General features: G+C 47.8%; 5 protein-coding genes across 6 annotated transcripts; 3 read left to right on the plus strand and 2 right to left on the minus strand.

Annotated features, from left to right (window-relative positions):
• The first annotated feature begins 26,060 nt into the window (after positions 1–26,060).
• Positions 26,061–27,023, plus strand: LOC142068643 (olfactory receptor 52K1-like). Its single transcript, XM_075118314.1, has one exon. It carries the CDS (start codon positions 26,061–26,063, stop codon positions 27,021–27,023), a length of 963 nt encoding a protein of 320 aa, XP_074974415.1.
• An 8,995-nt stretch (positions 27,024–36,018) lies between these two features.
• Positions 36,019–36,981, plus strand: LOC142068646 (olfactory receptor 52K1-like). The gene has a single exon (XM_075118341.1). It carries the CDS (start codon positions 36,019–36,021, stop codon positions 36,979–36,981), a length of 963 nt encoding a protein of 320 aa, XP_074974442.1.
• Positions 36,982–40,888: 3,907 nt separating this feature from the next.
• Positions 40,889–41,851, minus strand: LOC125631311 (olfactory receptor 52K1-like). Its single transcript, XM_048837793.2, has one exon. The coding sequence runs from the start codon at positions 41,849–41,851 to the stop codon at positions 40,889–40,891; it is 963 nt and encodes a 320-aa protein (XP_048693750.2).
• Positions 41,852–46,973: 5,122 nt separating this feature from the next.
• Positions 46,974–54,996, plus strand: LOC125633477 (olfactory receptor 52K1-like). 2 transcript variants are annotated; one of them, XM_075118403.1, is made up of 2 exons: positions 46,974–47,001; positions 53,751–54,996. In XM_075118403.1, the coding sequence occupies exons 1-2, from the start codon at positions 46,974–46,976 to the stop codon at positions 54,695–54,697; spliced, it is 975 nt and encodes a 324-aa protein (XP_074974504.1). In that variant the 3' UTR covers positions 54,698–54,996. The 2 variants fall into 2 exon arrangements, with proteins under 2 accessions (XP_074974504.1, XP_048698762.2); XM_048842805.2 differs by lacking the exon at positions 46,974–47,001 and having other exon boundaries at positions 53,704–54,996.
• A 6,746-nt stretch (positions 54,997–61,742) lies between these two features.
• Positions 61,743–65,741, minus strand: LOC125631331 (olfactory receptor 51E2-like). The gene is made up of 2 exons (XM_048837830.2): positions 65,542–65,741; positions 61,743–63,231 (listed from the first exon to the last, which is right to left on the minus strand). The coding sequence occupies exon 2, from the start codon at positions 63,180–63,182 to the stop codon at positions 62,244–62,246; it is 939 nt and encodes a 312-aa protein (XP_048693787.2). The 5' UTR covers positions 63,183–63,231; positions 65,542–65,741; the 3' UTR covers positions 61,743–62,243.
• Between the last annotated feature and the right edge of the window lie 4,909 nt (positions 65,742–70,650).

Genomic DNA, 70,650 nt, shown 5'->3' on the forward strand with positions numbered 1-70,650 from the left:
TGTTAGTCTGTATTCGCAAAAAGAAAAGGAGTACTTGTGGCACCTTAGAGACTAACCAATTTATTTGAGCATGAGCTTTCGTGATGCATCCGATGAAGTGAGCTGTAGCTCACGAAAGCTCATGCTCAAATAAATTGGTTAGTCTCTAAGGTGCCACAAGTACTCCTTTTCTTTCTGTCCTTAGTCTTCATCTTGCTTCTAATGTATTTGTAGAATGTTTTCTTGTTACCCTTTATGAATCTAGCTAGTTTGATCTGATTTTGTGCCTTGTCCTTTCTAATTTTGTCCCTACCTACTTGTGTTATTTGTTTATATTCATCCTTTGTAATTTGACCAAGTTTCCACTTTTTGTAGGACTCCTTTTTGATTTCTAGATCATTGAAGATCTCCTGGTTAAGCCAGGGTGGTCTCTTACCATACTTCCTATCTTTCCTACACAGTGGCTTAGTTTGCTCTTGTTCCCTTAATAATGTCTCTTTGAAAAACTGCCAAATGTCTTCAGTTGTTTTTCCCCTTAGACTTGCTTCCCATGGGATCTGTCAAGGTTCCTCCCCCACTCTGAACTCTAGGGTACAGATGTGGGGACCTGCATGAAAAAACCCCCTAAGCTTATCTTTACCAGCTTAGGTCAAAACTTCCCCAAGGTACAAAATATTACACCCGTTATCCTTGGAATGGCCGCTACCACCACCAAACTAATACTGGTTACTGGGGAAGAGCTGTTTGGACGCGTCTTTCCCCCCAAAATACTTCCCCAAAACCTTGCACCCCACTTCCTGGACAAGGTTTGGTAAAAAGCCTCACCAATTTGCCTAGGTGACTACAGACCCAGACCCTTGGATCTTAAGAACAATGAACAATCCTCCCAACACTTGCACCCCCCCCTCTCCTGGGAAATGTTGGATAAAAAGCCTCACCAATTTGCATAGGTGACCACAGACCCAAACCCTTGGATCTGAGAACAATGAAAAAGCATTCAGTTTTTTAAAAGAAGACTTTTAATAAAAAATAGCAGTAAATAGAAATAAAGAAATCCCCCCTGTAAAATCAGGATGGTAGATATCTTACAGGGTAATTAGATTCAAAACATAGAGAACCCCTCTAGGCAAAACCTTAAGTTACAAAAAAAAGTACACAGACAGAAATAGTTATTCTATTCAGCACAATTCTTTTCTCAGCCATTTAAAGAAATCATAATCTAACACATACCTAGCTAGATTACTTACTAAAAGTTCTAAGACTCCATTCCTGTTCTGTCCCTGGCAAGAGCAGCACACAGACAGACACAGACCCTTTGTCCCTCTCCCTCCTCCCAGCTTTTGAAAGTATCTTGTCTCCTCATTGGTCATTTTGGTCAGGTGCCAGCGAGGTTACCTTTAGCTTCTTAACCCTTTACAGGTGAGAGGAGCTTTCCCCTGGCCAGGAGGGATTTCAAAGGGGTTTACCCTTCCCTTTATATTTATGACACGCCCCCCAAATCTCAGCTAGGGTGAAACACTGGCTGGGATTTCTTCCTGGAGCTCTAGGAAAACAGAGTTAATAAGACATATGCATCTCTAAATATACTACCAAGTACATAAAGACTAACAATATTTTCCACATCTCAAGGACGATTTTAACCAGTTGATTCTGGGAAACTTTCACGGGAGAGTGCATCAGCCACTTTGTTAGAAGCTCCTGAGATGTGTTGGACGTCGAAATCAAAATCTTGGAGAGCTAAACTCCACCGAAGAAGTTTTTTGTTAGTTTCCTTGACGGTGTGAAGCCACTTCAGTGCAACATGGTCGGTTTGCAGGTGGAAACGCCGTCCCCAAACATATGGGCGTAGCTTTTCCAGAGCGTAGCCAATGGCGTAACATTCTTTTTCAGTGACTGACCAGTTGCTTTCCCTCTCAGACAGTTTTTTGCTGAGAAACACTGTGTCAATGGAGTGGTATGCCCGTTCAGTCAGTCCTGGGGTGGCTGAGAACGTTGGCGCGTAGCTAGTGCACAGCTCTTGGATCTGCTGTCGCTGCATACGCCCAAGGGTCATGGAGAGGTTCACCTCTTCCACACCACCAGCACATTTCCCTTCGTAGTAAACACCTTCAGGCCACTCAGCGTCGTCTCCTCCCTGGGCTGTAAACTGACAAACCTTTAATTCTCTGGAATAAAAGGGCTTTAGAGAATTAATATGGTACACCTTAGGCTTCCGGTTGGAGGTGGGGAATGCTATGAGATAATTAACAGCTCCCAGGCGCTCCTGGACCGTGAATGGCCCTTCCCACCATGCTTCCATTTTATGGGCCTGGAGCGCCCTTAAGACCATGACCTGGTCTCCTACTTTGAAGGAACGCTCTCTGGCATGTTTATCATACCAGGCTTTTTGCTCTTTTTGAGCATCCTGTAAGTTTTCTCTAGCAAGGGCTAAAGAGGTTCGGAGGCTGTTTTGTAGGTTGGTTACAAAGTCCAGAATGTTAGTTCCTGGAGAAGGTGTAAATCCCTCCCATTGCTGCTTCACCAACTGCAATGGCCCCTTAACCTCACGGCCATATACAAGTTCAAATGGGGAAAACCCTAAACTGGGATGTGGTACAGCTCTGTAGGCAAAGAGCAACTGCTGCAATACTAGGTCCCAATCATTGGAGTGCTCATTTACGAATTTACGTATCATGGCCCCCAAAGTTCCATTAAACTTCTCCACCATGCCATTTGTTTGATGGTGGTAAGGAGTGGCAACCAAGTGATTTACCCCATGAGCTTCCCAAAGGTTTTTCATAGTTCCTGCCAGGAAATTAGTCCCTGCATCTGTGAGGATGTCGGAGGGCCAACCTACCCTGGCAAAAATGTCTGCTAGTGCCTGGCACACACTTTTAGCCCTGGTGTTGCTTAGAGCCACTGCTTCCGGCCATCGGGTGGCAAAATCCATGAAAGTCAGTATGTACTGCTTTCCTCTGGGTGTCTTTTTCGGAAAAGGACCCAGAATATCCACAGCTACTCGCTGAAATGGAACTTCAATGATGGGGAGTGGCTGGAGAGGGGCTTTGACCTGGTCTTGGGGTTTTCCCACTCTTTGGCACACCTCACAAGACTGGACATAGGCAGAAACATCCTTGCCCGTTCCCTCCCAGTGGAATGACCCCCCCAAACGGTCTTTGGTCCTGTTCACCCCAGCATGGCCACTAGGGTGGTCATGGGCTAAGCTCAAGAGCTTGGCCCGGTATTTAGTTGGAACTACCAACTGTCTCTGAGGATGCCAGTCTTCCTGGTGTCCACCAGAAAGAGTTTCCTTGTATAAAAGTCCTCTTTCTACAACAAACCTGGATCGATTAGAAGAGCTGAGAGGCGGTGGGTTGCTCCGTGCCGCCGTCCAAGCTCTCTGGAGGCTTTCATCTGCTTCCTGTTCGGTCTGGAACTGTTCCCTTGATGCTGGAGACATCAGTTCCTCATGGGATTGTGGACCTAGGCTTGGTCCCTCTGGAAGCGATATAGGGGATGGAGCTGTTTCTGTTGACTGTGAACCGCTCTCCGCTGGTGCACTATGTTGGGATTCAGGCTCCGGCTGAGCCTCTTGGGTCGGGTTATCGGCTGCTGCCAGTTCAGGTTCGGTGGGGCCCTCTGTTGTTGAGGTTGCAAGTACTGGATTCAGTGCTGACACGGGGTCTGGTGTTGGTTGTTCGGCTGGTTCCGGTTCTGGGACTGGTTCCGTCTGGGTCTCTGGGACTGGATCCACTACTGCTGTTGCAGACATTGGCCTGGGGTCCAGGTCCATCACCTCTGACTGGGTCCTGATAGAAGTTTCCGGAACAGAGCTAGGCCTCACGGCTTGTTTAGCCTGGCTGCGGGTGACCATTCCCACCCTCTTGGCCTGCTTCACATGATTGGCCAAGTCTTCCCCCAACAGCATGGGGATGGGATAATCATCATAGACTGCAAAAGTCCACATTCCTGACCAGCCCTTGTACTGGACAGGCAACTTGGCTGTAGGCAAATTGAAAGAGTTGGACTTGAAGGGTTGAATCATCACTTGGATCTCTGGGTTGATTAAATTGGGGTCCACTAAGGAAGCATGGATAGCTGACACTTGTGCTCCGGTGTCCCTCCACGCGGTGACCTTCTTCCCGCCCACACTCACAGTTTCCCTCCGCTCCAAGGGTATCTGGGAGGTATCTGGGCCTGTGGACCTCTGGTGTGATTCCGGTGCAATGAACTGTAATCTGTTGGGGTTCTTGGGGCAGTTGGCCTTTACATGCCCCAGCTCGTTACATTTAAAACATCGTCCAGCTGACGGGTCACTGGGGCGAGGAGGGCTGCTGGAGAACGGGGTGGTGGGACGATAAGGGGTCTGGAGGGCTCTTTGGGAGGTAGGTGGGGCTTTGGGCGGCCCCCGGTAATAGGGTGTGGTCTGGGGTGGTCCCTTCTGGTCTCCGCTCCAACTGCGACCAGTTTTCTTCTTCTCTGCCACCTCCACCCATCTGGCTCCAATCTCTCCTGCCTCAATTACAGTTTTGGGTTTCCCATCTAGGATGTATCTTTCTATTTCCTCAGGAACACCCTCTAAGAATTGTTCCATTTGCATTAGGAAGGGCAAATTTACTGGAGATTCAACACTTGCTCCTGATATCCAGGCATCCCAATGTTTCACAATGTGGTAGGCATGTCGGTAAATGACACGTCTGGTTTCCACCTTAGGGCTCTGAACCTCCGACGAGACTGCTCGGGTGTTATCCCCATTCTGACTCTCGCCTTGGATTTAAACAGTTCATACTTGTTCATGTGTTCTTTAGGCATTTCAGCTGCCACCTCAGCTAAGGGTCCACTGAGCTGCGGCCTCAGCTCTACCATGTATTGGTCAGTAGAGATGCTGTACCCAAGGCAGGCCCTTTCGAAGTTTTCTAAGAAGGCCTCAGTATCATCACCTGCCTTGTAGGTGGGGAACTTTCTGGGATGGGAAGTGGTACCTGGAGAAGGATTGCTAGGGTTTGTTGGTATATTCTGCTGGGCCTTTATCCTCTCCACCTCCTCCACATGCTTCCTCTCTTTTTCCTTCTCCTCCTCCACATGCTTCCTCTCTTTTTCCTTCTCCTCCTCCACATGCTTCCTTGCCTCCATTTCCCTCTTGTGGGCAGCCTCCTGTACCTCCTTCTCCAGCCGCATGAGTTCTATCTGTCTTTCATGTTCCCTTTGTCTTTCCTCAGCCTGAAATTTGGCTAATTCCAGCTGTAGTTGAGCTGAGGATTTGGTCATTCTAACCTCTCTGTTTTTAACTAACTTTACACCTGAGGTTTAGAAATAAACAAACAAAACTTGGCTGTAAAATTTTGCTGTGCTGCAATAGAATACCTATTCTCTGATAGTGATTGTCAGCCTACAGAAAAAGACAATTCCCTTGTCTCTGCTCTGGGCCCAAATTAAAGCAAAAAACCTCCAACTGCTTGGAAACCTGCTTACCCAGCCCAAAGAAAAAGCAAATGGGTAGAACACACACCCCCTATTTACTTTTAGGAAGAAAAGAAAAAAAAACCTCTGGATTGGAAGATTTCCCTGCAGGAGTTAAGTACCCTGCCTCCAGGCAAAAAAAAAACCTGCAATTCACAAGATAATCCCCTTTTGTCTCTGCTTGGCCACAAAGCAGAGAGAAACCAAGCTGCTTTCAGTTTCAAAGCTGCTTTCTGGACTTTCTTTCCAAAGAAAAAAAAATTTTCCTTTTTAAAATCTGTATTTCTAGTTCAAAAAATCTCAACTGGATCTCAAATGATTTCAGGTTAATCCCACCACTGTGCCACCATGTCAAGGTTCCTCCCCCACTCTGAACTCTAGGGTACAGATGTGGGGACCTGCATGAAAAAACCCCCTAAGCTTATCTTTACCAGCTTAGGTCAAAACTTCCCCAAGGTACAAAATATTACACCCGTTATCCTTGGAATGGCCGCTACCACCACCAAACTAATACTGGTTACTGGGGAAGAGCTGTTTGGACGCGTCTTTCCCCCCAAAATACTTCCCCAAAACCTTGCACCCCACTTCCTGGACAAGGTTTGGTAAAAAGCCTCACCAATTTGCCTAGGTGACTACAGACCCAGACCCTTGGATCTTAAGAACAATGAACAATCCTCCCAACACTTGCACCCCCCCCTCTCCTGGGAAATGTTGGATAAAAAGCCTCACCAATTTGCATAGGTGACCACAGACCCAAACCCTTGGATCTGAGAACAATGAAAAAGCATTCAGTTTTTTAAAAGAAGACTTTTAATAAAAAATAGCAGTAAATAGAAATAAAGAAATCCCCCCTGTAAAATCAGGATGGTAGATATCTTACAGGGTAATTAGATTCAAAACATAGAGAACCCCTCTAGGCAAAACCTTAAGTTACAAAAAAAAGTACACAGACAGAAATAGTTATTCTATTCAGCACAATTCTTTTCTCAGCCATTTAAAGAAATCATAATCTAACACATACCTAGCTAGATTACTTACTAAAAGTTCTAAGACTCCATTCCTGTTCTGTCCCTGGCAAGAAGCAGCACACAGACAGACACAGACCCTTTGTCCCTCTCCCTCCTCCCAGCTTTTGAAAGTATCTTGTCTCCTCATTGGTCATTTTGGTCAGGTGCCAGCGAGGTTACCTTTAGCTTCTTAACCCTTTACAGGTGAGAGGAGCTTTCCCCTGGCCAGGAGGGATTTCAAAGGGGTTTACCCTTCCCTTTATATTTATGACAGGATCTTACCTACCAACTCACCGAGTTTGCTAAAGTCTGCCTTCTTGAAATCCATTGTCTTTACTGTGCTGTTCTCCCTCCTACCATTCCTTAGGATCATGAACTCTACCATTTCATGATCACTTTCATCCAATTTACCTTCCACTTTCAAATTCTCAACCAGTTCTTACCTAATTGTCATATCTAGAACAGTCTTCCCCCTAGTAGCTTTCGTCACCTTCTGAAATAAAAGATGGTCTCCAATACATTCCAAGCACTTGTTGGATAATCTGTGCCCTGCTGTGTTATTTTCCCAATAGAGGTCTGGGGAGTTGAAGTCTACCGTCACCACCAAGCCCTGTGATTTGAATGATTTTGTTAGTTGTTTGAAAAAAGCCTCACCCACCTCTTCTTCCTGGTTTGGTGGTCTGCAGTAGACCCCTACCATCACATCACCTTTGTTTTTTACCCCTTTTATCTTTACCCAGAGACTTTCAACCAGTCTGTCTCCTATTTCCATCTCAACCTCAGTCCAAGTGTGTACATTTTTAATATATAAGGGAACACCTCCTCCCTTTTCTGCCTTCCTGTCCTTCCTGAGCAAGCTGTACCCTTCTATAACAATATTCCAGTCATGCGCATTATCCCATCAGGTCTCTGTGATGCCAACGATGTTATAGCTGTGTTTATTTACTAGCATTTCGAGTTCTTCCTGCTTATTCCCCATACTTCTCGCATTAGTATTCAGACATCTAAGATACTAATTTGATTTCCCCCGTGCGCCCCTCCCATTCTGTCTTGTCTCTCCTTTTCCCCTGCTATAACAGCCTATGCTCTGCCAAATTTCAAACCTTCTTCCACGTCTCCATGTTCTTGACTTACCTGTGGGCTTTGGTCACCTGCCCCCTTCGAACCTAGTTTAAAGCCCTCGTCACTAGGTTAGCCATCATCAAGTGATCCATACCCTGTTGCCCATTCCCAGCTTCTGACAGACAGAGGCTAGGGATACCATCCCAGCCCATCCTGGCTAATAGCTACTGATGGACCTGTCTTCCACCAATTTATCTAGTTCTTTTTTTAGCTTATCTAGTTATTTTGTTACGATATTTGTGGTTAATGTTATTGGTACTTAATGCATGCTACTCGTATATACATAGTGCAGATAATACATATTATGAATGTGATGTATATCTATATGCTATCCAGCATATATTAGTCAACAGGAACAAGGGTGATAGCAAAGCAGAGCAAGACTTTTTCACGAGTATTTTATACACACACACACACGGAGACAATACTCTGTTTCATTTATTTATTGTCAGTATCAGAGAGTGCACTTTAAATACTTTGTGCCTGAGATCACTCTGGTAACGATTTGGGGAGTTTCAAAGTGCTCTTTGAGGCAGATCCACCCTTCCTCGTCCCCCCTCTCTTGACCTGGTGCATTGTGCTGCTGTGCGGTCGGGTTAAACCACTGGGAACAGACTCTCAAATGTTCAGACACCACAGCTAAGGCCAGATTTCAAAAAAAAAAAAAAAAAGGTTGGCACCCAGCAGCATCCCTGGTGGCACGTTTGGGACAGAAGAGCCCAGCACTCAGCACTTCTTCTGGGGCCTAAATGGCCCCTGGTGTCTTGCTACATTTCAGAGGTGACGGAACATCAGGGGCAGATACAGCATTTATTTCTGCAGCGTGCACATCCGTGGCTGTGGCTGGGTGTGTCAGTAATAAAGGCCAGATGTTCCACCAAAGCAAGAGAAGGTGCAAGGTGCCTTCACACTCCTCTTCACACTCCTTCGCACTCCACACATGGGGCTGAATGAGGAGAAGGCCATGGCCAAGCAGCACTAAGCTTGTGTAGGGGATGGTGTACGGCTTCCTGTGAATCGGAGGTGGAGTTCCCATCCCAGCGTACACAAAGCCCCCACAACCATGCTGTCTAAGTTACTCAGAAATCCTCTCCTTCATCCTTTGCTTCCTGATCGCTTAGCAGCCCCCCCCCCAACCCCCCCGGTCAGCCTAGAAGCTTTTCCCTTGGGACAGGAGAAGCACCCAGTCACAAATCTCTTTGGTTTTCACACCGTACATGATGGGGTTCATCATGGGAGGAAAGAGGAGGTAGAAATTGTCCATCAGGATGTGTATGTGCTGGGCGACATGCGCACAAACCTGTGAATTATTGAGGAGAGAAGCACAGGGGCGTAGACCACTAAGATGGCACAAAGGTGGGAAACACAGGTGCCGAAAGTCTTGAAATAAACACATAAACTGAATACATATGGAGACTGTAGGGCAGAGTCAGGGGATATCATGGGAAGGCTGCAGTGAGCACACTGTGGGTAGGTGGCCTTGAGGAAAAAGAGGCCATTTCTGCAGGGGATCACCCAGGTCGGCGCTGACCTTTTTGTTTCAAGTGATTTGCTCTGCCAGACAGTAAAAATCAGAACAACAGTGGAACCAGGAAACCCAGACCTCACTGAATTGGCAGTCACATATGAATTCCCAGACATATTCGGAGACACAGGATTTTTGCCTGGACGTGGTGAAATACAGAGCTCAGGTTACATGCGTTGACTGAGGCCTGGTGATTGAAGTACGTGCTTCAGAATTCAGAAATCCAGAGAAGAGGGGATGTGGGAAATGCACTAAATTAGCCGGGAGCCTCTCAGAAGCGTGTCTCCAATCCACTTGCCGGGCCCTCAGAACAATTCGGAGCAGCGATTTGTTGTTCTGACATTACCAAGTTCCATAAAAAACCCTCATTGAGTCTGAAATCCCTTCTTTTGTTTTCAAAAGAGAAGACGCCATCTTGTACGTAATTCAACCTTGTACCACCAGACACTGGCCTCTAGAGTTAAGCTGGTGTCAGTGTTTAGTGGGCACAAGCCGGTGTATTTAAGCTGTAGAGTTGCAAGTGATTTTATCCCAGTTTAGAGAAGCAAAGCCTGGGAGGGTAACTCGTCTTAAATGTTTTGGTACCAATTCTAGGAGGTGACTCCCCCACTATTTTAAAAAAAAAAAAAGGAGTACTTGTGGCACCTTAGAGACTAACCAATTTATTTGAGCATGAGCTTTCGTGAGCTACAGCTCACTTCATCTGTAGCTCACGAAAGCTCATGCTCAAATAAATTGGTTAGTCTCTAAGGTGCCACAAGTACTCCTTTTCTTTTTGCGAATACAGACTAACACGGCTGTTACTCTGAAACCCACTATTTTTAGTCACACGTGGTTCTTCTTGTACAAATACTTTTATCATATTTGCCTTCTGATCAACTGGTTTGTACATTTATAACTTACAGTTTCTAATAACGACATTTACAATTCGAGCAGAGATCCCCAAACTGTGGGGTGCACTCCCCTAGGGTGGCATGGAGGGACGTCCTGGGGGGGCATTGCAGGGCCTTTGTGTGGACCAACATGGGGGGGGCGCAACCCTCAAAATTTGGGGGAACGCTGAATTAGAGACTTCTTTCAAATGCTCTATGGAAGGCAGAAATCACCTGAATTCACATTTATAGCTGTCTTTCAAACATAATATAAAGAAAACTAGTCTACGTGTTTAGAAGCAAAGTAGAAGCGGTAAAACTACATTCCGGGATCTGTGTAAGGAGACAGGGAGATCATAGACGTTTTATAGTGAGAGAGGTGTCATCTTAGCCACATGGGTTGGATGGGCATTCAGTCGCTGCTTAAAGTCAGAGATTTCCTAAAGAGTTTATTTAACTAGCATAAATCTTCATTTCATAAAGCAAACAAGCAAAAGTGCTCACGTGTGGTAAAACCCTGGAGAGGAAAGACAATAGCATTTATATGAATCCTAGGCAGAGAGCCTGGAAGCAATCGTACTTAGATTTCAAATATTCTGATGCACAGAGTTACAAGAAGGGTTCAATTAGGTGGCTTGTTTAAATATTTTATGAGTCTTCTCTCTCCCACCTCCTCTGGAAGACTTTTCATTTGATTTTTTCTTTTTGGTTTTTCCCTCTAATAAAAAATACAAATGATTTGACAAGACCGCATTTTACTCTTTATTTCTGGAAATGAACACAGCTCAGAGCTCATATTCTTTTAGCCCTATACACCAGGCCCCCCTGAAAAGCTCGAGTCACAGCCCACACCAAACGTAACTCTATAGTGACCCAAGTCTCTCAACTCCCACCTGGGGAGTAAAGTCACCAGGATGTCTGTCATTAGGAGGTATAAATACTCTCACCCAGTTGATCTCGGCTGAGTGGAGAGTCCTGAAGTTTGTGTGTGACTTCAGCATGTGCTGAGAGGGAAGAAGACACAGCCAGGGTTCAGGTGAGCTGGGCAGTTTATATTAAAGCTAATCAAGGATCTTTCTAAATAGGAGATTTTTAAAGGAAATGGAAAGCTTTGGGCCAAATCTGCTGTAAGTCACACTGCTGTAATACTGGAATAATTCTGGATTTACACCTGTATAAGTGAGAGCAGAGTGAGGTTGGTCATTTAGAAGAGAACTATTTAATTCCATCAAAAAACAAAAAACTATGTGAAGAAACCACTGAGTATTCAAAAAATCAGGGATGTTAGAGTTACCCTCTTAGAATGTATAAGCAACTGAATATCGAGCGGAAATAGAGAGATGTACGGTTTGGAGAGACCATTATTGGCCACTGTTTCTAGGTCCAGTGTCAACACTTCAAAAAAGTTGTGGACAGATTGAAAAGGGTTCAGAAAAGAGCTACAAGAAAGATTTCAGATCTGGAAAACATGGCTTGTAGCCAGAGACTAAAGAAGCTCAATCTATTTAGTTTATCCGAGAGAAGGTTAAGAGGTGACTTGATCACAGTCTTTAAGTCTATAGATGGGAAGAGATTTCTGAATGTAGAAGGTTCTCTAATCTAGTAGACAAAGGCAGAATGAGAGCCAATGTCTGGGAACTGAGACTAGACAAATTTAGGCTAGAAACAAGGTGCACATTCACAGAGCAAGGTGAACTAATATTTGGAATAACTTAGCTAGGAATGTGGTTGGATCGCCATTACTTGAAGTCTTTAAAGCAAGACTTGATGCTTTCTCAGCAATACGCTCCAGCTCCAAGAATCATTATGGGCTAGATGCAGAACTCACCTGGTGAAATTTTGTGCCCTGTGTTAGTCAGGAGGTCAGAGCAGGTGATCAGAATAGTCCCTTCTTGCCTTAAAATCTATGACTCCATAATTATTTGATCACAATTTTTCTCAGTTAATGGCCTTCAATAAATACAGCCTGTAACAGCTTGCAATATTTTTTCCCTTTGTGAAAATAGTCTCTGCATCTCTGTTGATTTGGACTATTTATACCATAAAATTTCTTCTCTCCAAAGTCTGTTTTGAATACATGTGACTTTTTTAAGAACCTAAGGTGAGGGAACTTGTCAAAGGCTTTCTGAAAGTCCAAATACACTATAGCCACCCTTGTCCATATGTTTGTTGACCTCCTCAAAGAATTCTACTAGACTGGTGGGGGATGATTTCCCTTTACAAAAGCCAGGTTGATTCTTCCCCAACAAATCTTGTTAATCTATATGTCTGGTAATTCTGTTCTTTACAAACATTTTAACCTATTCATCTGGTTCTGAAGTTAGGCTCACTGGGCTGTAATTGCCAGGATCACCTCTGGAACCTCAGCATCGTTCTAGCAAGCTGCCAGTCATCTGTTACAGAGGCTCATTTAAGTGGTAGCCTAGACTCTAAGAATTTAGGAGTATACTTATCATTTGGCCAATTAGAGGTATAAAAGAAAGAATCAAAATCACTGTCTGCTGGTGTAAGATCCTTCTCTTACTGTGACAGTCTGAGGCCCTGTTCTTAGGCTAAGGACTTTGGCTAAGCAACAGAGGCAGCCATAAGCTGGGAAGCGACAGGTCACATCCTCACATTCCAACCTAGTCACATTGAAATAAGGTGCTACTGGGCTGCTAGGAACACAATCCTGTCCTGATAATGCCTGTCACCTCCAGAGAAAGGGAAGTGCCTAGAAGATGTAAAAGGAAACTTAGTTTGATAGCATCCTGTCTGGTAAGATATCAAGGTTCCTTCCCCACTCTGAACTCTAGGGTACAGATGTGGGGACCTGTATGAAAACCTCCTAAGCTTACTTTTACCAGCTTCGGTTAAAACGTCCCCAAAGTACAAACTATTTTACCCTTTGCCCTTGGACTTCCACTGCCACCACCAAACTTTATCTGGGTTCCTGAGAAAACGTAGTTTGGAAATGTCTTTCCCCCCAAAATCCTCCCAACCCTTGCACCCCACTTCCTGGGGAAGTTTGGTAAAAACCCTCACCAATTTGCATAGGAGACCACAGACCCAAACCCTTCGATCTTAGAACAATGAAAAAGCATTCAATTTCCTTACAAAAAGACTTTTAATAGAAGTAAAAAGGAATCACCTCTGTAAAATCAGGATGGTAGATACCTTACAGGGTAATTAGATTCAAAACATAGAGAATCTCTCTAGGCAAAACCTTAAGTTACAAAAAAGACACACAGAAAGGAATAGTCATTCTATTCAGCACAGCTATTTTCTCAGCCATTTAAAGAAATCATAATCTAACACATACCTAGATAGATTACTTACTAAATTCTAAGACTCCATTACTGTTCTGTCCCCAGCAAAAGCAACACACAGACAGACACAGCCCCTTTGTTTTTCTCCCTCCTCCCAGCTTTTGAAAGTATCTTGTCTCCTCATTGGTCATTTTGGTCAGGTGCCAGCGGGGTTACCTTTAGCTTCTTAACCCTTTACAGGTGAGAGGATTTTTTCCTCTGGCCAGGAGGGATTTTAAAGGGGTTTACCCTTCCCTTTATATTTATGACATGCCCCACAAATCTCAGCTAGGGTGAAACGCTGGCTGGGATTTCTTCCTGGAACTCTAGGAAAAAACAGAGTTAATAAGACACATGCACCTCTAAATATACTATCAAGTATATGAAGACTAACAATATTTTCCACATCTCAAGGACGATTTTAACCAGTTGATTCTGGGAAACTTTCATGGGAGAGTGCATCAGCCACTTTGTTAGAAGTTCCTGAGATGTGTTGGATGTCAAAATCAAAATCTTGGAAAGCTAAACTCCACCGAAAAAGCTTTTTGTTATATCCCATGGCGGTATGAAGCTACTGTAGCGCAGCATGGTCGGTTTGCAGGTGGAAACACCGTCCCCAAACATAGGGGCGTAGCTTTTCCAGAGCGTAGACAATGGCATAACATTCTTTTTCACTGACAGACCAGTTGCTTTCCCTCTCAGACAGCTTCTTGCTGAGAAACACTACAGGGTGGAATTCTTGATCTGGTCCTTCCTGCTTTAAAACTGCTCCCACACCACGCTCGGACGCATCTGTGGTTACTGGAACGGTTTGTCAAAGTCTGGGGCCCTTAGTACAGGGTCAGACATGAGTGTCGCTTTAAGCTGGCTAAAGGCCTTCTGACACTCTTCGGTCCACTGAATGGCATTTGGCTGTTTCTTTTTGGTTAGGTCTGTCAGTGGGGCAATGATTTGGCTGTAGTGCGGTATAAATCGTCTGTAATAACTGGCCAAGCCTAAGAAGGATTGAACCTGTTTCTTTGACTTTGGGACAGACCACTTTTGGATAGCATCCACTTTGGCCTATAGGGGGCTTATAGTTCCTTGACCCACCTGGTGTCCAAGGTAAGTCACTCTGTTTAGGCCTATTTGACACTTCTTAGCCTTAACAGTTAGTCCTGCCTCCCTTATGCGCTCAAGGACCTTTTGTAGATGTTCCAGGTGTTCTGCCCAGGAATCCGAAAATATGGCCACATCATCAAGGTAGGCGACTGCATATTCTCTTAACCCCGCTATGAAACCATCGACAAGTCTTTGGAAGGTGGCGGGTGCATTCCGCAGCCCGAAAGGGAGTACATTAAATTCATACAGCCCAACATGTGTGGTGAAGGCTGACCTTTCCTTGGCGGATTCATCTAGCGGTAGCTGCCAGTACCCCTTGGTTAAGTCCAAGGTAGAGATGAACTGGGCCCGTCCCAGTTTCTCTAATAGTTCATCTGTGCGTGGCATTGGATAGTTGTCTGGGCGAGTTACAGCATTTAGCTTACGGTAGTCCACGCAAAAACGTATTTCCCCATCTGGTTTGGGAACTAGAACCACTGGAGATGCCCATGCACTGCCAGAGGGGCAGATTACACCCATCTGTAACATATCCTGGATCTCCCGTTCTAGAGCAGTTTTAGCTTGAGGAGACACCCGGTAAGGTTGGGCTCTAATTGGGTGAGCATTACCTGTGTCAATGGAGTGGTATGCCCGTTCAGTCAGTCCTGGGGTGGCTGAGAACGTTGGCGCGTAGCTAGTGCACAGCTCCTGGATCTGCTGTCGCTGCATACGCCCAAGGGTCATGGAGAGGTTCACCTCTTCCACGTCACCCGCACTTTTCCCTTCATAGTAGACACCTTCAGGCCACTCAGCGTCGTCTCCTCCCTGGGCTGTAAACTGACAAACCTTTAATTCTCTGGAATAAAAGGACTTTAAAGAATTAATATGGTACACCTTATGCTTTCGGTTGGAGGTGGGGAATGCTATGAGATAATTTAGCTTCTTAACCCTTTATAGGTGAGAGGATTTTTTCCTCTGGCCAGGAGGGATTTTAAAGGGGTTTACCCTTCCCTTTATATTTATGACACAAGAACTCACTTATCAATAGCTGGGAAGTGAAATCCTCACTTCTGTTTTCTTTTGTCATTATAGTTCCCACTTTGCCATTGTTTGTCTGCATAATCTCTGTCTGGTTCTGTGATTGTTTCTGTCTGCTGTATAATTAATTTTGCTGGGTGTAAACTAATTAAGGTGGTGGGATATAATTGGTTAAATAATCATGTTACAATATGTTAGGATTGGTTAGTTAAATTTCAGGAAACTGATTGGTTAAGGTATAGCTAAGCAGAACTCAAGTTTTATTATATAGCCTGCAGTCAATCAGGAAGTGTGTGTGTGTGTGTGTGTGGGAAATGGGAACAGGGAATGGGGGTGGGGAAATAGGAATCATGTTTTGCTAAAGGGGGAAATGGGAACAGGGACACAGTTACGCCTCTGTGGTGTCAGAGCTGGGAAGGGGGACACTAAGGAAAGAAACTGGAATCATGTTTGCTGGAAGTTCACCCCAATAAACATTGAATTGTTTGCACCTTTGGACTTTGAGTATTGTTGCTCTCTATTCATGCGAGAAAGACCAGGGAAGTGGGTGAAGGAATAAGCCCCCTAACAAATCCCATCTGGTCCTGGTGACTTATTACTGTTTATCGGTTTCCTCCAAAACCTCTTCAACTACCCACACATCTGTCAGGGAAATTACACAGCACAGCACAGATTATCCAACAAGTTCTTGGAATGTATTGGAGACCATCTTTTATTTCAGAAGGTGAAGAAAGCTACTAGGGGGAAGGCTGTTCTAGATTTGATTTTGACAATTAGGGAAGAACTGGTTGAGAATTTGAAAGTGGAAGGCAATTTGGGTGAAAGTGATCATGAAATGGTAGAGTTCATGATTCTAAGGAATTGTCATAAATATAAAGGGAAGGGTAAACCCCTTTGAAATCCCTCCTGGCCAGGGGAAAGCTCCTCTCACCTGTAAAGGGTTAAGAAGCTAAAGGTAACCTCGCTGGCACCTGACCAAAATGACCAATGAGGAGACAAGATACTTTCAAAAGCTGAGAGGAGGGAGAGAAACAAAGGGTCTGTGTCTGTCTGTATGCTGGGTCTTTGCCGGGGATAGACCAGGAATGGAATCTTAGAACTTTTAGTAAGTAATCTAGCTAGGTATGTGTTAGATTATGATTTCTTTAAATGGCTGAGAAAAGAATTGTGCTGAATAGAATAACTATTTCTGTCTGTGTATCTTTTTTGTAACTTAAGGTTTTGCCTAGAGGGGTTCTCTATGTTTTTGAATCTAATTACCCTGTAAGATATCTACCATCCTGATTTTACAGGGGGGATTTCTTTATTTCTATTTACTTCTATTTTTTATTAAAAGTCTTCTTGTAAAAAACTGAATGCTTTTTCATTGTTCTCAGATCCAAGGGTTCGGGTCTGTGGTCACCTATGCAAATTGGTGAGGCTTTTTATCCAACATTTCCCAGGAAAGGGGGGGGTGCAAGTGTTGGGAGGATTGTTCATTGTTCTTAAGATCCAAGGGTCTGGGTCTGTAGTCACCTAGGCAAATTGGTGAGGCTTTTTACCAAACCTTGTCCAGGAAGTGGGGTGCAAGGGTTTGGGAAGTATTTTGGGGGGAAGGACGCGTCCAAACAGCTCTTCCCCAGTAACCAGTATTAGTTTGGTGGTGGTAGCGGCCAGTCCAAGGACAACGGGTGGAATATTTTGTACCTTGGGGAAGTTTTGACCTAAGCTGGTAAAGATAAGCTTAGGAGGTTTTTCATGCAGGTCCCCACATCTGTACCCTAGAGTTCAGAGTGGGGGAGGAACCTTGACATGGTGGCATAGTGGTGGGATTAACCTGAAATCATTTTGAGATCCAGTTGAGATTTTTTGAACTAGAAATACAGATTTTAAAAATGAAATTTTTTTTTTCCTTTGGAAAGGAAGTCCAGAAAGCAGCTGAAACTGAAAGCAGCTTGGTTTTTCTCTGCTTTGTGGCCAAGCAGAGACAAAAGGGAATTATCTTTGTGAATTGCAGGTTTTCTTTGCCTGGAGGCAGGGTACTTAACTCCTGCAGGGAAATTCACAGTCTTCCAACCCAGAGTTTTTTTTTTTCTTTTCTTCCTAAAAGTAAATAGGGGGTGTGTGTTCTACCCATTTGCCTGGAGACAAAAGTGGCAGGGGTTTTTTTTAGGATTTTGATTTTTTTGTTTTACAAGGAGCACAGGTTTGAAAAGGAATTTTTTTTTCCTTTGGGTGCTGGTAATCAGGTTTCCAAGTAGTTGGAGGTTTTTTGCTTTGATTTGGGCCCAGAGCAGAGACAAGGGAATTGTCTTTTTCTGTAGGCTGACAATCACTATCAGAGAATAGGTATTCTATTCCAGCACAGCAAAATTTTACAGCCAAGTTTTGTTTGTTTATTTCTAAACCTTGGGTGTAAAGTTAGTTAAAAACAGAGAGGTTAGAATGACAAAATCCATGGCTCGACAAAAGCTGGAACTAGCCAGATTTCAGGCTGCGGAAAAACAAAGGGAACATGAAAGACAGATAGAACTCATGCGGCTGAAAATGGAAGCAAGGGACAAAGAAATGGAAGCAAGGGCCAAAGAACTGGAGGAGAAGGAAAAAGAGAGGAAGCATGTGGAGGAGGTGGAGAAGATAAAGGCTCAGCGGAATATCCCAACAAACCCTAGCAATCCTTCTCCAAGTACCACTTCCCATCCCAGAAAGTTCCCCACCTACAAGGCAGGTGATGATACTGAGGCCTTCTTAGAAAACTTCGAAAGGGCCTGCCTTGGGTACAGCATCTCTACTGACCAATACATGGTAGAGCTGAGGCCGCAGCTCAGTGGACCCTTAGCTGAGGTGGCAACTGAAATGCCTAAAGAACACATGAACAAGTATGAACTGTTTAAATCCAAGGCGAGAGTCAGAATGGGGATAACACCCGAGCAGTCTCGTCGGAGGTTCAGAGCCCTAAGGTGGAAACCAGACATGTCATTTACCCGACATGCCTACCACATTGTGAAACATTGGGATGCCTGGATATCAGGAGCAAGTGTTGACTCTCCAGTAAATTTGCCCTTCCTAATGCAAATGGAACAATTCTTAGAGGGTGTTCCTGAGGAAATAGAAAGATACATCCCAGATGGGAAGCCCAAAACTGTAATCGAGGCAGGAGAGATTGGAGCCAGATGGGTGGAGGTGGCAGAGAAGAAGAAAACTGGTCGCAGTTGGAGCGGAGACCAGAAGAGACCACCCCAGACCACACCCTATTACCGGGGGCCACCCAAAGCCCCACCTACCTCCCAAAGAACCCTCCAGGCCCCTTATCGTCCCACCACCCCGTTCTCCAGCAACCCTCCTCGCCCCAGTGACCCGTCAGCTGGACGATGTTTTAAATGTAACGAGCTGGGGCATGTAAAGGCCAACTGCCCCAAGAACCCCAACAGATTACAGTTCATTGCACCGGAATCACACCAGAGGTCCACAGGCCCAGATACCTCCCAGATACCCTTGGAGCGGAGGGAAACTGTGAGTGTGGGCGGGAAGAAGGTCACCGCGTGGAGGGACACCGGAGCACAAGTGTCAGCTATCCATGCTTCCTTAGTGGACCCCAATTTAATCAATCCAGAGATCCAAGTGACGATTCAACCCTTCAAGTCCAACTCTTTTCAATTTGCCTACAGCCAAGTTGCCTGTCCAGTACAAGGGCTGGTCAGGAATGTGGACTTTTGCAGTCTATGATGATTATCCCATCCCCATGCTGTTGGGGGAAGACTTGGCCAAGCATGTGAAGCAGGCCAAGAGGGTGGGAACGGTCACCCGCAGCCAGGCTAAACAAGCCGTGAGGCCTAGCTCTGTTCCGGAAACTTCTATCAGGACCCGGTCAGAGGTGATGGACCTGGACCCCAGGCCAATGTCTGCAACAGCAGTAGTGGATCCAGTCCCAGAGACCCAGATGGAACCAGTCCCAGAACCGGAACCAGCCGAACAACCAACACCAGACCCCGTGTCAGCACTGAATCCAGTACTTGCAACCTCAACACCAGAGGGCCCCACTGAACCTGAACTGGCAGCAGCCGATAACCCTACACAAGAGGCTCAGCCGGAGCCTGAATCCCAACATAGTGCAACAGCGGAGAGTGGTTCACAGTCAACAGAAACAGCTCCATCCCCTATATCGCTTCCAGAGGGACCAAGCCTAGGGCCACAATCCCATGAGGAACTGATGTCTCCAGCATCAAGGGAACAGTTCCAGACCGAACAGGAAGTAGATGAAAGCCTCCAGAGAGCTTGGACGGCGGCACGGAGCAACCCACCGCCTCTCAGCTCTTCTAATCGATCCAGGTTTGTTATAGAAAGAGGACTTTTATACAAGGAAACTCTTTCTGGTGGACACCAGGAAGACTGGCATCCTCAGAGACAGTTGGTAGTTCCAACTCAATATCGGACCAAGCTCTTGAGCTTAGCCCACGATCACCCTAGTGGCCATGCTGGGGTGAACAGGACCAAAGACCGTTTGGGGGGGTCATTCCACTGGGAGGGAATGGGCAAGGATGTTTCTACCTATGTCCAGTCTTGTGAGGTGTGCCAAAGAGTGGGAAAACCCCAAGACCAGGTCAAAGCCCCTCTACAACCACTCCCCATCATTGAAGTTCCATTTCAGCGAGTAGCTGTGGATATTCTGGGTCCTTTTCCAAAAAAGACACCCAGAGGAAAGCAGTACATACTGACTTTCATGGATTTTGCCACCCGATGGCCGGAAGCAGTAGCTCTAAGCAACACCAGGGCTAAAAGTGTGTGCCAGGCACTAGCAGACATTTTTGCCAGGGTAGGGTGGCCCTCCGACATCCTCACAGATGCAGGGACTAATTTCCTGGCAGGAACTATGAAAAACCTTTGGGAAGCTCATGGGGTAAATCACTTGGTTGCCACTCCTTACCATCATCAAACAAATGGCATGGTGGAGAAGTTTAATGGAACTTTGGGGGCCATGATACGTAAATTCGTAAATGAGCACTCCAATGATTGGGACCTAGTATTGCAGCAGTTGCTCTTTGCCTACAGAGCTGTACCACATCCCAGTTTAGGGTTTTCACCATTTGAACTTGTATATGGCCGTGAGGTTAAGGGGCCATTGCAGTTGGTGAAGCAGCAATGGGAGGGATTTACACCTTCTCCAGGAACTAACATTCTGGACTTTGTAACCAACCTACAAAACACCCTCCGAACCTCTTTAGCCCTTGCTAGAGAAAACTTACAGGATGCTCAAAAAGAGCAAAAAGCCTGGTATGATAAACATGCCAGAGAGCGTTCCTTCAAAGTAGGAGACCAGGTCATGGTCTTAAAGGCGCTCCAGGCCCATAAAATGGAAGCATCGTGGGAAGGGCCATTCATGGTCCAGGAGCGCCTGGGAGCTGTTAATTATCTCATAGCATTCCCCACCTCCAACCGAAAGCCTAAGGTGTACCATATTAATTCTCTAAAGCCCTTTTATTCCAGAGAATTAAAGGTTTGTCAGTTTACAGCCCAGGGAGGAGACGACGCTGAGTGGCCTGAAGGTGTCTACTATGAAGGGAAATGTGCTGGTGGTGTGGAAGAGGTGAACCTCTCCATGACCCTTGGGCGTATGCAGCGACAGCAGATCCAGGAGCTGTGCACTAGCTACGCGCCAACATTCTCAGCCACCCCAGGACTGACTGAACGGGCATACCACTCCATTGACACAGGTAATGCTCACCCAATTAGGGTCCAACCTTACCGGGTGTCTCCTCAAGCTAAAACTGCTATAGAACGGGAGATCCAGGATATGTTACAGATGGGTGTAATCCGCCCCTCTGAAAGTGCATGGGCATCTCCAGTGGTTCTAGTTCCCAAACCAGATGGGGAAATACGTTTTTGCGTGGACTACCGTAAGCTAAATGCTGTAACTCGCCCAGACAACTATCCAATGCCACACACAGATGAACTATTAGAGAAACTGGGACGGGCCCAGTTCATCTCTACCTTGGACTTAACCAAGGGGTACTGGCAGGTACCGCTAGATGAATCTGCCAAGGAAAGGTCAGCCTTCATCACACATCTCGGGCTGTATGAATTTAATGTACTCCCTTTCGGGCTGCGAAATGCACCCGCCACTTTCCAAAGACTTGTAGATGGTCTCCTAGCGGGATTAGGAGAATATGCAGTCGCCTACCTTGACGACGTGGCCATATTTTCGGATTCCTGGGCAGACCACCTGGAACATCTACAAAAAGTCCTTGAGCGCATAAGGGAGGCAGGACTAACTGTTAAGGCTAAGAAGTGTCAAATAGGCCTAAACAGAGTGACTTACCTTGGACACCAGGTGGGTCAAGGAACTATCAGCCCCCTACAGGCCAAAGTGGATGCTATCCAAAAGTGGCCTGTCCCAAAGTCAAAGAAACAGGTTCAATCCTTCTTAGGCTTGGCCGGTTATTACAGACGATTTGTACCGCACTACAGCCAAATCACTGCCCCACGGACAGACCTAACCAAAAAGAAACAGCCAAATGCTGTTCAGTGGACCGAAAAGTGTCAGAAGGCCTTTAACAAGCTTAAAGCGACACTCATGTCTGACCCTGTACTAAGGGCCCCAGACTTTGACAAACCGTTCCTAGTAACCACAGATGCGTCCGAGCGTGGTGTGGGAGCAGTTTTAATGCAGAAAGGACCTGATCAAGAATTCCACCCTGTAGTGTTTCTCAGCAAAAAACTGTCTGAGAGGGAAAGCAACTGGTCAGTCACTGAAAAAGAATGTTACGCCATTGTCTATGCTCTGGAAAAGCTACGCCCCTATGTTTGGGGACGGCGTTTCCACCTGCAAACCGACCATGCTGCACTGAAGTGGCTTCACACCGTCAAGGAAACTAACAAAAAACTTCCTCGGTGGAGTTTAGCTCTCCAAGATTTTGATTTCGACATCCAACACATCTCAGGAGCTTCTAACAAAGTGGCTGATGCACTCTCCCGTGAAAGTTTCCCAGAATCAACTGGTTAAAATCGTCCTTGAGATGTGGAAAATATTGTTAGTCTTTATGTACTTGGTAGTATATTTAGAGATGCATGTGTCTTATTAACTCTGTTTTCCTAGCGCTCCAGGAAGAAATCCCAGCCAGTGTTTCACCCTAGCTGAGATTTGGGGGGCGTGTCATAAATATAAAGGGAAGGGTAAACCCCTTTGAAATCCCTCCTGGCCAGGGGAAAGCTCCTCTCACCTGTAAAGGGTTAAGAAGCTAAAGGTAACCTCGCTGGCACCTGACCAAAATGACCAATGAGGAGACAAGATACTTTCAAAAGCTGAGAGGAGGGAGAGAAACAAAGGGTCTGTGTCTGTCTGTATGCTGGGTCTTTGCCGGGGATAGACCAGGAATGGAATCTTAGAACTTTTAGTAAGTAATCTAGCTAGGTATGTGTTAGATTATGATTTCTTTAAATGGCTGAGAAAAGAATTGTGCTGAATAGAATAACTATTTCTGTCTGTGTATCTTTTTTGTAACTTAAGGTTTTGCCTAGAGGGGTTCTCTATGTTTTTGAATCTAATTACCCTGTAAGATATCTACCATCCTGATTTTACAGGGGGGATTTCTTTATTTCTATTTACTTCTATTTTTTATTAAAAGTCTTCTTGTAAAAAACTGAATGCTTTTTCATTGTTCTCAGATCCAAGGGTCTGGGTCTGTAGTCACCTAGGCAAATTGGTGAGGCTTTTTACCAAACCTTGTCCAGGAAGTGGGGTGCAAGGTTTTGGGAAGTATTTTGGGGGGAAGGACGCGTCCAAACAGCTCTTCCCCAGTAACCAGTATTAGTTTGGTGGTGGTAGCGGCCAGTCCAAGGACAACGGGTGGAATATTTTGTACCTTGGGGAAGTTTTGACCTAAGCTGGTAAAGATAAGCTTAGGAGGTTTTTCATGCAGGTCCCCACATCTGTACCCTAGAGTTCAGAGTGGGGGAGGAACCTTGACAGGAATGGTAGGAGGGAGAACAGCACAGTAAAGACAATGGATTTCAAGAAGGCAGACTTTAGCAAACTCGGTGAGTTGGTAGGTAAGATCCCATGGGAAGCAAGTCTGAGGGGAAAAACAACTGAAGACATTTGGCAGTTTTTCAAAGAGACATTATTAAGGGAACAAGAGCAAACTATCCCACTGCATAGGAAAGATAGAAAGTATGGCAAGAGACCACCCTAGCTTAACCAGGAGATCTTCAATGATCTAAAACTCAAAAAAGAGTCCTACAAAAAGTGGAAACTTGGTCAAATTACAAAGGATGAATATAAACAAATAACACGAGTATGTAGGGACAAAATTAGAAAAGCCAAGGCACAAAACGAGATCAAACTAGCTAGGGATATAAAAGGAAATAAGAAAATATTCTACAAATACCTTAGAAGCAAGAGGAAGACCAAGGACAGAGTAGGCCCGTTACTCAATGAGTTGGGAAAGAAACTCATTGAGTAATGTGACAGAAAACATGGAAATGGCAGAGATGCTTAATGACTTCTTTGTTTCTGTTTTTATCAAGAAAGTTGGTGGCAATTGGATGTCTAACATAGTGAATGCCAGTGAAAATGAGATAGGATCTGAGTCTAAAATAGGGAAAGAACAAGTCAAAAATTACTAAGACAAGTTAGATGTCTTCAAATCACCAGGGCCTGGTGAAATGCATCCTAGAATACTCAAGGAGCTGACTGAGGAGATATCTGAGCCATTAGCAATTATCTTTGAAAAGTTATGGAAGATGGGAGACAGTCCAGAAGACTGGAAAAGGGCAAATATAGTGCCCATCTATAAAAAGGGAAATAATTTCTGTTCCTGGAAAGCTAATGGAGCAAATAATTAATCAATCAATTTGCAAACACCTAAAAGATAATAAGGTGATAAATAATAGTCAGCATGTATTTGTCAAGAACAAATTGTGTCAAACCTTTGAGAGAGTAACAAGTCTTGTGGATGGGGGGAAGTGGTAGATGTGGTATATCTTTACTTTAGTAAGGCTTTTGATACTGTCTCACATGACCTTCTCAAAAACAAACTAGGGAAATACAAACTAGAAGGAGCTATTATAAGGTGTGTGGATAACTGGTTGGAAAATTATTCCCATAGAGTAGTTATCAGTGGTTCACAGTTATGCTGGAAGGGCATAATGAGTGGGGTCCCGCAGGGATCGGTTCTGGGTCTGGTTCTGTTCAATATCTTCATCAATGATTTAGATAATGGTACAGAAAGTACACTTTAAAAGTTTGTGGATGACACCAAGCTGGGAGGGGTTGCAAATGCTTTGGAAGATAGGATTAAAATTCAAAATGATCTGGACAAACTGGAGAAATGGTCTGAAGTAAATAGGATGACATTCAATAAGAACAAATGCAAAGTACTCCCTTTAGGAAGGAACAATCAGTTGCACACATACAAAATGGGAAATGACTACCTAGGAAGGAATACTGCAGAAAGAGATCTGGGAGTCACAGTGGACCACAAGCTAAATATGAGTCAACAGTGTAATGTTGTTGCAAAAAAATCAAACGTCTTTCTGGGATGCATTAGCAGGAGTATTGTAAGCAAGACACGAGAAGTAATTCTTCCACTCTACTCTGCTCTGACTAGGCCTCAGCTTGAGTATTGTGTCCAGTTCTGGGTGCCACATTTCAGGAAGGATGTGGACAGATTGGAGAGAGTCCAGAGAAGATCATCAAAAATTATTAAAGGTCTAGAAAACGTGACCTATGAGGGAAGATTGAAAAAATTGGGTTTGTTTAGTCTGGAGAAGAGAAGACTGAGAAGGGACAAGATAACAGTTTTCAAGTACATAAAAGGTTGTTACAAGGTGGAAGGAGAAATTTATTCTTCTTAACATCTGAGGATAGGACAAGAAGCAATGGAGCTTCCAGCCCCGGGATGCCCAGTTCAGTTATCCCGGAACTCGGTGGGGAGTTCTCCCCCTGACTTCAATGGAAATGGGATCAGACTCATAGGCTCTTTGGATTTGTCTATGCAGCGAGTGGCAGTTAGATTCACAGCTTGGGTAGACAGATGCAGGCTTGTGCTTCTCGGGGTACCGTGCTAAGAATAGTTGTGTAGATGTTGAGACTCGGGCTCTGAAGCTGGTGGGCTGGAGCCCCAACTTCTGCTCCAGCATCTACACAGCTTGTTTTAGCGAGGTACCCCGAGTCTGTCGATCTGAGCTCTGAGATTTGTTGCCGTGGGCTGACACTTGTTGTGTAGATGTACCCTTGGTCATCGCTGAGATCAAAATAGCACTAGTCATGCATGTTCTGCAATGAATTACGTACATGCAGGTTGAATACCCATAGTGTGCTGCTGAAGGTAACAGGTACATCTTGTTACATGAAGCTTAATATGCCAGGTATTTCTAGGCTGAAAGCATGTGCCGTGTGGCCAGATACATTAGGTACTTCAAGGCAGAATGCACACTGAACAATGCGCATCTCCTAGCAGCAAGGTACACTAGATAGGATACTTGTAACCAAGTGGGGTTCATTAGTCATGACCTGTAATGACATTCTAAGAACGTTAAATGATTTTCCACAGTAGAATATAAGGGTTTGTATGATTAGTGTTATAGCAACATGACAGATGAACTCAATGAAAAGTCAGTCCACATCTTCCAGAGCTGAGACTGGCCCCTAGTATGTATTTAATTTACAGGGTCTGTTCATTCCATGTGTTATGTTTTATTGAAAGGAAATTCATTGATGTGAGACTGGCAAATGATGCCACAAGAAGATAATCTGTCAGGTTCCAATGGTACAGGCTCTGATCCATCAGTGTTCTTCCTGATGGGTATCCCGGGGCTGGAAGCTCTGCACCCCTGGATCTCCATCCCCTTCTGCTCAATGTTCACCGTGGCACTTCTAGGAAACTGCACCCTCTTGTATGCTATCAAGACAGAGCCCTCCCTCCATCAGCCCATGTTCTATTTCCTCGCCATGCTGGCCATCATCGACCTGGGTTTATCCACAACCACCGTGCCGAAAATACTGAGCATCTTCTGGTTTAATTCCAGGGAGATCAGCTTTAATGCCTGCCTGGTACAGATGTTTTTCATTCACTCATTCTCCATCATGGAGTCTGCTGTACTGCTGGCCATGGCCTTCGACAGGTACGTGGCCATCTGCAACCCCCTGAGATATGCCACCATCCTGACCAATTCAGTGATAGCAAAGATCGGGCTGGCAGCTTTGGCCCGGGCTGTTCTGCTAGTGGTCCCCCTCCCCTTCATCCTCAGGAGGTTGCCCTACTGCGGGTCCCACGTCATCTCTCATTGCTACTGCGAGCACATGGCCGTGGTGAAGCTGGCCTGTGCCAACACCAGGGTCAATAATGTCTATGGGATCATGGTAGTTCTCTTCATTGCGGGGCTGGATCTGATGTTCATCTCCCTATCGTATGTCAACATCCTAAGGGCTGTCTTAAGCGTGGCATCCAAGAAAGAGCAGCTCAAGGCTTTCGGCACCTGTGGCTCCCACCTTTGCGCCATCTTAGTATTCTACAGCCCTGTGGTCCTCTCCTCAACAATACACAGGTTCGGGCGCCATGTCGCCCCACACGTACACATCCTGCTGGCCAATTTCTACCTCCTCTTTCCTCCCATGATGAACCCCATCGTGTACGGTGTGAAAACCAAACAGATTCGTGACCGGGTGCTTCTCCTGTTCCAAGGGAAAAGCTTCTAGGCTGAGCAGGAGGGGGCTGCTGAGCAATCAGAAAGCAGAGGATGCAGGAGAGGTTTTCTGAGTAACTTAGACAGCATGGTTGTGGGGGTTTTATGTATGCTGGGATGGGAACTTCACCTCCGACTCCTAGGGAGCCGTACACTGTCCCCTACACAAGCTTAGCGCTGCTGGCCGGAAGGTGATCTTGGCCTTGACCTTGTCCTCACTCAGCCCCGTTTGTGGAGTGTGAAGGAGTGTGAAGAGGAGTGTGGAGGAGTGTGAGGGCTCCTTGCACCTTCTCTTGCTTTGCTGGAATCTGGCCTTTATTACTGACACACCCAGCCACAGCCACGGACGTCCATGCTGCAGGAACAAATGCTGTATCTGCCACTGAAGTTCAGTCAGCTCTGAGATGGAGCAACACACCCGGGACCATTTAGGCCCCAGAAGAAATGCTGACTGCTGGGCTCTTCTGTCCCAAACGTGCCACCAGGGACGCTGCTGGGTGCCAACCTTTTTTTTTTTTTTTTTTTTTTGGAAATCTGGCCTTAGTTGTGGTGTCTGAACATTTGAGAGTCTGTCCCCAGTGGTTTAACCCGACCACACAGCAGCACAATGCACCAGGTCGAGAGAGGGGGGACGAGGAAGGGTGGATCTGCCTCAAAGTGTACTTCGAACCTCCCCAAATCCTAACCAGAGCGATCTCAGGCACAAAGTATTTGAAGTTCACTTTCTGATACTGACAATAAATCAATGAAACACAGCATTGTCTCCATGTGCGTGCGTGTGTGTGTGTATAAAATACTCATGAAAAAGTCTTGCTCTTCTTTGCTATCGCCCTTGTTCCTGTTGACTAATATATGTTGGATAGCATATAGATATACATCACGTTCATAATATGTATTATCTGCACCATGTATATACGAGTAGCATGCATTAACTACCAATAACATTAAGCACAAATATTGTAACAAAAGAACTAGATAAGTTAAAAAAAGAACTAGATAAGTTCATGGAGGATAGGTCCATCAGTGGCTATTAGCCAGGATGGGCAGGGATGTTGTCCCTAGCCTCTGTTTGCCAGAAGCTCAGATTGGGTGACAGGGGATGGATCACTTGATGATTCCCTGTTCTGTTCATTCCCTCTGGGGCACCTGGCACTGGCCACTGTCGGAAGACAGGATACTGGGCTAGATGGACCTTTGGTCTGACCCACTATGGCCATTCTTATGGTCTTAACAGTGATATAGCTGAAACTGGCCTGTACCATGATCCTTTTCATTCACTTAGTATCCCGTAATACCTTGCATTTTCTTAACTAAGCATTTGTCACAAGTAGGTAGGAGACTTGTAAACATGTTGTCACTTGTAAAATCACATAAATAATAGCAGCCGAAATTTGTACCTGGTGGAGGGCACCATCAGTATAAGGTGAATGCGGTGTCGCTGAACGGGACAGCTCTTTGGAGACTGGTATCGTATCAAACCTTGTTCCTGGGCCATATTAATCAACCTCCCTGACATTGGGCTCTTGAGTATATTTCCTAACAAAATAATGAACCAAAGTGTGGTCAAATGATACAATTTATCGAGAAATCCAGATCGTTGGAATAACCACCCATAGATATCGCTGCAGAGATCCTATGGCCCATTTTCCCTGGAAAACCACTGACATCGCCCCGCCATAGCTCCCCACCCCCACCCATAGTGCCAGGGGGGCATGGGCGGAGTTTGGAGGATTATGGGGACAGCCCCCCAAACTGCGTACGTTGCTGGGGGGCATAATTTAAAGGTTCAGCCGCCCCCTCGGAACAGCTCGAGTCACAGCCCCCAAGCTGGGCAGGCCCCCTCCCAGCTGCAAGGCACCCGGCACCACCATGTACAACTGGGAAGTGGACAGTGATGAGGAGTCCTGTGCCAGGAGCTGGCCCCAGCCCCCATGCTGGTGGGGTGGTGTCCGGTGATGGCCCCCACCCAGGTCTGGAGGAGCCCAGCATCTCCGGCAGGTGGCAGAGGGCAAAGCGGAGCTGCCGGGGGTGGGCTCGGAGAAGGGGCCGGCCCCGAGAAGAGGTGGTTCCCAGGTGAGTGGAGGATTCATGGCTATTCCTGCTGCGAGCCACACCCCATGATCCATGGCTGTTGGGCCCGCTGGAGTATCAGCCCTGCTGCCCCCCAGGGACCGGGGCTGGGCTGTGTCACTCTGCTTCCACCCGGACACCTGTCTGACCCCCACATGGCTGTGCCTCGATTTCCCCCCCGCTGTGCCCTGATTCCCCGCCACCCACGCTGTGCCCCGATTTCCCTCCCCTGCTGTCCCCCGAATTCCCCACTGCCTGCTCTGCTCCTATTCCCCCCCGCCCACTGTGCGCCAATTTCCACATACCCCAACCCCAACCCCCGCCCCAGGGACTGATCTCCCCCCCGCGCCCTGATTTCCCACCGCAGCCCCTGGCTCTGGGGACTGACCCCTGACATGTCCCGCTGTGCCGCAATTGGGCAGGGTCAGCGACAACTCCTCCCAGCCCGGCTCTGCAGGTGGCAGGTGAGTCCTAGGGGATGGGGACTGAGATGGGGGTGGGAATGCAGTGCGAGCGACAGGGGGGGGGAAGACAAGTAGGGCAGGGGGTGGGGCCTCGGAGTAAGAGGCGTGGTAGGGGGAGGGGCCCCAGTGAAGAGGTGGGGCGGGGGCGGGGCCTCAGGGGAAGGGGCGGGACAGGGAGTTTGGATTTCAGGGGTTAGAAAGTTGCCAACCCCAGGCGATGGGCTCCAGGCGCACAGTGGGCTGCTGAGGGGCAGGGTGTTGGCGGGGACCGGCTGTGGGACCTGCCTGGTCCCGTTGCCCCCTCGCTGGCCCCGGTCCCCGCTGAGGCGAGGGGCCACGCACGCCCTGCCGTGCCCCTCCCCTGAGGGACGCGAGGCGGCCTGGGGAGGCCAGGCTGCGGGCTCAGCCCCTGGCCTGATTTCCCATTCGATCCGTCTGAGGGGACGACGGCTTGCCGGCCTGGTGGGCGAGGCGGGAGGGGGCACTATCAATCTGCACCCACTGAAAGTGGGGGGCACAATGTAAAGGTTCGGCCACCCACCAAACAAGCCGAGTCACGCCCTCCTCTCCCCCCACCCCATGCAGGTCCCTCGCCCTGCCGCACCCAGCTGGTACTCCTGGCTCTCCCCACGGGGTGCAGCTTCCAGTTCCCCTGGCCTCCAGGCTCACTTGACGGGCTCAGCTCTGGCCAGCTACCGCACAGAGTGGGGGCCCGGCGGTACCATGTGACCGAGCACGGGGCTGGTTCTGAGTCAGCAAGAAACCCACACGCAGGAGTGGGGCAGCCCTGACCCCACCCCCAGCTCATGGAGGCTGGGTGGTTTCCAGCCGTGGCTTCCAAGCCCCCCCCCGACTGTGTACACCTGGCATTAGTCACCATGTGGCCATGGTTAAATCCCCTCCCCCTCCCCACGGGTCCCTATGGAAGACCTGAAGAAACACCAGGGCAAGTGCCCAGCCCCCACAGGCCAGCAGTGACCCCACAGCGGGCCCAGCACTGCAAACCTGGGGTAGGCGTGGAATTTCTCCCCCAAGCGTGGCCCTGCTTTTTCTGGCTGGAGCTGCCCCCCAAATATTGAAGTCAAACTATGCCTATACAGGGGGGCCCTTCTTCCTACCCAAAGAGGAAGTGGTAGCAGCTGCGCTTTTGTAGTGTTGCTGCTTATGTTCCACCCCAGAGCTGGCTGCATGTCTGCAATGCGTGAGTGGGTCTCTGTAGAATGAGGTTTGGGGGATTCTACTGGATAAAAGAGGCCATGTACACGTAAGATGTCATTACCCATCTCTTTCCCAAACCAGTGTTCAGCTGTCTTCATAGTCAACTCCAAGCAGAGCCCTAACACGCAGGGTGAAGTCCTGCACACTGTGTGTGCACTTTTCCACCTGCCCAATTTAGGTATGTAAATCCCTGGTACACACGTCAGTTGTGGGGATTTGCACACTATTTTGTGGACACGTGCAATATGGACGACACGTGCATGCACTCTGCTGAGGGTTTGGCCCACACTTTTTCACGTAGATGTCGATATGAACACCAGCCCAGCAGGAGAGACCTGGGTTAATCTACATTCACCATTTGCTGTGACCCTCTAGGCCCCAAAGCAAATGTGCCGCGATAATGACCCAAGTCTCTCAACTGCCACCGAGTAAAGTCACCAGGGTGTGTGTCATTAGGAGGTATAAATACTCTCACCCAGTTGATCTCAGCTGAGTGCAGAGTCCTGCAGTTTGTGTGTGACTTCAGCATGTGCTGAGAGGGAAGAAGACGCAGCCAGGGTTCAGGTGAGCTGGGGCAGTTTATATTAAAGCTAATCAAGGAACTTTCTAAATAGGAGATTTTTAAAAGAAATGGAAAGCTTTGGGCCAAATCTGCTGTCAGTCAAACTGGTGTAAAACTGGAATGATTCTGGATTTAGGCCCGTATAAGTGAGAGTAGAGTGAGGTTGGTCATTTAGAAGGGAACTATTTAATGCCATCAAAAAAACAAACAACCAAAAAAAGTACAGGAAGAAACAAGTGAGTATTCCAAAATATCAGGGATGTTCAGGTTACACACAGAGCCATAGTTCTCTCCCCTGGTACAATTGCACTGTGAGAGACTCTTTATTGGGAGATTTCAGACTGGGGGACATATGTTTTGGCAGAGAGACAAGTAATGATTAGGACAGGGCAGTCCCCTAAAACGATCTCAGTCACTTGCTAAACTGGGCTCACTTGAACAACGTGCAGATTACATTACAATGTGCATTACAACTAAATGTGAGGTTCTACATCGAGGAACCAAGACCACAGATCACACTTACAGGATGGGGGAGTTTTGTTTTAGAAAGCACTGACTCAAAAAAGAACTCGGAGTCATGATGTGTAACCAGCTGTACATGAGGTCCCAGTGCAATGTGATGATGGAGAGAACAAATTCCCTCCTTGAAGGCATAAGCAGGGGAATATGGAGCAGAAATAAAGAGGTGTGCGGCTTGAAGAGACCATCACTGGACCCTCTTTCTAGGTCCGGTGCCCACACTTGAAAAAGGTTGTGGACAGATTGAAAAGGGTTCAGAAAAGAGCTATAAGAATGATTTCAGATCTGGAGAACGTGGCTTAACTGCCAGAGACAGAACAAGCTCAATCTATTCAGTTTATCTGAGAGAAGGTTAAGAGGTGACTTGATCACAGTCTTTAAGTCCATAGATGGGAAGAGCTTTCTGACTGTAGAAGGTTCTTTAATCTAGCAGACAAAGGCAGAATGAGATCCAATGCCTGGGAGCTGAGACTAGACAAACTGAGACGAGAAACGGTCTAGCTCCAAGGGACATTATGGGTTTGAGGCAGAACTCACGTGGTGAAATTCTGTGGCCTGTGTTATTCAGGAGGCCAGAGCAGGTGATCAGAATGGTCCCTTCTTGCCTTAAAACCTATGACTCCATAATAATTTGATCAGAATTTATTCTCAGTTAATGAAATAAGTAATATTTTTTCTACAACCTTAGATAAATATGGGCTGTAGCAGCTTGTAATATTTTTTCCCTTTGTGAAAACAGTCTCTGCATCTCTGTTCATTTGGATTTTTATAGCATAAGATTTCTTCTCTCCAAAGTCGGTTTCGAATACGTGTGTGCCGCAGCTATGCACCACACTACAACCCCCCTGCTGCAATATAAATAGGCCTAAAGGGATTCATCTGAGTCCCTTTGCTTCTGGAACCGACGGCCTGTCCACATTCACGGCAGCATGTGGAGAGCCGACGCTGCGTGCCCGGCTAGCATGGGGGTAAAGAGCCGTGTCGATGGAGAGTCACTGCTTAGGCACGTAGAGAACATGTCTGGCAGAACTCTAAGCTCTCCACCCTGCACAGTTCTCCACACACCCAAGCCGTGCTCCCATACCCACCCCTGAGTGTCCCGCTGCCTCCCTGCTGCCGGAGCCTCTCCCCATTGCAGTGAAAGGCTCCAGGAGTGGGGAAAGGCTCTGGCAGTGAGGAGCCTTTCCCTGCTGCCTGCCCATTGCCAGAGCCCTTCCCTGCCATGTGTAGCTACACACCTGCTTGTCAATGGGGTGTGTAGCTACACATACCTCACATGCCGAGGGCAGACAAAGCTTCAGGAAGACATTACGTAAGTCATATTTTCTTGGTGTGCCATTTCTAGTTTTCCCCAAACCAGAAACAGCATAAGCGCAGCCTCACAGTCCTGCAGTATGTCAGTGGAGGGCGGGGGGTGTTTCATAGGCCTGGAAATAGGGAGTTTTCGCTGTAAAACTGACCAGTTGTGAAGCCTCTGACAAGTATCATACAACATAAGAATGGTCATACTGGGTGAGACAAATGCTCCAACTAGCCCAGTATCCTGTCTTCCAACAGTGGCTAGTACCAGATGCTTCAGAGGCAATGAACAGAACAGGACGATTATTGTCCCAGTCCCAGGTTCTGGCAATTAGAGACTTAAGACACCCAGATCATCAAGTTGCATCCCTGACCATCTGGACTGATAGCCATTGATGGACCAATCCTCCAGGAACTTATCTAATTCTTTTTTTAACCCAATTAGACATTTGGCCTTCGCAGCATCCCCTGGCAACAAGTTCCCCAGGCTGACTGTGTGTTGTGTGAAGAAATTCTTCCTCCTGTTTGTTTTAAACCTGCTGCCTATTAATTTAATTCGGTGACCCCTGCTTCTTTTATTATGGGAAGGAGTAAATAACACTTCCCTGCTCGCTTTCTCCACACCAGTCATTATTTTATAGATCTCTATCATATACCCCTTAGTCATCTTTTCCCTTCTCTTTGTCTTTTCCAATTCTAATATATCTTTTTTGAGATGTGGTGACCTAAACTGCACGTAGTATTCAAGATGTGGCATACCATGGATTTATACAGTGGCATTAGGATATTTTCTGTTTTATTATCTATCACTTTCCTAATGATTCCCTGGTTTCAGTGTAGCAGCCATGTTAGTCTGTATTCGCAAAAAGAAAAGGAGTACTTATGGCACCTTAGAGACTAGCAAATTTATTTGAGCATAAGCTTTTGTGAGCTACAGCTTCCGATGAAGTGAGCTGTAGCTCACGAAAGCTTATGCTCAAATAAATTGTTTGTCTCTAAGGTGCCACAAGTCCTCCTTTTCTTTCTAATGATTCCCAACATTCTGTTCGCTTTTTTGACTGCCGCTGCACATGGAGTGGATGTTTTCAGAGAACTATCCACAATGACGCCAAGATCTCTTTCTTGAGTGGTAACAGTTAATTTAGACCCCATCATTTTATATGTATAGTTGGGATGATGTTTTCCAATGTGCATTACTTTCCATTTATCAACACTGAATTTCATCTGCTGTTTTGTTGCCCAGTCACCCAGTTTTGTGAGCTCCCTTTGTAACTCTTCACAGTCTTCTTTGGATTTACCTGTCTTGAGTAATTTTGTATAAAATCTGCAAATGTCACTACCTCACTGTTTACCCCTTTTTCCAGATCATTTATGGCTATGTTGAATAGCACTGGTCCCATTACAGACCCCTGGGGGACTTTGCTATTTACCTCTCTTCAGTCTGAAAACTGACCATTTATTCCTACCTTTTGTTTCCTGTCTTTTAACCAGCTACTGACCCACGAGAGAACCTTCCATCTTATGCCTTGACAACTCACTTTGCTTAAGAGCCTTTAGGGAGGAAACTTGTCAAAAGCTTTATGAAAGTCCAAGTACACTATAGCCACTGGATCACCCTTGTCCACACGTTTGTTGACCTCCTCAAAGAATTCTATTAGATTGGTGAGGGATGATTTCCCTTTACAAAAGCCAGGCTGGCTCTTCCCCAACAAATCTTGTTCATCTATGTGTCCGGTAATTCTGTTCTTTACTATGATTTTAACCAATTCGCCTGGTTCTGAAGTTAGGCTCACTGGGCTGTAATTACAAGGATTGCCTCTGGAACCTTCTTTAAAAATTGGCATCACATTAGCTATCCTCTAGTCATCTGGTACAGAGGCTGATAGGTCACTTACCACAGTTAGTAGTTCTGCAATTTGATATTTGAGTTCCTTCAGAACTCTTCGGTGAATCCCATCTGGTCCTGGTGACTTATTACTGTTTAATTTATCAGTTTGTTCCAAAACCTCCTCTACTGACACCTGGGACAGTTCCTCAGATTTGTCACCTAAGAAGAACGGCTCAGTTATCGCAGAAGTTGGTGGGGAGTTCTTCCCCTGATTTCAATGGGAGTGGGATCAGACTCATAGGCTCTTTGGGTTTGTCTATGCAGTGAGCGGCAGTTAGCCTCACAGCTGGTGTCAACAGATGCAGGCTCGTGCTTCTCGGGGCACCGCGCTAAGAATAGCTGTGTAGATGTTGAGACTCGGGCTCTGAAGCTGGTGGGGTGGAGCCCGAACACGAGCTACAGCATCTACACAGATTGTTTTAGCGAGGTACCCCGAGCCTGTCGATCTGAGCTCTGAGACTTGCTGCCGCGGGCTGACACTTGCTGTAGATGTACCCTTGGTCATCAATGAGATCAAAATAGCACTGCTCATGCATGTTCCGCAATGAACTACATACATCCAGGCTGAATACCCAGAGTGTGCTGCTGAAGGTACCAGGTACATCTTGTTACATGAAGCTGAACATGCCAGGTATTTCTGAGAGAGTGTGCCGTGCAGCCAGATATACTAGGTACTTCACGGCAGAATGCACACTAAACAATGCGCATCTCCTAGCAGCAAGGTACACCAGGTAGGATACTTGTAATCAAGTGGGGTTCATTAGTCATTACTTGTAATGACATTCTAAAAACTCTAAATGATTTTGCACAGAAAAATATCAGGGTTTGTATGATTAGTGTTGTTGCAACATGACTGATGAACTCAACAAATGTCAGTCCACTTCCTCCAGAACTGAGACTGACCCCTAGTATGTATTTAATTTACAGGGTCTGTTCATTCCATGTGTTATGTTTTATTGAAAGGAAAGACATGTGAGACTTGCAAATGATGCCACAACAAGACAACCCGTCAGGTTCCAACGGCACAGGCTCTGATCCATCAGTGTTCTTCCTGACGGGCATCCCGGGGCTGGAAGCTCTGCACCTCTGGATCTCCATCCCCTTCTCCTCAGTGTTCACCATGATCCTTCTAGGAAACTGCACCCTCTTGTATGTTATCAAGACAGAGCCCTCCTTACACAAGCCCATGTTCTATTTCCTCACCATGCTGACCGTCATCAACCTGGTTTTATCTACAACCACCGTGCCAAAAATACTGAGCATCTTCTGGTTTAATTCCAGGGAGATCAGCTTTAATGCCTGCCTGGTGCAGATGTTTTTCATTCACTCAATGTCCATGATGGAGTCTGCTCTGCTACTGGCCATGGCCTTCGACAGGTACGTGGCCATCTGCAACCCCTTGAGATATGCCACCATCCTGACCAATTCAATGATAGCGAAGATCGGGTTGGCGGCTTTGGCCCGGGCTGTTCTGTTCATGGTCCCTCTGCCCTTCCTCGTCAGGAGGCTGCCATTCTGCCAGTCCCATGTCATCTCCCATTGCTGCTGCGATCACATGGCTGTGGCAAAGCTGGCTTGTGCCAGCACTATGATCAATAACATCTATGGGATCATCGTAGCTCTCTTCATTGTGGGGCTGGATCTGCTGTTCATCGTCCTGTCATACATCAAGATCCTAAGGACTGTCTTAAGCCTGGCATCCAAGGAAGAGCAGCTCAAGGCTTTCGGCACCTGTGTTTCCCACCTTTGCGCCATCTTAGTGGTCTATGTACCAGGGGTTCTCTCTTCAGTAACTCACAGGTTCAGCCACCAAATCGCCCCGTACGTACATGTCCTGATGGGCACTTTCTATCTCCTCTTTCCTCCCATGATGAACCCCATCGTGTACGGTGTGAAAACCAAACAGATTCGTGACCGGGTGCTTCTCCTGTTCCGAAGGAAAAGCTTCTAGCCTGCACCTTGTGTGGAGTCTAGTGCTGGGAAACGCATCAGCAAGTGCCCCGCCCCCCTAATGCACAGGGATCATTAGTGCTGATGTATCTTTCTGCAGCATCTTGCATCTTGAACAATTTTAAAGCTCTTCACAAACCATGGCGTGAAAGGTCTGTACATGCTGGTGTGGGAACGATGTCACCTTTGCATGGGGTGCAGCATATAGTCCCCGTGCTCTGCCTGAGGTGGTCACCCTAGAAGTTACACTTGGCTGTGCTCCTGCCTCATTTGTCCATCACTAGCAAGAGGGCCAGGCCTGCTCACTCCTTGCCTGTAGGGAGGTTAAGTGTCTTACCTAACCTCACCCAGCAGCCCAATGACCCAACTAGGACATGATCCTAGGTTTCTGGTATCCCAGTGCAGTGCTCTATCCACTAAGCTCTGCTGTCTCCACGACAATGATATTTTTTCAATTTTAATAAGCTGATTTCCTGGCTTGTAATGCGTGTGACATGGGGTTTCTCTCATAGCCAGTTCCCTACCCTATTATCTTTCAATCTAACTGAGAAGTCTTGAACTTCAATACAGTTCAGCACCTGAGTTTTGGCTGAAATAAGGCCCAGCCCAATTCTTATGAAATCAGTGACCTGAAGAAGAACTCTTCAAACACAGCTCAGATCTCATATTACTTTGGCCCCTGTACACCCAGCTTTCTCATCCAGGGGTGGCCAACCTGCACCTGAGAAGGAGCCAGAATTGACCAGCGCCCATTGCCAAAGAGCCACAGTAACACGTCAGCAGCCCCCCGTCAGCTCCCCCACCTGCCTGCCAGCAGCCCTGCTGATCAGCACCGCCCCCTCCTTCCCCAGCCTCCTGCAGCGTGCAGGAGACTCTAGGGGGCAGGGGGCGGAGCGAGGGCACGGCAGGCTCAGGGGAGGGGGCGGGAAGGGGTGGAGTGGGGGCAGGGCCTGTGGCAGAGCCTGGGGGTGAGCAGTGAGTGCCCCCCAGCACACTGGAAAGTTGGCACCTGTAGCTCCAGCCCCAGAGTCGGTGCCCGGACAAGGAGCCGCATATTAACCTCTGAAGAGCCGCATGGGGCTCCGGAGCCACAGGTTGGCCACCCCTGCTCTAACCTCTGAGAACCGAATGTCTCTGCCCTACCCCTTCCCCCGAGGCCACCCCCACCTGTATCTCCCCCACTCCCGTCGCTCACTCCCCATCCCCCATGACTCACCTGCCACCTGCAGAGCCGGGCTGGGAGTGTCTGACACGGAGTCTACCTGCCTGTCCAATCAGAGTGCTGGGTGGGAAATCGGGGCACAGCAGGGGGGACCAGACAGGTTCAAGCCCCAGCCCCGGCCAGCGCCGGTACCTGCTTTGGTCCGGGAGCAGCCTGGTCGCTCCCGGCTCCAGCCGCGGCTGCTGCTCTTCCCGCCCACTGGTGGCGGAGGCGGGTTACTGCAGCGGTGTTGTCCGGACGCTGACAGTTTCCCTTTCCGACTGGACATTCCGGTCAAAAACCGGAAACCTGGCAACAGCCCTGTCACCACCTGGCAGCCCTGCCGCAGACACCCCCCAGTAACCGGGTGCACCCCACAGTCACCCCCTGCCCGAGAATCAAGGAAAGGACACAGGGGCCACCAGTGCTGGGCAGAGGGACTGGGCCCAGCTGTTACCTATGTTGGTCCAGATCATGGCATTGTCCAGGTGGAAGCAGAGTGACACAGTCCAGCCCCGGTACCTGGGGGGCAGCAGGGCTGTTACTCCAGGGGGCCCACCAGCCATGGATCATAGGGTGTGGCTCGCAGCAGGAACAGCCATGAATCCTCCACTCACCTGGGAACCACCTCCTCTTGGGTCCGGCCCCTTCTCCTCGCCCACCCCCGGCAGCTCCGCTTTGCCCTCTGCCACCCACCAGAGACGCTGGGCTCCTTCGGACCTGGGTGGGGGCCATCGCCAGACACCACCCCACCAGCATGGGGCTGGGGCCGGCGCCTGGCACAGGACTCCTCATCGCTGTCCACTTCCCAGTTGTACATGGCAGTGCTGGGTGCCTTGCAACTGGGAGGGGCCTGCCCAGCTTGCGGGCTGTGACTCGAGCTGTTTGTGGGGGGGTGGCTAAACCTTTAAATTGTTCCCCCCATTAGTAGCCTATGCAGTTTGGGCGCCAGCACCCCCCATATTCCTTGAAACTCGACCCATGCCCCCCTGGCGCTGTGGGGAAAGGGCCTCAGGCAGGGGTGAGGAGCCACGGCGGAGCTATTTCATGGAGGCTGAGGGACCATTTCTCTTTATCCTACCCCAGAGACTGCCATTTTCCAGGGAAAATGGGCCACAGGATCTCTGCAGTGATGTCTATGGGAGGTTATTCAAACTATCTGGAATTGTTGATAAATTGTATTGTTTGACCACGCTTTGATTCATTATTTTCTTATGAAATATACTCAAGATCCCAAATAACCAGTGTCAGTCAGGTTTATTAATATGGAGCAGGAAAAAGATTTGATATGATACCAGTCTCCAAAGAGCCGTCCAGTATGCTCCCCCCAGGTACAAATTTCAGCTGCTATTATTTATATCATTTTACAAGTTACACATGTTGACAAGTTTCCTATCTGCTTGTGCCAATGCTTAGTTAAGTAAATGCAAGGTATTTGGGGATACTAAGGATAAGTGAATGAACAGGATCATGGTATAGGCTGTTTCAGCAATATCACTGTTAAGACCATAAGAACGGCCATAGTGGGTCAGACCAAAGGTCCATCTAGCCCAGTGTCCTGTCTGCCGACAGTGGCCAAAGCCAGGTGCCTCAGAGGGAATGAACAGAACAGGGAATCATCAAGTGATTGCCGCCCATTCCCAGCTTCTGGCAAACAGATGCTAGGGACACCATCCTTGCCCATCCTGGCTAATAGCCACTGATGGACCTGTCCTCTATGAACTTATCTAGTTCTTTTTTGAACTTATCTAGTTCTTTTGTTACAATATTTGCGGTTAATGTTACTGGTAGTTAATGCATGCTACTCGTATATACATGGTGCAGATAATACATATTATGAACGTGATGTATATCTATATGCTATCCAGCATATATTAGTCAACAGGAACAAGGGCCATAAAATATAGCAAGACTTTTTCATGAGTATTTTATACACACACACACACATCCACACACACACACAGAGACAATATTCTGTTTCATTTATTTATTATCAGTATCAGAAAGTGAACTTTAAATATTTTGTGCCTGAGATCGCTCTGGTTAGGATTTGGGGAGGTTCGAAGTGCACTTTGAGGCAGATCCACCCTTCCTCGTCCCCCCTTTCTCATCCTGGTGCATTGTGCTGCGGTGCGGTCGGGTTAAACCACTGGGGAAAGAGTATCAAATGTTCAGGCACCACAACTAAGGCCAGATTTCCAACCAAAAAAAAAAAAGGTTGGCACCCAGCAGCATCCCTGGTGGCATGTTTGGGACAGAAGAGCCCAGCAGTCAGCACTTCTTCTGGGGCCCAAATGGCCCCAGATGTGTTTCTCCATCTCAGAGCTGACTGAACTTCAGCGGCAGATACAGCATTTGTTCCTGCAGCATGGACGTCCTTGGCCGTGGCTGGGTGTGTCACTAATAAAGGCCAGATTCCAGCAAAGCAAGAGAAGGTGCAAGGAGCCTTCACACTCCTCTTCACACTCCACAAACGGGGCCGAGTGAGGACAAGGTGAAGGCCAAGATCACCTTCCGGCCAGCAGCACTAAGCTCGTGTAGGGGACAGTGTATGGCTCCCTAGGAGTCAGAGGTGGAGTTCCCATCCCAGCGTCCCATACACAGAGCCCCCACAACCATGCTGTCTAAGTTACTCAGAAAACCTCTTCTGCATCCTCTGCTTCCTGATTGCTCAGCACCCCTCCCCCTCCCCCCCTCCCCGCTCAGCCTAGAAGCTTTTCCCTCGGAGCAGGAGAAGCACCCGGTCACGAATCTGTTTGGTTTTCACACCGTACACGATGGGGTTCATCATGGGAGGAAAGAGGAGGTAGAAATTAGCCAGCAGGATGTGTACGTGTGGGGCGAAATGGCGCCTGAACCTGTGTATTGTTGAGGAGAGGACCACAGGGATGTAGAATACTAAGATGGCGCAAAGGTGGGAGCCACAGGTGCCGAAAGCCTTGAGCTGCTCTTCCTTGGATGCCAGGCTTAAGACAGCCCTTAGGATGTTGACATACGATAGGGAGATGAACAACAGATCCAGCCCCACAATAAAGAGAACTACCATGATCCCATAGACATTATTGACCCTGGTGTCGGCACAGGCCAGCTTCACCATGGCCATGTGCTCACAGTAGCAATGAGAGATGACGTGGGACCCGCAGTAGGGCAGCCTCCTGACGAGGAAGGGGAGGGGGACCACTAGCAGAACAGCCCGGGCCAAAGCTGCCAGCCCGATCTTTGCTATCACTGAATTGGTCAGGATGGTGGCATACCTCAGGGGGTTGCAGATGGCCACGTACCTGTCGAAGGCCATGGCCAGCAGCAGAGTAGACTCCAGGGTGGAGAACGAGTGAAGGAAAAACATCTGCACCAGGGAGGCGTTAAAGCTGATCTCCCTGGAATTAAACCAGAAGATGCTCAGTATTTTCGGCACGGTGGTTGTGGATAAACCCAGGTCGATGATGGCCAGCATGGCGAGGAAATAGAACATGGGCTGATGGAGGGAGGGCTCTGTCTTGATAACATACAAGAGAGTGAAGTTTCCTAGAAGGGCCACGGTGAACATTGAGCAGAAGGGGATGGAGATCCAGGGGTGCAGGGCTTCCAGCCCTGGGATGCCCGTCAGGAAGAACACTGATGGATCAGAGCCTGTGCCGTTAGGAGCTGACAGGTTGCCCTGCAGGACCATCCTCTGTAAGTTTCACAACAACGTCTGTCCTGTCAATAAAACATAAGAGATGGGATGAACAGATACTGTACACGTATGAGATGCCACACTCCACTCTGGCTCACGGGGTGCAACTCCTTTGGGAATGGATGACAAGGTCTGGAGCTGATAGAAACATGGCTTGGGTGGTAAATATCGAGGAGCTCAGATTAACGAAAGCCTGGATCCAGGGGTGTAAGGACAAAGTGATAAGATATCAGCTACTGCAGGGCTCTTGAACCTGGCAGGCAAAGGCAAAACAAGTGCTAGTGGCTGGAAGTTGAAGCCTTCAGAGTGCAAACTGTGAATAAGATGCAACTGTGCTACTGGAACTAAGATGGAATTAACCAGTTCAAGAGAACCGTCACAGGCTTAGTAACTTCCCCGGGGCTCAGGGTCTTTCAATTGAGATTGGATGTTCTCAGAGAGATGTACTAGCTTCACCACAAGTTACTGGGCTGCATGCAGGAATCATCGGGTGGATTCTTTGGCCTGTGACATGCAGGAGGTCAGGCTTGATGGCCATAGTGGACCCTTCTTGCCTTAGAAATCTGCCACTCTATTATGTCAGCATCCACTTCTGTCACATCTGGAGTTGGCGCTACACATCAGATCTGTGACACCAACCCTTTTCTTCAGAAGACTTTCCAGTTTTCCCTGCATGCCTTTGCATTACCTTTTCTGCTATCATGGGCATTTCTTTCAGGGCCATCACCATGGTACCTGAGCACCTGGGGAAGACACAGTGAACTTGGTACTCCATTTACATCTGCAGCTTTCACATTTCAAATTATTTATTTTGCTATTTTGGGAGCATTAGGCACTTGTGCAAGATCAACCCAGATTAGCCCCAACCCACAAAACGTATCAAGCAAATCAGCCGAAACCAGATAGTCTAGAAATTAGCAAAACCCTTCCCTCCCTCAGACAGCGACCCACCCCATGACTCCTACACTTGCCAGGTGAGAAGTTGGGACAGTAGATATGGGCTTTGCAGCATGGTTAGGGTCTCTCTGACAAAGGTTGAGTAGGGACTGAATTCCAGGGGAAGCACCCTGACCCCAGCCCTCTGTCTCTTACGCTGGGGAGTAGGCGGGGGAAGGGGAAAATTCATTGCCTTCGTTCCCAAGCCCTCTCCTCTCCCCAGCTCTATCAGCTGACAACACCTCCAGCCTCGCACTCACTCAGGGCTACAACCTGGCAGACGTCTTTGACCCTCCAACCTGCGTGTGCAGGGCCTATCCAAGTCCTCTCACCTCACGCTCCATCATGTTCCTAAGAGCCAACCCTTCTATCTATACAACAGAAATTCTCCTCCATCTCCAACCCCGGGTCATATCCAGCCTTGCTTCTGGCAACTTCCTCCACTCTGGTCCACATGCCCCTTCTCGCACACCCAAAGCACGAAATCCCTCCACAGGCTCCTTGTTCTCATCCTCGGGGCCCTTCACAGCTCCATCTCCTTACTAATTCACTCAGTTCCCTTCTCGTGTTGTCCCCTCTCCCCTCCACTCTTTCCAGGGACAGACTGCACACCTGTCTGCTTCTCCCACGCTGCCTCCAGGTATAGAACAGCCTCCCTGAACTGGACTGGTCTGCATTCCTGCTTCACTCCCATCCTCAGGACCAATCGGCCAAGGAACAAGGGATCATCAACTAGAGCTGATGTGCATGTATTTAACATCACAGATGCATATAATGGTAGGAAAAAATCATCCATATTTTGGTTTGTATTCCTTTGTCTCCCCCTCCGTATGTTACAGAGGGCTTAATGTTGATAAAGAAAAGTCTCTGTGTGCACGCATGCATGTCTGAGTGTGTGTGTGTGTGTACAGCGCCTTGCACATTCTGAGTGATATCGGAAGGTCAATAATTCTCAATATTTAGAGAATGTACAAAATCACCCCAAACTTCCCAATCATTTGGTGGTGGAATTTTAACACATGGCTCCTGGCTCCATCCCGTCATTAGCTTGTAGGCCTTTTCACCTTTGTTTGCACCCACCATGATCTGCCAGCAGGAATGTGGGCATGGAGGCCTTTACACACCTGATTTGTGGGGGCAGTTATTTCCAGGTGCAAACTGTGCCTTGAGAAAGGAAGGCCAGGTTTCTTCAAAAAAGCAAACCTCAAATGTAATCCTCATAGTCTCTTGCACATAAACTGCACTCCATAACCCCTTTCAGAATCCAGGCACCTTAAAAGAAAGGAACTAAGACCAACGCTGAAGTCAAGACAGGTAATCTGCTTGTGAAATGTCTAAAGAGCCACTCAGCACCACATTATCAATCTTGGGTGTTGAAAGTATTTGCCTTCATCCACGCTTGGGCACCTAGCTTGATTTTTAGGAGGTGCTGAACACCCATCAGCTCCCATTGAAAACCAGATCACTCATTGAGGGGAAAACCAGGTAAGTCATTAAGGTGAAAACCCAGATCATTCATTCTAAATATAGACTATAGATGCAATAGGCACCCAAGCTGGATCAGGTCGGGCACAATACCAATGGACTGATGAAATAGGAAATTAAAATATACAGCAGCAGAATTTGGATCAGGTTTTGAACTTGCCCAGAATGTGGGTGTGTTTGGATCTGAGGTTCTGCTTCAGACCCATCCATGGCTACAGAACAGTCCAATTCCTTTGCCCTCACAAATTGGATTCTGTGGGCAAACTCACCAGAATCCTGCAGCGCTCCCCTCCTTTCCCAGGGCGTCAGTCTCCCTCACGGGCTGTGTGAGGTCTACATGCTCACCCGCAGCTGCCTGCCTTTGGTGGATTTATAGCCAGGGTGAGAGAACTCATCTCCTCCCCGCAGGGGGGTCTCGCAGTTCAGCTGGGAATCTCTGCTTCCACTTTGTCCTCCCCACCCATCTCTGGCAGACAGAGTTCACTCTTTCTTTTCAGACTTGGGAGAATAGAAACTGTTCCTGCGTCGTGGGTATGAGAGAGAGAAAAGTCATTTTCGGTCCCTCCTAGACCAAAATCCCTCAGCCATTGCAGAACTGATCACTACAGCAGATTCCCCAGTGTTCTGCCCAGTCTCGTTTTAAATAACCCAAGCAATGAACCCTCCACTACTTCCCTTAGGAGGCTTTATCCACCCTGGCAAGACCATTAGTGCCCGGAGTACCTCCTCTGGCTACACAAGAGGGTCACCCTGGCCAGACAAGTCAGCTTCCGCTCCTTTCTGGCTGAATATTTCACAGTCCCCGGTCACTACGAATACAAGCTAGCTACTGAACGCCACTCACAGGGAGAGGCCTCAGGAGTTTGAAAAGGCAATACAGCCTCATACATATTTACTCCACAGCCGGCCTCCTTATGTTTTTATGTTTAGTTTGCATTGGGATAGTGCTCAGAGGCCTCAGCCTGGAAACCGAATCCCATTGTGCCAGGTGCTGTACACATGGGTAAGGAAAAGGTGCCCGATAGAGTTTCCAATCTGTGTCGGTGTTACAGTTCCCGGGAGCGGTGAACTTCCCGAGTAGAAGAAATCTCACCTCATTTCAGCCCCACACGCCCCTGAGGCATTCAGTGACCCTGTGAACAATGCAGACCAATGGGGAGACATTTGGTGCAACGAGTGGATCCTCTTGACTATAAATAAGTCTACACTGAAAACAAACGAAAACATGGCAGCGTCTCAGAACCCAGGTCAATTGAGTCCGGCTCGCGGGCTTCGAGGCCGCAGCACTCAGAAGAGCAGTGAAGATGTTCCCGCTCAGACTGAAGTCCAGGCTCTGGGCCTTCCCCCTTCACCAGCTTTCAGAGCCCCGGTTCCAGCCCGATCAGAAATGGCTACACTGCTATCTTTAGCCCTGTACCGTGAGCCCAGGTATGTTCCCCCAGACTCTGAGACTTGCTCCCCGGGGGAGGGGGGTGTGCGGTGTAGACGTACCCTGAGAAGAGGCACTTTCATGGCTGTGCTGGCACTTTCTGACTGCATCCACCTGCCAATCTGGCCAGGCAGCCATTCTTCTGAGATTTCAGCTCTTCTGCTTCCATTTCTAGCTGGACCCCAGAAGGGATGAGGTGCAGTGAAAAGAAAACGTAATTCAGTGGGGTGGAGTTCCCTCGGCTTTTCCAAACCTTCTAAAAGACTTGGTTGATTTTAAACTTGGGACCAAGATTTGGGGGATTTCTTATCCCTAGTGGAAATTCCAGTAGACTCCATGGGAATCCTTGAACTGGTCTTTCCCTCCTCTCTGTGGATGTCTTCTGGTCTGTGTCGATTTTTACTGGTCTCTCTTGGTTTCCACCAGAGGATCTATAGCTGAAGGATCCAGTAGATCTCTTACAAATCTTAGTCTGCCACTTACAACCAGGTGAAAATTTGCAACAGGAATTTCCACTAGAGATTCCGGCACTCCTGGACTGGGTATATGTCGCCAGCACTGAAATACAGCCACATATCGGTTTGACTGTGACAGTCATTGGGCACCAGCTACTCATCACACCTGGTTAGCACAGAAAGTGTAGGAGATTGTCACCTCCACTACCACATCCCCTACCAGGGGAAATTGAGGCTGCTGGAATGCAACAATCCAAGTTGGAATTCACTGAAGGTACCAGGCTTCTCCCAGCCCCAGTCTTGCCGAACGTGAGCTGTTCTAGATACTGCACAGCTGATGCTCCCAAAACTCGTTGGGTATGATAACAGAGTAGGGCAAGGCTATTCTTCTCATTTTACAGCTTGGGAACGGAAAGACCGAGAGACTTGCCCAAGGTTACCTGTGTCCTAGTCAAGAATAGAACGCAGGCCTCCGAAATTACTGCCCTAACCACTGGGTCGTTCTCTCTCTTCTGCTACTGTGCTTCTCCTCATCTGGGAATGTCACCAAGGTGCCAGCCGAGATAGCGGGGTCTGTGTTCCAAAGCGTAGAGTAAAAGGTGGATAATTCAACCCTAGAACTCTACCTTGCATCCACCATCCACCATTCCACAGAGGGGACAGCAATGGAGTTGCAGAATTGTCTGCTTTTCCCTGGTCTAGAGGTGGGCCCGACTAGAAATGCCCTTTTCCTGCTGCTAGAACATAGTGGTTTACATGCCTTGCCAGGCAGGAACCTAGAAATCCCCAGACCAGATCCATCTAGTCCAGTATGTTGCCCTCATCACTGGCCAGTACCCGATGCCGTAGAGGAAGGTTCATGATACTTTGCAGAGGACAGTTTTCGAATGACTTGCCCACAGGTCTTTCCTTCTCCCCCGCAGTTAGTGGCAGACATGCAAGAACCCAACAGAAGTTCCCATGGCTCTTCGTTTTTCTGTAGGACTTGTGAGGCCTTTGTGTCCTGCTTGCTGGGGCAGCCTCACAGCCAGATGGAAAGGACAGTGCTTCACAGCACGCAGGTCCCTTCCCTGTTCCTGCATGACACTTCATCTGAATATCTGACCCACGTTTGATTCCTAATATGGAAAGGACCCAACAGCTGCAGCCAAACCACCTCTGTCCAGGATCTCCTCATATTGCACAGAACAAGAAGTTCTGAGCTTTTGGGAACCTGTCTCTTAATGGATCTCCTGATCTGGGGCACCGGGGGGGAGGGGGAGCGTTTTATCCATCCACCCTAATTCTGCCCCCATGTTGCCCTGGATTGGATGGATGTAGTAGCTCTAGATGTTGATCAAGCTAATTGCAAGCATATTGTGTGCATTCAGCCGCCATGAATTAATGAAATAGAACACCACATCGTTAAGGTTTAATTTGAACAATCAGGGCTTCTGGAGGCAAGGTCAAAACTAGCTGCAGACTTGCAGTTTCTGCTAATGAGAATGGGAGGAGGGGCGAAAAGCGTCAACAAATTGAGACGGAAAGAAAATAAGTGGATAGAGACCATGAGTTTGCACACCTTTGATACAAAAGCTTATTCTGACTAAGATTGTTAGGAATGTTTGTTGATAAGCAGTTGATTGAAGTGAGGAGAGGTGATGACCCACCCCCTATGAGTTGTGTGTTTTGTAAAAGTTAGTTAAAAAAGACTAGATAATAGTGTGTACTTTGGAGCAGTTCTCGGAAGCTATCCTGAGAGATTTTTTCTTGACACTACCATGCTCCCTGGTGGGGAAGCAACCGGCCATCGCTGGTCTACTGTCAACTACTCGATGCCATCTCGAATTCTAGGTAATGATATGGGATATTCTAACCCTATTGCTAGTGTCTGTGTGAGCTTTAATAAATTGTAGTTTTAAATAAAAGCACGCTTACTTGTATCAATCTTTCATCCGCCAGAAGCGCTGTGTTCCCACTGATTTATTCCTGACACTGCCTGGAGTGAAGCAGTGAAGTTACCACTGCTTTGGGTTCTGAAAACCCTGGGTAACACTCTCTTAACCAAAAAGGGTACTGATTACATCATATTCATTGTTCGAGGGCTTATTCCTTCACCCTCTCACTTCCCTGGTCCTTCTTGCATGAACAGAGAGCAACAATACCTGAAGTCCAAAGGTGCAAACAATTCAAAGTTTTTGGGGGTGAACTTCCAGCAAGCTTAAATCCAAGTTTCTTTTTCCTTATTTTTGAATCCCAACTTATTTCCTGTTCGTCCCTAATTTATATAGTAATATTCTCAGCTACACCTTAACCAATCATTTTACTGAAATTTATCTAATCAATCCTAACATATTGTAACATAATTCTCTAACCAATTATATCCCACCACCTTAATTAGTTTACACCCAGCAAAATTAATTATACAGCAGACAGAAACAGTTACAGAACCAGACAGAGACCATGCAAATAAGAGCAAAGTGGGAAATCTAATGACAAAACAATACAGAAGTGAGGATTTCACAACGACATCTATAAAGACATAAGGGTTTCCCAGCTGTGTCTATTGATAAGTGAGTTTTTACCAAACAGAAAACTATCAAACTAAATTTCCTTTTACATCTTCTAGGCTCTTCCCTTTCTGGAGGTGATAGATTGGATCACCTTTCCAACAGCCCCAGATTGCCTTATTTCAATGTGACTGGTTTGGAATGTGAGGACGTGACCTTTTGCTTCCCAGCTCATGGCTGCTCCCACTGCTTAACCAAAGGCCTTAGCTAAGGAATGGGGCCTCAGACTGTCACAGTGAGAGAAGCCCCTTACACAAGCAGACAGTGATTTTGATTCTTTCTTTTATACCTCTATAACTAGCTAAATGATAAACATATACCCACATTCTTAAAGTATAGGCCTTTACAGACAGGCCTGAATATCTATGTCCTAACACTCATACCTAAACAGAGCCCTGAACAAGCAGGGACAAGTCTTCAAACGTCATAGACACTTTTGCACATGCACCCCCTAGTTGTGCAGATCCCCTCACGCAGACAGGCCTTTGGGGTATTTGCACACTTAAACTAGGCACACACACACACGCACACACAAACACAAAGACATACGCACACACACACTTGCACTTCCCTCTTGGAGATCAATCGCATACTATTGAATGGAGATGTAGCTATTAAGCCAAGGGCCTGTAAAATAGGAATGGGTTAATTTACTGCTACTATTTGTGGCTATTCCCTGTGCTTGATCGCAGATTTTCCTCTGTAAGGAAGAAAGGCTCTGAATTCCCAGCGGGGGGAGGAAAGAGGATTTCTTTAAAAGGTATAAATACCCCCACATGGGTTGTCCTGGCAGACTGGAGAATCACACAGAATGTGTATGACTGTAGCATTCACTGTAGGTGAAGAAGATACAGACAGATCCAGGTGAGTTGGGGTAGTATGGATTTAATCAGGGGCCCTGTTAATGAATAATTTTTAAATGGACTGGAAAACTTTGGGACAAATCCTTTTGTCAGTCACACTGGTGTAAATGTAAAATAATCCCACTGATTAAAGCAGAGCTACTCAGGATTTACAGCAGTGTAACTGAGCAGAATTTGGTTCTTTATGAATGAACTCTTTAATAACATGGAAAAAAGGCCTTGTGAGAAGGGGAAGTCCTCAGAATTCAAGAAACACCAACGATAACACAAGCTGAATTCTTCCCCCTTTCTATGAATTTCTTAGTCTTTAATGATTTGTTTGCAAATCATTCCTCAATTAACACAACATCAAACATTCTTTTCTACAGCCTTAGACACACACACGTGTGGCAACACCTAGTTGTCCCCTTTTCGCCCCTCTGGACTTGCACTACTTTTGTCATCACAACAGTCCAGTCTACATCTCTTTGGTGACTTTGACTTATTTGTATAAATTCACTTCTCTGCAAGGTCTGTTTTTAAATACATTTCAGCAGAGCAGCCATGGTCTCCCTGATTTCTTTCCAACCAGCAGCACAGCCTTCCTGCTGTAATATTGATTGGCAGTAAGGTAATTATCGGCCTCACACTGGTGTAAAATGTAGAAGATCCCCACAACATGAAGGGCTCTGGCGGGTGTTGTGTGACAATTCTGGCATTTCCCAAACCAGAAATACCGTCCATCAGCCCAGCATTTCTCATCGCCCTGCTGGATTCCAGGGCAGTGCATGGAGCATAGCACCGGGAGGTAGAAATTTTAACCAGGACTCTCGCTAGCTTTCAGGTTTCTTGCTCGTGAGTAACAGCCCGATACTGCACCTTGGAAGCCAGTGGGAGTTTTTCCACTGCCTTCAGTGGAAGCAGGATCAGAGTCACGGCCTCTTTGTCTCACTTTCCCCATCTCTGGAAGCAGATTAGCACTATGGAACTATGTACATCCAGGCAGAATGCCCAAGCTGTGTGGCTGAATGGGCCTGGTACATGCTGCTTCACATGCCGAGGGGCTTTGTGGGAAACGCAAGCTACTCGTGGGTGCAGAGCCCTGACAAATTGGGGCCAAGCTCTCTTCAAACTCCGGCCCTCCGGTGCAGTACTGCTGATAGCAGCAGGGACAGGCAGCCAGAACGCTGCTGCTAAAGGGGCCAGGGACCTCCCAAGAGAACACACTTGCTGTGCAGGGGCATGTATCTGCCATGGCTAAGACCATGTGTCTGCCTGTACTGAGCACATCCAGGGAGGAGACACGTTCCAGCCCATCACTAAGGGACCACATCGGCAGCACAGAGGGGGCAGACAAGAACTAGAGAGGGAAGGGTTAAAAATTCAAAGTTAACGCCCCTCAGCTCCTGTTCTGGTTTTTACCAATACAGGGAAGCTTCCCTCAGGCAAATGACTGGTAATCAAATGCTGCAGCCCCATCTGCACAGGGCTTTACTGCAATTCATTCATTACCACGTGGGCTCCCATTTCTGGGGACTTTTTAAAATCTCCAACCTGTTTTGCATTTAAAAGAAATTTGCAATTATTTTGCATACAAAGTTAATGAGAGGCAGTTAGCTACGTAAGGGGCCAAAGAGTTGGCTGTGGGGGGCTATTGGAGCCCACAATGAAACCTGTCTCAAGTGTGTGCAGAGAGACAAGGTCGGGGAGGGAATATCTTTTATTGGACCAACTTCTGTTGGTGAGAGAGAGACCAGGTTCTGGGCCACACAGAGCTCTGTGTCTCTCTCTCACTGACAGAAGTTGGTCCAGTAAAGATATTCCCGCACTCACCTGGCCTCTCTGACAGCCTGGGACCAACACAGCTATGACAAGGCTGCATAAACTGCCTACGTTTATCAACAGGCCTCGTTTCTAAGCTGTGTCCATGCGGCACTGACTGGTCACACGCTGCTACTGGCTCTTCTCTTTGGTTCCGGCTATCAGTAGCCAATAATATATAAATATTTTCATATTACTTTTCCATGTAAGCAACAGCTGGCATCTAGACACAGGGCTATTATGTGCTTGCCAGGGACAGGGGAAGTGGTCCCTGCAATCCTGGATGGGAGTGGAGGAGCGCACCCAACAACAGCTCTCTCTCAGACTCCATGTAAATGTTTGGGAACCTAGAGCAAAGCGCTGGGCCTTGGGCAGATGTGCGTTCATGCCCCCAGGGCAGGCCGGAAATGCCCTGGCCCTTTCCAGCTGGGAGCCACAGTTGCAGGGCACATGACAAGGGCAAACATGTGACTGACAGGACAGCAGAGATAAGACTCCCTGCAGAGGCAGGGAAGGAATTTTCTGCACAGGCCAAGGGGACAGTCTGTGTGGGGGGTGAACCCAAACAGACCAAAGGGACGGGCTATTTCTGAACTTCCTGCTTTCCAAGGGCAAAAACTGCTTCTCCCAATTGTGAGGGTCTAATACAGGAGGTGTAGGGAAGGGGCTGTGACTGGAGTCCCATGCGGGCGGGGGATGAGCATTCAGAAGGAGAGAGTGAAGTAGTGGAGACAAGGAGAAGCTGGTTCTAGTACAGCACCCCAGTTACACAGCATCTCGTGTGGAACATGCATCTGAAGGTGCTTTATTATACACGGCCAGATGTGGTACAATGCCAGAAACCAGTGGGGCTGTCAGCGCTGCACAGGGGGTAACTTAATGCCAGTAACAGAGAACCAGAGAAATTAAGTGGTTTTGCAGACACAGGCTTACAGGGTGATGGACGGGCATGGTCTTCCCAGCCAGCTTGCTCTTCCCGTCCCGTTGTAGGCAGGGGGAGCTGTGCTTGCTTACACCAGCTGTGGATCTGGCTCAAAGAACTCAAAGCTCACCAAGTTTATTACCCTACGGTCCATTCTTTCTACAATCAACTCTCAGAGAGAAAAACACCTGGACAACATTTTCACAGTAGTGACGTTGAAATAGATTGCCTTAAACTGCAAACCACACAAAGTGAACCTTGGTAACCATCTTTCAAATGTTTCTTGGCCTTTGAGACTGAAATTCTCAGAGCATTTTAGGGATAGAGGATTTATCCTTGGGCCTATAACACAGAAAGCTTAGAAAAATACATCTATATGATGCTTAAGCACTGGAAGACTTTGCTTTACTCATTGTTTAATGAGTTTACGTCCCTAGACTGGCAATTCAGAGACATGTTTTATTTCCCATTCTGTAGCTGACCAAGTCCCCACTCTGTGCCTCAGTTTCCCCACCTGTACAGTTAAGGATAACAATACTTCCCCTCCTTTGTGAAAGATTTTGAGATCTATGCCTAAAAAGCACTGTACAAGAGCAGTTATTAAAGTATTGTGATCATTGCAACTTCATGAGGCAGAAAGATAAATATTGACAAATTTTATAAATGCCTGTATACAAATGCTAGAAGTCGGAATAAAAGGTGGGTGAACTTGAGTGCCTGGTATTAAATGAGGATATTGCTATAATAGGCATTGTAGAAATTTGGTGGAATGACGATAATCAATGGCACATGGTAATATTAGGGTACAAAATATATTGGAATGACAGACTAGGTTGTTCTGATGGAGTGTGAAAGAAAGCAGAGAGTCAAATATAGTAGAAATCTTAAATGAATGAAACTGTACCGCAGAATCTCTATGGATGGATGGAGATGCTCTTTACCCCCTTCTGAGGCACAGGGGTGAATCAAGACCTTTGTGACCCCATCTCAGGATTCTACTGAACCTTCCATTTCTCTGGTGTTTAAACCTTTCTGGGCTGTTGACTGAAGTCATTCAGACTTTGAGCTAGTTGTCCTTTCAGGTCCCCCAAACTGGACTTGGGGGTACAGCTGGAGTCCAGCTCTGAGGGAAAACCGCCGTGAGAAGAGCATAGAGAAAAGCTCCGTGTGCACAGCTTGAGCAAATCCCAGGAGAGCTGTAGAAAAGATGGCCATTTTGAACTGGATCCTGTGAAGAATGAAGCTGGGGAGGCGCAGGAGCTGGTGGAGGCGGGGTGATGGGGCTGCAATTCTCCATATGGGAGAAGGCAGAGAGGGGCTTTCTGCATGCGCTGGGGTCCAAAGAAGACAAAGTGTCTTCATTGCCGACACTAACCCGCTGTGTGGTTTCAATTTCAGCCTCCGAAATGGTCCTGGAAACTGGCCGTGCCCCATGTCACGCTACAATCACTCCAACCCCTCCACCTTCCTCCTAATGGGCATTCCGGGGCTGGAGGCCACCCACTTCTGGATCGCCTTCCCATTCTGTGCCATGTACGTTGTGGCCCTGCTGGGGAACTTCATCCTCCTCTTTGTGATCAAGACGGAGTCGAGCCTGCACTTGCCCATGTACTACTTCCTCTGCATGCTGGCAGGCATCGACCTGGTGCTCACCACCTCCACCGTGCCCAAGATCCTGAGCATCTTCTGGTTCCACTCCCATGAAATCGGCTTTGAGTGCTGCGTGGTCCAGATGTTCTTCATCCACAGTTTCTCTGCCATGGAGTCGGGGGTGCTGCTGGCCATGGCCTTTGACCGCTACGTCGCCATCTGCAAGCCATTGCGCTACACCGCCATCCTCACCAACGCCATCATTGCCAAGATCGGGTTGGCCGTCTTTGTGCGGGGCATCGGCCTGATGACCCCCTTGACGTGCATGGTCAGCCGCCTGCCCTACTGTGGGCCCAGGGTCATCTCCCACTCCTACTGCGAGCACATGGCCGTGGTGAAGCTGGCCTGTGGGGACACCATGCTCAACTATGTCTACGGGATAACGACCGCGACCTTTGTGGTGGCCTCAGACTCCATCTTCATCACCATCTCCTACATCCTGATCCTCCGGGCCATCCTGAGCCTCTCCTCCAGGGACACGCGCCTGAAGTCCTTCAGCACCTGTGGCTCCCACGTGTGTGTCATCCTGCTCTTCTACACCCCGGGGCTGTTCTCCTTCTACACACAGCGCTGGGGTCAGAACATCCCCACGCACATCCATATCCTGCTGGCACACCTCTACATTGTGGTGCCGCCCATGCTGAACCCCATCATATACGGCATGAAGACCAAGCAGATCAGGGGCCGGCTGCTGAGCCATTCTATCCAAAGAGACTCAAGGCTTGGCTTTGAGGATGCTAAACAGCAATGAGCAAGATGCAGAAGGTTCAGACAGGCACCCAGAGCTTCGAATTCTGATCTAACAGGAACCCTGGAGACTTTTGGGCTGGAAATCCCACAAGAAGATGCTCTCTTGAAAGTTCTGGTGCTTCCTTCCTTCCAGCTACGTTGACAATCCTGCCCAAGACCCAGAAGAACAGAATCACCATGAACACAAGTAATTATTTTGAGCAGAAGTTAATTATTAGCAGAAGTTAATTATTTAGTGGAAGTTAATTATTTTTAGCAGCTGGGGAATGAAAGTTTAGATGATTGCTTATTTTACTCATACCACTGGCTCATCTTTAACACTGAATATCACCAATGCTCCTTTTCCCAACAGCACCTGGTAAAAGACTGTTCCCACCTCAGAGGCCAAGTTCTGCACATGAATCTATCCCTATATTCCTCCACCCATCCCTCCTTCCAACCATCTAACATCAATCTGCATATTTACCTACCTGTTAGCCTTGAACAGCTGCCCACGTGTGGCTTCTGCTGACTCCAGCTAGAACCTCTGTGTGTGTTCTTGTGCAGAATTTTCCCCTGAATGTATATTGTATCTTTCCACCATATCTTGCGACGTTACTTGAGCAGTTACAGAAAAAGTTAACTTGGCTATTTTGTGAGAGGAAGGCTAAAAAACAACACTGAAATGCTTCCCTACATTGGTCAGGGATGTTTTGTAGTGTATCTCTGTGCTGCAAGTTACTCAAAAGCTATTTTTAAAATGCTTAACAATGTCCTGACAGTCTCCTTCTTCCACTTGTAATGTCACCCTGTCTCCAACTTTTTGATCACCTGTTCTTTGTGTCTTCCTCACCTTTATGTCTGTTTCAGGACAGTGTTAAAGACAATTTTAAGAGAGAAATTGTATAGTGCACAATATATGCAAAAATATACACAATCACAAGAGCAATGAAAAATGAAATGATTAAAACGTGATGTTTGGAAATTGTGGACATACTGATCGCATACAAGGCCCATTGCTCTTGTTATCATTGTTCATTAATATGGTATTTGCACAGGGTGTCTCAGCAGAGCTCTCAATGATATGGAAAGGGGTGAAACCAGAGCTGTAATTAGAAGGTACGAGAAAGCCTTTCTCTTTCTGCCACCCCTCAGCGCTGCACACCAGCATCTGAGCACACTCCCACTCAGTGGATTTAAGAGTTGAGGTGAACAAAACTCCATTAATCCTCCATGGGTAGGTTCTCTGTTCCCTAGCCCTCATCGCTATCGTATGAGATGTAGGACTCCATTTTAACTATGATGAATATCATCCGCTATTTCCACAGGATTTAGGCCTGACAAATGGAAATAGCGCCAGATCAGCTGTGCTCATGCATTTGTCACATGGAAACCAGCGCTACGAAAACAAAACTTTTTGGAAGTGGAAATGCTCTGCTTGTAACACACATGAGAGTAACCCGAGGCACTCAGAGCCTGTTTTCCCTGATCTCATTATTGTCCCCACTGGTTTGCTACTGCCCATCCAACCTTATGTTTAATTTTTGATGGATGGTAACATGATGGGACGCTCCTGTCAATCCAGGTTGCGACAACTGATGTGCCTTGAGAATGGAGGCTCAGGAGAGCTGCCTACCATTAGGGAGGGAGGGTATTTCTGTCCCGGCAGAATCTTTGTAAAATGCTCTAAAATATAGTTTATTCCAAATATTTTCATGGATAGAACGTTCTTGACTCTTTGTGGAGGGGGAAGAGCATCTGGGACTGCTCTCTAATCAGCTCCAGTTATAGAGAAAGCAGCAGGAGGAAAGGGAATACCAATTCTTGCATGTATCTCATGCTTAGTGAAGGAGGAAGTTTCCATCACCGGACCCATCAGGAAGTGCTGTGGTTACTGGATAGAGCCTGGCCCTGGGAACTAAGTGCTGGTGGGAGAACCCCAGGTTCATTAATGACAGGTTTCAGAGTAACAGCCGTGTTAGTCTGTATTTGCAAAAAGAAAAGGAGGACTTGTGGCACCTTGGAGATTAACCAATTTATTTGAGCATAAGCTTTCGTGAGCTGCAGCTCACTTCATCGGATGCATCTGATGAAGTGAGCTGTAGCTCACGAAAGCTCATGCTCAAATAAATTGGTTAGTCTCTAAGGTGCCACAAGTACTCCTTTTCTTTTTTCAGGTTCATTAAGTGGATCCCCAGTGCCAACCTACATTCCTGAGAATACCCTGCTTGACTCCTACTAGACCCAGGGCCCTTTTTTCCCTCCCACAAGCCCTGAGGCAGCAGGAGTTTGTGCCATGCAGAAATGCTGCACTCAGCGAAAACCAACAATTGAGTCTGGGCAGAGACGAGCCCTCAGGTGGGGACTGTTCAAGGGCCCCTGTGGGGAGTCACAAACACTGTCCTCCCCTCAGCTCCAGCACAATGTACGGAGTCCCCAGTGCCTCAATATATAGCCTAATACTCACTAATGCAACTGAGAGTATGTCTACACTGGAACATAAACCCAGGCTTGAGCCCAGGCTCAGGGCTAATTCCCCTTACATTTACCCTTTAATTGCGCTAACTCAGGGCTTGGACCCAGAGTTCCAGGACCCTGCAGGGCTGGAGGGTCCGAGGTCAAGTCAAGCTGAGACCCAGGGTCTGAGCCCTCTTCCTTTGCAGTGTAGCCGCAGCCCTGCTTAACTCATGTCCCAGGAGTCAATTGGAAGTATCCCACAATTCCATGGGACAACTTCCTTAGTCTTCTTTATCCCAACAATCTGCATGCCACTCTATGGAAAACAGAAGACCCCCTCCTCCACCGCCTGGACAAACAGCAGCATTAACCCAGTCTCTTCTGATCACCAGTCTGCAAAGACACTATCAGAGAGCCCCTACGTGTTTTGAAACTTTTTAATTTTAAGAATAACTGATATGTACAAACAACAAGAAATGGAACCGTGCACCAACATTGGGTGGACCAGCATTAAATAGTCTTACAGCAGGTGACAGCTATGGAATGTTAACCCTCGTCCTTTAGTTCAAATAGTGGCTTTTCTCGCCTTTGCCCTCGGGAACTGCAGCACAGAGAGAGAGCCAATGACTGGCCAGTGGGATTTTCAAGTGATAAAATAGCAAGCCATATCAGTCTCTCGTCAGCCACCATTAATCGAAGATATATTTTAATGAACCTGCGCTTCAGAAAGCTGTGCTCACCACTCACGACCGGAGACGTCCCTTGGGTAGGTCAAATTGGGGCCACCGCTCCAGGCCCCGCGCTTTGGGGGACCCCACGGGCCGGTGCATTTCGTCAGCGCAGTCGATCCTGGAAGACAAATCCGTCACTTCCACCCTGGGCCCCACACCCGCTAGGGATGGCCCTGCTCACTACTGTGACTGGCAGCGTGAGCAGAATCCTTAAAGCTATCCACATATTAGGAAAATTGTCCTTCAGCTCTGCATCATGAATGAATTGGAGTAGAGAATGCTTCCCATGCACCAAAATGTGACGGATGTTGTCCAATTCGACATAGAAGTCTTTATCACTGACATCCAAACATTTCCCCATGTGTCAGCGTCCATTGAAGTTCTGTACAATTGTTCAAGAGTGTTTTCCTGTCCACCGGCAGCTTACTAAGGTCATACAAAACCCTCCAGGTCTTTTTGTGGTGCTTCATTTGTCCAAACCTTTCTTCAATGGACACTCCAGCTGTGTCAATGAGTGAGCAAAAAAGCTCCCTCTTGAATTTTTCTTCTGAGCTGCCCATCACCTCATCTCTGCTCTCATAACCAAACTGTCTCTTCTTCTGATGAATACGAGTTTCTTTGAAGATAGGCTCAACTCCTAAGTTTTCCACATTTCTCTGGCAGCAGTGATGGCATCTTCAAATCCGTTGTCTCTTAGGCCACAACGAGATCAAGGCAGCTTCTCATCAAAGTAGTAGCAGTTCCAATGTCCATTGACTGAGTTTCTAATGCCTGGCCAAACCGCAATTGAGACAAGAAATTTGAAGTCAGTAATCTGATTTGCCAGGCTTTGCGTCTCGTGTCATATTCTGGCCTTAGGTTTACTCGACTGCACCAGTTCCATCTGAGCATTGTAAACCTCAGTCACTTGGTAGCTCACTAGCCTTACACTCACTCTTCAAGTCTTAAAACACAAGTACCCTTTCACAATTACACAATAAAACAAGGTTCACAATATTGCAGCTGGTCTCTCACTTCATTTCATTCTTATATCTCACTGACTGGCTGGCGACGCCCCATCCCTTATCTACACACGGGGGCCTGGCTGACAACATTCTAGGAGGTTCAAAGGAAATGTCGTTCTCAGAAAGTCTGGAAGGTTCCCTGAGATTCTACAAAGGTCCAGAACATTCTAGGAGGCTAGTGAAAAATGAACCCACATACAGAATGCCTGAAACATTTTACTTCAAACATTCTGTTTTCCCTTTCGTGGCTAACAACAAAAACAGCACCCTGAACCCAACACTCCCCCAAGGCCGGCACCCCAGGTGGTCTCCTGGGTCACCTGTCCCTAAATCCAGACCTGGACACGGTTACTTTGACTCGGGTCTGTGCACTGTAGTGTGGACACCAGAGCCCTAGGTTTGAGCACAGGTTAGAAAATCCTTAATATAGGGGAGCTGCTCCAGCCCAGGGTTCTCTAACACGGGTCAACTGACTCAAATCCCACTAACCCTGGGCTTACATGGCAATGAAGACATACCCTAAAAGTCCAAACTGCCCCTCCCCGGGTCTCTGAGTCCCCAAACTTGGTGCCTCCTGCCTCTTGCAGTACGAGCTCAGAGTGGCAAGCCCCAGTTTCAGCTCTGTTGCCTGGTGCCCAGGCCTCTGGCCACCGTGCTGGTTTGGGCTCCTCCACTACATCTGGGCCGCTCCCCAGCCCGGCTGTGAATGTGCCCTGGCCAGCTCTCCGGCCCAATCCCTTGGCGCCTGCACCCCCAACGTCAGGCTGTGTCAGGGCCTCTTTCTTCCATCAGCAGCAACAGCAACATGTGTTCTCCATGAGCCACATGGTCCTTCTCTCCAGCCACTCCCCAATGCCAGCTTATTGACCTTGAGCCAACTAGGTGCTCTTGGAACCAATACCCTGCTCTGGTGTGCCATTCCTCTCCTCTAATGGGAGGCAGGTTGACCAGACCTCTAGCCAATTTTGTTTTTTGAGTCCTGTGTGTGTCTCAGTTTCCCCGTGTGCTGCATTGTTACCCAGCCAGGGTGGGAAAGGACTGTTTGCACCCAGGGCAGGCTAAGGGCAGGTCTACACCTAAAATGAGGCATCAGTGGAGCTGCACCGATTCAGCTGTCCCACCTTAGTGCTTTAATGAAGATGCTCTTAAGCCGATGGGAGAGAGGTCTCCCATCAGTGTAGTTAAGCCATCTCCCTGAGAGGTGGTAGCTATGTCAGTGGGCGAAGCTCTCCCACCAACATAGGCTGTCTACGTGTGGGTTAGGTCGGTGTAACGGCGTCACTTAAGGCTGTAGATTTTTCACATCCTCACGTGACATAGTTATACGGAGATAGGTCTGTAGTGTAGACTGGACCTTAGAGACGTAGGTCTAGGAGTCTCCTAGCTTTCTGGGCTTTAGTCTCCATATCAATGGAGCATTTGGGACAACAGTGGCAAGTCCAATCAGCAAGCCATTGGCACCTAGCACCCAACTCCCCATGAGGAGATGGACTTCCCCACTGAACAACAATCCCTGGCCTGAGATCAAAGGACTGGAAGGGTGCGGGGGATAAGAGCTGGCTCCTAGAAGGAGCTGGGGATCTCACCTGGACTCTGACCAGGGCAGTCAGACTGGGAGACCAACAGAGCTTGAGCCAAAGGGTTACTACAGCTTGGCTGGGCTCTGAGCTGACCAGAATGAACTGTGCTTTAACATTCAGTTCTCTCTGCTGCCATAAAGACTACCTATGCCATGTTCCAGTTAATGAATAAACCCGACTGGTTTGTGAACGCTGCTGCAAACGCTGGGCGAGGAGCAGTAATCCCTGAAGTGTGGGCAAGCCTCCATCGGGGGTCTGCTTCAGTCGGACTCACTGAACAGAGCTCATGGGGTGAAGCACGAGGGCAGAAAACCCAGAGGTTCAGTTTAAGGAGATGGTGAAGCCATGTGGCTCACTCTGGAGGAAGAGCAAGACCCATAGGGGATCCGGCACACTGACGGGGCTCCTACCAGAGACTGTTCCAAAGCTTGGGGGGCCGCAGCGCTAATCCTTTGGATCCGCGACACCTGTTAGAGCTCATTATTTCTGACATTTACGTCTGCATATAGCTGTGTCTGAGACAAACACTACACATTCTGAGTAAAGAAAGGAGATAAAAAATTGACGAGTGTGAAAATGTAAATGTAGTTTCTCCTGTAAACATTGCCCTTTCAGATGCAGGGGAGTAATAGCCTCTGAGCCAGCCCCTCAGTGTCAGCGGAGATACGCCAGTTTACACGAGCTCAGGCATCAAAGCATTTTCATCTCTGCTCTGCAGTGTGGCTTGAAAAAAGGGCAGTGTCAAGTTTCCCCACCAAAATACAACTGGAATGTACAAACATGCCCCCTGGAAAGTAATTCCAGCAGCGAAAAGGAGTGCTTTAGTCATACACCTGTCCTTCCTTTGCATGCATTTGGAAAAAACCGAACACGGCCATGAATAAGGTGCTTGAGAGTAGATGTCCTATTCCCACACATAGACTCTCTCACGTCTGCTCCCATTCAAGACTGTCAATCAGGTTACTCCGGGGGGAATTCTGCGCATCTGGGGAAGTGCAGAATCCATCTGCCCCGCATCGTGCTGTATTTTCCCACCTAAAACGCATTCCGCCTCAGCAGTGCTGCAGTGCCGCCCGCTGCCCCCCAGAGGCCGCTGTGGCGCCAGAAGAGCCGGCTGCGCTCATGCCGGCTGGTCTAGCGCCACAGCGGCCTCTGGGGGCAAGAGGCGGCACTGCAGCACTTCTGAGGCGAAATGTCGTTTTATGTGGGACAATAGAAACGTCTGGGCCCCGTGCTGCGGGATTCCCGCAGGAGCAGGGTTCATCCCAGCACCCTGCCCGCAGAGCCAGGGTAGCACAGAGCGGGGCACCCAGGCCTGCTGCGGGGGGAGAGGGTTCAGAATGGCTAGTGGAGGCGGGGGCCGACTGGAGCACGGGCTCAGGAGCGAGTGGGGTGACCGAGTTGGTGGGGAGGGATAGCTCAGTGGTTTGAGCAGTGGCCTGGTAAACCCAGGGTTGTGAGTTCAATCCTTGAGGGAGCCATTTAGGGATCTGGGTCAAAAATTGGGGATTGGCCCTGCTTCAAGCAGGGGGTTGGACTAGATGACCTCCTGAGGTCCCTTCCAACCCCGATGTTCTATGATTCTAAGAGAAGACAGGTGGATCCAGAAGACAAAGTGGAGGCAAGTCTCTCAGTGGCTCCTTCATTAATTATCTTAAGTTATGGATTCCAAGGCCGGAAGGGACCATTGTGATCATCTAGTCTGACCTCCTGCGTAGCACAGGCCAGAGACCTGCCCCAGAATTATTCCCAGAACAGAGCTGTTAGAGAAACATCCCATCTTGATTTAAAAGTGGTCAGTGATGGAGAATCCACCTCAGGATCCGTCTGCGTATCTGTTTGGTTCTTGCTCCATAGACAATGGGATTCAGCAGGGGCGGCATCAGGAGGTAGACGTCCCCCATGACAACCTGAACCAGTGGAGTGAGACCTTTCCCAAACCTGTGCACCACGGACAGTCCAATCAGTGGCATGTAGAAAGCCAGGACCACACAGAGGTGGGCCACACAGGTGCTGAAAGCCTTGACACGCTCCTTCCTCGAGGACAGCTGCAAGACAGCCTTGATGATCATGAAGTAGGACAGGGCAATCAGCAGCGCGTCGAGGCCCATCACCAAGAGGATAGCAGTCAAGCCATAGACGACATTGGCTGTGATGCTGGTGCAGGCCAGGTTCATAACGTCCTGGTGCAAACAATAGGAGTGCGACAGGACGTTGGAGCCGCAGAACGACAGGCGAAGAATGAGCAAGGGCAAAGGGAGGAAGAACAGCATGCCCCTAACCATAGCGGCCAGGCCTATCTTCGCCGTCATTGGATTGGTGAGGATGGTGGCGTGCCGCAGAGGGTGGCAGATGGCCATGTACCTATCCCAGGCCATGGCCAGCAAGACGGTGGACTCGACAGCGGACAGGGAGTGGATGAGGAACATCTGGAGCAGGCAGGCGCCGAAGCTGATTTCCCTCCAGTCAAACCACAGGTAGGAGAGCATTCTGGGCATGGTGCTGGTGGATAGCGCCACGTCGACGGCAGCCAGCATACAGAGGAAGAAATACATGGGGGCATGGAGGCTCCGCTCCGTCTTTACAATGAACACCACTGCACCGTTGCCTACAATGGCCACAAGGTACATGGAGCACAGAGGGAACGCCAGCCAGAAACGGGCAACTTCCAGACGGGGTGTGCCAGACAAGATGAAGGAGGAAGGGCTGAAGTCAGTGTTGTTGGGAGAGGGCATGGTGTGCCGGCTGAAATCCAGTGACGCTATTCCATGTCATCTCTCCGCTCTGCCAGGGACAGAGAAAGAGTACTGTAATGAAGCACGTCTAGTGATACTGCGTCTGAAGGGATTTCGGCAAGTAGGTGCCACTAACCCTGGGCGGCGAACGAACCCCTCCTTCGGAGAGGCTAGCCCGCCAGCATTGCCCCATCTGCCCCAGGACCCGCCCCCTGCTCAGCCAGAGGATCCCCGAGGACCCCCCAACCTGTGAGGCTGGAGGAGCCCCAAGGACTCTTCCCCACACCCTCCACAGCCATGCCTGCCAGCCCCCCGAGCGCTGGCCCCAGTGCTGGGCTGAACTGCCGCCCCCACCCCCCAGTGCCACCCAGGCCACTGGCCCCCAGGCTGGCCCAAGCACCACCCCGGGCTGCCTCTGGCCACCTGTGGGCCTGAGCTCCAGGCAACCGGCTTGAGCTGAGTGAGCCCCTGCCGGCTTCAGGGTAGAGGGGGAGTGAGGGCAGGGCCTCGGGGCAGAACACGGGCGGGACCAGGGCCTGGGTCAGGGGAGGCTTTGCCTGCCCTGGCCTTTGACACCTGCTGCCCACGCCACAAACAAGAAATTTGCTTCCCAGTTCTGGTCAGCGCAGCAGGCCCGGGGCTTCCACCCTGAGCCCCTAGCCCCTCCCTTCAGGACCCACCACAGGAGTTCGCGCCACTCCACTGCGGCCTCCCTTCCCCATCACTGCCTGCGCCAATCACCCTCTGCTGACCTCTTGCAGCCCTTAATAGGCCCAGGTGCAGCCCAGCCCCTTTCCATCGGCTGGATTGGGCTCACCTGCTCTGACCCAGGGGAGCTGGCCCAGGTCTGCTCACAGGGACCAGGGAGAGGCCTGACTTTTGGGCCCTTTGCTCCCTGAGTGAAAAGGAGCAGGGAGGTTGTAGCCCCACCTAATGTAATGGACACCCCAAAGGGGTCAGGGGTAGGTAGCCCCATGGAGAGGGCTGCAGGGGGAAAAAGCGCATGCAGTGCCCATTGCAGAATGTTTCAATTGCTTCTCTGGCTTGGATGCCCTGGGGGACTTTCCGTTTGCCTTTGTCCTGCATCTCCAGCCACTGCAGTCATGCTGAGATTTTAAGGTGCATGTATGTAATCTGTAGCACCTGCTCTGAGCATCTGAAGACCATTAGGAATGCTGCTTGGCTGCAGGATAATATTACTTTTACTCCCTGTACCGGTGTGATGAAACAGGGATTTTCTGCACTATTTTTATGACCCCTATGTGTGCCTCAGTTTACCCTATATGTTGCATTGTTGCCAAGTTCAGGGGGAAAGGGATTAAGCTCAGGGAAGCCTAAGAGACATGGGGATGAATGTCACCCAGTTGTGTGAGCCAGGATGGGTCACTGCAGAGGATGTGAGGGAGATTCTCACACCTGAGCCATTCTTTTTGGGTGACAAATCTGAGGAACTGTTCTAGGTTGAGGTGTCTATAGAGGAGGTTTTGAAATAAATTGATAAATTAAACAGTAGTAAGTTATCAGGACCAGATGGTATCACCCAAGAGTTCTGAACTAACTCAAATATGAAATTGCAGAACTACTAACTGTGGTCTGTAACCTATCGCTTAAATCAGCCACTGTACCAGATGACTGCAGGACAGCTAATGTGACGCCAATTTTTAAAAAAGGCTCCAGAGGTGATCCCGGCAATTACAGACCAGTAAGCCTCACTTCAGTACCAGGCAAATTGGTTGAAACTATAGTAAAGGACAGAATTATCCAACACATAGATGAACATGATTTGCTGGGGAAGAGTCAACATGGTTTTTGTAAATGGAAATCATGCCTCAAAAATCTATTAGAATTCTTTGAGGGGGTCAACAGGCACGTGGACAAGGGAGATTCAGTGGATATAGTGTATTTAGATTTTCAGAAAGCCTTTGACAAGGTCCCACACCAAAGACTCTTAAGTCAAATAAGCAGTCATGGGATTAGAAGGAAGGTCCTCTCATGGATCAGCAACAGGTTAAAAGACAGGAAACAAAGGGTAGGAATAAATGGTCAGTTTTCAGAATGGAGAGAGGTCAATAGTGGTGTCCCACAGGGGTCTGTACTGGGACCAGTCCTATTCGACATATTCATAAAAGATCTGGAAAAAGGGTTAAACAGTGAAGTGGCAAAATTTGCATACAAGACAAAATTATTCAAGATAGTTAAGTCCAAAGCAGACTGTGAGGAGCTACAAAGGGGAATCTCATAAAACTGGGACACTGGGCAACAAAATGGCAGATGAAATTTAATGTTGATAAGTGCAAAGTAATGCCCACTGGAAAACATCATCCCAACTATACATATACAATGATGGGGTCTAAATTACCTGTTACCACCCAAGAGAGAGATCTTGGAGTCGTTGTGGATAGTTCTCTGAAAACATCCACTCCATGGGCAGCGGCAGTCAAAAAAGCGAACAGCATACTGGGAATCATTAAGAAAGGGATCGATAATGTGAAGGAAAATTCAATAGGCCTCAGACTTTGGTCAAGCCTGTCTAGGCCTTAGACAACGGTCAAGCTTGTTTCTGTGTATAAGGGGCAGGAGGGAAGGCAAAATGAAAAGTTTTAAGCAGAACAATTTGTAACAGACAGGCATGTTAAAGTGTAACCACAACAGTAGTGTTAGAAAGGATGTTAAACCACAAGAGAAACACCTGTGAATAACAGGAAAAAGCTTGTTTTCCTATACCCCAAATAAGGAAGCTTGTTTTGATAGATTCCTAAAAAGGCAAAATATCGATGTGAAAATATGTGTAACTGGTTGTGGTTTTGAGCGATATAAGCGCCTGTATTTCTGTATTCGGCAGAGCAGCTCTGCCTGTCTCTCCTTGCAATGAGCATTGCTTGAAATAAAGGGCCTCAGGCTGGTTCTGATCCAAACACAACACGTGGACATTTTTTCCCGCCACAATAATAAGACAGAAAATATCATATTGCCTCCATATAAATCCAAGTGTGACGGGGTGCGCTTAGCACTCCAGCGCCTCCTTGTGGCCAATACGGGAATTAGCTTGGGTAGCCAGTGCGCCCTGCTCTGGTCGTGCTCTGCCCATCACCTCTTCTGCTCCTGGACCCACGTCCCTCCAAGGGCTCTGATGTCCTCTTCAGTGACAGCCTTCCGGCTGTGCCACACTAGGTGCTCCCCCCTTCCGGGGGTCATCTCTTTAGTCCCTGTCCAGCCACTTCTCTCTGTGGTGACCACACTCTCCTGTTTAGCCACTTCCCCAGTGATGAGTGGGGGGGACCCAGGCCCGCCCACTACGCCGGGTCCCAGCCCATCAACCCAGTAGAAGACTGCTGCTTCTGGCACCCCCTCCGACTCTTCAGCAGGTTTTCCTGGGCCACTTCCCCATGGCCCCAGCATCCTCTTGGCCCTTGCCTGAGGGCCTCAGCCTACAGATCCCTGCAGCCCGCCAGGAGCTGCCTTTAGCCCCCTGGGTCTCTGCCTGCAGCACTGCTCTGTCCAGGGTGTTTGCTGCCATTAGCCTGCAAGGCAGCCAGTCTCCTCCCTCCTCGAGCTCTAGGGAGTGACTGAAGCTGCTCTGCTCCCCTTCTTATATGAGCCAGCCCGGCCCTGATTGGCTGCTCCTCGCAGCCCCTCTCTGATTGACTGCCTCCTGTGCAGCCTCCCAAGGGCTCTAGTAACGCCTTAGAGCCCAGTGTGGGGCAGGAGCCCCACACACCATGGTATGCTCACACCTTGAAAGGGGTCTAAATTAGCTATTAATACTCAAGAACAAGATCTTGGAGTCATTGTGGATAGTTCTCTGAAAACACAGGAAAGGGATAACTAATAAGAGAAAATATCATAATGCTACTATATAAATCCATGGTACACCCACACCTTGAATACTGAATGCAGTTCTGGTTGTCCCATCTCAAAAGAGATATCTAGGAGAATTGGAAAAGGTACAGAAAAGGGCAACAAAAATGATTAGGGATATTGAACAGCTTCAATAAGAGGAGAGATTTAAAAGGTTTATAACAACTTGACTGGTGTGGAGCTTCATCCGAGCTTCATCTGGGCCCTGGTCTCCCCCAGATTTGGTGGCGTTCCCATCTGCAGTTTCAATTCAGGCCTATCGCTAATGAAAACGGACTGAGCACCGGTGGCTCTATGGAGCTGATCCAAGGCTCGCTGCTGTCAACTGGAGGCATTCCATTGTCCCCTCCATGGGCTTTGGATCAGAGCTAAACCATGATCATTATTTCACTCAAGGTCGGGCTTTCCTGTGAATGCCAGAGAGGCCTCAGCTCACTTCCGAGCTCCATTGGACATAGGCCTTGAGACAGACACACCCTCATTCCATCTTCTCTCTTATATATTTTTTAAACACTCTGACGTTCCGAGCATGCCACATCCCTGGATCAGCCTTTCACTTGCCACAATCTCTAGCAACAGGTTCCCACTTTGTATTAACGCTCCTTTTGCAAATACATTACAGAGGGTTCATGAATGATTAACGGATGTTTTGATAAATGATTGGCCAATTGTTATAGAGTCTGATGGGTTAATTTGTTGTTTGTAACTACGGCTTAAAGCCTTTTATGATACCTTCTACCGATGTGCTTATAATAACCTATAACACATACTACTTGAGTGTGTAACATTACACTAGCTATTAATCATTTACTAACCCGTTTTAAGTGGGAGCGTAATATACAGTTGGCCAAAAATCTACTGCTGAACATTTCAATAAACCACTTGCATTAATGATTAGGTAAAAGGGACAAGCCTCCTGAATTATTAATAGCAACTAACAGAATCAGTCAGTTTCGCCTTCTAATCATTTTAATGTAATCCTTCTGCCCATCAGAGTTGGCAGCAACAAGGGCCGGGTTCAGTATCTAGGGGTTCCATTCCAGTAACACAATGAAAAACCGGCTCGAGCCCCCACCCAGTGACCTGGGACAAATATATACCACCCCCGCTGGGCGCCTCCAAGAGGCAATACTTCCCCTCTCGCAAGCACAGAGTCTGAGTGTAGCAAAAAGCCTTTTAATAGCAGAGAGAAACAATGTGGCATTATGTTGGGGAAACACAACCAACAGGATTCATAACACAATCCATGAGCAAAAAACTCACCCCAAGCAAATTGGGGAGAATCCTTTCCCTTTGGCTCTTGAGTCTAGCAACCCAAAATCACCCAAAGTCCCAAAAGTCCAACGACCCAAAAGTCTCTGTCCCTGGTCAGGGCAGCCCCAGAGTTCGAAAGTTTATCTGCAGAGTTTTACCTCCTGTCAAGGTTCCTTCCCCACTCTGAACTCTAGGGTACAGATGTGGGGACCTGCATGAAAACTCCCAAGCTTACTTTTACCAGCTTAGGTTAAAACTTCCCCAAGGTACAAACTATTTTACCCTTCCCTTAGACTTCCACTGCCATCACCAAACGTTTATCTGGGTTTATTGGGAAAGCGTTGTTTGGAAACATCTTTCCCCCCAAAATCCTCCCAACCCTTGCACCCCACTTCCTGGGGAAGGTTTGGTAAAAATCCTCACCAATTTGCATAGGTGACCACAGACCCAAACCCTTGGATCTTAGAACAATGAAAAAAGCATTCAGTTCTTGAAAAGAAACATTTTAATAGAAGAAACAATAAAAAGAATCACCTCTGTAAAAACAGGATGGTGAATACTTTACAGGGTAATTAGATTCAAAACATAGAGAATCCCTCTAGGCAAAACCTTGAGTTACAAAAAAGACACACAGACAGGAATAGTCATTCTATTCAGCACAGCTATTTTCTCAGCCATTTAAAAAAATCATAATCTAACACATACCTAGCTAGATTACTTACTAAATTCTAAGACTCCATTCCTGTTCTGTCCCCAGCTAAAGCAACACACAGACAGACACAGACCCTTTGCTTTTCTCCCTCCTCCCAGCTTTTGAAAGTATCTTGTCTCCTCAGTGGTCATTTTGGTCAGGTGCCAGCGGGGTTACCTTTAGCTTCTTAACCCTTTACAGGTGAGAGGATTTTTCCTCTGGCCAGGAGGGATTTTAAAGGGGTTTACCCTTCCCTTTATATTTATGACATGCCCCACAAATCACAGCTAGGGTGAAACGCTGGCTGGGATTTCTTCCTGGAGCTCTAGGAAAAAACAGAGTTAATAAAACACATGCACCTCTAAATATACTACCAAGTATATAAAGACTAACAATATTTTCCACGTCTCAAGGACGACTTTAACCAGTTGATTCTGGGAAACTTTCACAGGAGAGTGCATCAGCCACTTTATTAGAAGCTCCTGAGATGTGTTGGATGTTGAAATCAAAATCTTGGAGAGCTAAACTGCTCGAAAAAGTTTTTTGTTATTTCCCATGGCGGTATGAAGCCACTGTAGCACAGCATGGTCGGTTTGCAGGTGGAAACACCGTCCCCAAACATAGGGGCATAGCTTTTCCAGAGCATAGACAATGGCATAACATTCTTTTTCACTGACTGACCAGTTGCTTTCCCTCTCAGATAGCTTCTTGCTGAGAAACACTACAGGGTGGAATTCTTGATCTGGTCCTTCCTGCATTAAAACTGCTCCCACACCACGCTCGGACGCATCTGTGGTTACTAGGAACGGTTTGTCAAAGTCTGGGGCCCTTAGTACAGGGTCAGACATGAATGTCACTTTAAGCTGGTTAAAGGCCTTCTGACACTCTTCGGTCCACTGAACGGCATTTGGCTGTTTCTTTTTGGTTAGGTCTGTCAGTGGGGCGGCAATTTGGCTGTATTGTGGAACAAATCACCTGTAATAACTGGCCAAGCCTAAGAAGGATTGAACCTGTTTCTTTGACCTTGGGACAGGCCACTTTTGGATAGCATCCACTTTGGCCTGTAGGAGGTTGATAGTTCCTTGACCCACCTGGTGTCCAAGGTAAATCACTCTGTTATAGGCTTATTTGACACTTCTTAGCCTTAACAGTTAGTCCTGCCTCCCTTATGCGCTCCAAGACTTTTTGTAGATGTTCCAGGTGTTCTGCCCAGGAATCCGAAAATATGGCCACATCATCAAGGTAGGCGACTGCATATTCTCTTAACCCCGCTATGAAACCATCGACAAGTCTTTGGAAGGTGGCGGGTGCATTCCGCAGCCCGAAAGGGAGTACATTAAATTCATACAGCCCAACATGTGTGGTGAAGGCTGACCTTTCCTTGGTGGATTCATCTAGCGGTACCTGCCAGTACCCCTTGGTTAAGTCCAAGGTAGAGATGAACTGGACCCATCGCAGTTTCTCTAATAGTTCATCTGTGCATGGCATTGGATAGTTGTCTGGGCGAGTTACAGCATTTAGCTTACGGTAGTCCACGCAAAAACATATCTCCCCATCTGGTTTGGGAACTAGAACCACTGGAGATGCCCATGCACTGCCAGAGGGGCTGATTACACCCATCTGTAACATATCCTGGATCTCCCGTTCTAGAGCAGTTTTAGCTTG

The sequence above is a fragment of the Caretta caretta genome, chromosome 1 (genome assembly GCF_965140235.1).
Source record: "Caretta caretta isolate rCarCar2 chromosome 1, rCarCar1.hap1, whole genome shotgun sequence".
NCBI lineage: Eukaryota > Metazoa > Chordata > Testudines > Cheloniidae > Caretta > Caretta caretta.

What these genes read in the sequence shown, in the direction of transcription:
- LOC142068643 (XM_075118314.1), top strand. Translation starts at nt 26,061, where the DNA reads ATGCCACAAGAAGATAATCTGTCAGGTTCCAATGGTACAGGCTCTGAT.
- LOC142068646 (XM_075118341.1), top strand. Translation starts at nt 36,019, where the DNA reads ATGCCACAACAAGACAACCCGTCAGGTTCCAACGGCACAGGCTCTGAT.
- LOC125631311 (XM_048837793.2), bottom strand. Translation starts at nt 41,851, where the DNA reads ATGGTCCTGCAGGGCAACCTGTCAGCTCCTAACGGCACAGGCTCTGAT.
- LOC125633477 (XM_075118403.1), top strand. Translation starts at nt 46,974, where the DNA reads ATGTTGCCCTCATCACTGGCCAGTACCC. An exon ending in CTCATCACTGGCCAGTACCC is followed by an intron (nt 47,002 to 53,750) that starts GATGCCGTAGAG and finishes ACAATCACTCCA; the next exon opens with ACCCCTCCACCTTCCTCCTA.
- LOC125631331 (XM_048837830.2), bottom strand. Translation starts at nt 63,182, where the DNA reads ATGCCCTCTCCCAACAACACTGACTTCAGCCCTTCCTCCTTCATCTTG.